We start from the raw sequence: 72089 nt of genomic DNA, 5'->3' as shown, positions 1-72089 counted from the left end.
AAACTGACCTACGCAAACAGATTAAAAATGTAAACAAAGTAATTAGGATGTCGATTGTTTTGTAATAACAGATATAGTTGTTGTGCGAGTTTATGTACTTTTATACTTGAGTTAAATTCGGCAGAAGAATTTGGGGATAATCCCCTTGCTCGATGTTGATTGACAGCTTCTTTTTGCACCCTTCTCTATGCGAATTTGACTCCGCCTACAAAAATATAATGCTTGAAAGTAACTTAAGCTTAGCATTTTTATTATGTGTTTAAAGTTGAGATTTCGTAACATAATTTATTATAATTTGGTGCGAAATGTTATCTGCCGATTTGAAGTAAAAAATAATATATTTACACAATTTGCTTGAGTGACAACCCTGCGCCACTATTCAACTCACGTTTATTCAATATAAGCAAACTGAAGCATAGGCCACGGTAAAAGTTCTTTGCCCAAATACTTCACATTCGTCAACAGTTGCTCCGGCAATGATTTCTGTATATTTATGAGCTCTTCATATTACTAAAGATATGTATCGCAATATTCATTTAGAAAAGATGCGGAACTGCAGAAGTCTCTTAACAATAGTGCTTTTACGTTTTAAATCCGTATCTGTCCTATCTTATTTGTCAAATCTTTACTGAATAACATTTACTACATTTTAATTAATGATACGTAATTTAAATACGTTCAAAAACTATATTCAATGCGTATTCAGCTTTATCCTATATGCTTTTTTGCATTAAACAAAGATTATTTACCTTGAGTATATACTATAGAAACACGCTGGACATAAACATTTTATCAATCTCATTCTGTTTAAAAAATAGAGTCAGATCGAACCCCACTTTTACTTTATATATGGAAAGAGACCATTACGGCCGGTAAATGGTGGATTTTTCGTAAATTGCGAGATCATTTGAATTGAAATAGTATATGTGAATAAATAAATTGCAATAAATAATTTCGGCAGCGCCATCTACCGTTTACTTGACCAACTACGTTCTATACTAAAACGTTCAGTCACGGACGAGCTTACCACGTAGTCATAAAATTACTTTAATATAAACATACAGGAATTTTCATTATTTAGGTGTCTATTGAATTTTTTATTATAAATGAAAATAGCCAAAGATTTAATCAGACATAAGTATTATTGTTTAATATCATTCTTTTAAGGACATGAATCGTCACTATTTTCAGTAAGAGGGACTTTTCGTAGACACCGTGCAAAGCCTTTTTAGTGTAACTTGTCGATGATAGATGGCGTTTAATAATTTTGAACATGTTAATTGTTTGCCGACTCTTAAAATTAATAGAAAAGTATTTTTATTATATTTGTATATATTTAATTCATTGTTTGAAAGGCACAAATGATATAAATAATTACATTATTTAAAATCAATTCAAATACCACAAAAAAACATTGAATGTTCTGAAGATATTCGTAGATTTCAATTTAAATTAAAATTAAATTAAACTGTTTAAGTAACCTTGTATTCATATTAAAAGTAATGAAGAAAACAAGAGAGTAACTAAATTGTGGTGTCATCAACTTATGATATTTAAATGTTCATTAGATTAATGATAAAATGCCCTATAAACTAAAAGTTTATGCCATCCGTATCTTAGTGCGGTGGCATATCTCTCAGGTACTAGTTCTATATAATTTGATGTTTTAATATATGAAATATAAGCGTACTTTTCTATTAAAAATTAAGTTTGTAAAAAATAATGTAACGAAATATTTTTTAAAGACACAATTACATTTTGGCATTTTGAGTATTTTTTATATTTTAAAATTACATAGTAGAAATGTAGTTAATATCTGAGAATTACAACATATAAAAAATTAACTAAAACTTAATGTTTATATTTATCCAATATTTATGTGTGCGTACATCAAAATCATTCGAATTTGTATCTTAACTTTCAAATATATAAAATAAATTTTTAATTAAAAAAATTTAAAATAAGTGATAAGATTTTTTGTAAAAATATTTTGTTGTTTTGATCGTTCACGTGCAAAATATTGATTTGTTGTCAACATTGATTATGATTCCTGCGATTCATAAACAACCTAATTAAGCTGTTTAGTCACCGAGCTTTCCTTCATTCGACTGTTAATTAGTTGATCATAGAAAAAAAGGAGTATAAAATCGCACCCCAATTAGCAAAACATTTATTTACACTCTGGCTTTCGCCGTGAACGTTTCAATACTAACTTAGCTAGTTGTTACCTATACAATGTCGGTATCTTCTACAGTGAACGGTCAATCGTCCCCGCTGACAACGCGGCTATACGCGCCCACCCCCAACACCAGTGACTACCAGTGGACTCAAGATAATTCAGTTCTTACTACAACGGTAATTGTTTGATATAATTTTTAATTTACATTTAAAGATATACAGTATTCAAAACTTGAGGTATTTAAGCTCGCATCTATGGCCAAGCATACAACATCAAATCTGATGGCAGGTTAAATGTTAGATATCTATAGGATTGCATTAAAATAAGTAACTTATGTAAAAAATTATTAATTTGAATACATTTTTTTTAGAATTCGCAATGGAGTGAGGCGCCGCCCCCTGAATATAAAGTGTATCCGATGGCTAACTTCACTGATGCCAACGGTGGTCTCATGAATTCCAAGATGAACATCGTCTCATCCACATCTTATTACAACGGGCAAGACATTAACAATACATTTTTACCAACTTGTCAAAGAGATATATTGAACACAAACGGAATTTGTGGTAATAACCCAATCAGACCTCCTTTACTGGGGGTCATGAATACACCGATAATGGTTCCTTGTCAGAGAAATGGCCCCAGTATTCCTCAACGTAATTGGAACTCTCATGGGACTACTGAGAGGTACAACAGGCCTATTTGGGTACCACCGAAAGCAGCAAACGGTGTAAAGAAGCATAAACGTGTAAGAACAGCTTTCACAAGTCACCAAATGATGGAACTGGAACAGGAATACGCACGAACCAGATATTTAGACCGAGCTCGTCGCATTGAACTAGCGGAAACTCTAGTGCTGAATGAACGCACGATAAAGATCTGGTTTCAGAACAGGAGGATGAAAGAAAAGAAGGACAGAGCTGAGAATTATGATGATTCAGAAGAGCCGAGCACTACTGATTCGTCACCAGAAATGATCAGTAAAGTCATGCCAGTACACACGCATGAACACTTTTCAATGCAATGTAACGCTCCTAATGGTGTTTACCACCAAGGTTCCAATTACTACGTGGAACAATATCCATCAACCCCTATTACCTTAATGCCTCAGTTACCTATGTATCAAATGAATATACCTCAAGAACCTCAACGTATGGTACAAGAGAGCTATCCCATTAGTGGTTTAGACAGTAATGTAGATGTGGGATTGAAATTTGAACCACTCCAGCCTAATTTATTAAAAACTGAACCGTTTGAGCCGTGTGAATCTAACGAAACTTACTCACTGGACGGGTCTCCGGCACACTCAGATATATCTGCTATTGACTCAGGTAAAAGCGACATCAACGAGCAAAATTGGGATTTGTCTTGGATTAAAAGTATCAACTTTCAAGATGAAGCTTAAATATTTATTAGTACATAGTTTTTTATCACTGAAGAAATTAATATAATTTTATTGACATAGTTTAATAAGTTTTAATAATGTTTTAATGTAAATTAAAACAAATATCTGATATTTGTATTAATGAAAATTTATGAGTAATTTTAATAAAACAATTATGTAAATATAGCTTATTTTATGATGACTACTTTTTTGATTGTAACATTAAAGACCTACAATATCAAATCATTCTTGTTTCCTTCACTCAGTGCTCAAAATGCATCAATGAGCGATAAAAAAACGTCGCGTTTTGAAAACGCTGCCGTATGAACAGATACATAGAAAGGCATTTTGTTCTATTTGATCACTTTTATATCGCACATTAAAAAGCACCCATGCGAATGGGGGATTTAGCTACAGGTGGTTACAAATAAACTTACATTCATACAAGGCGGTATACAAAATACAAATTTACATACATACTAGGGAGTACGTAAATCGAGTAAAAATGTGTTACTTATTACTATTGATGTAAGATTTTTAATGGGTATCGATTAAGTCTAGTATTTTCGAGAAAGTCGATACCAGTTAAATAAACAAATCTATTCTCTTTAATATAATAAAAAAAAACATGGTGCAAAACATCTTCCTAATAAATTAAAATTCCGATGTTTGTTAGAAGATATCTACAGCTGGCTTCATTAAGCTTAATTTCTCGCTGAAATTTAGCATAGATGTAGAAGATAATCTGAAAAAACACACTGTTTAATAATTAAGTATTTTTTTAATTCCGCGCAGACGCAGTCGTGGGCAAAATCTAGTAAAAAAATTGCCTAAAATTAAACGTCAGCAAAAGTCAATATCAGTAAAATTATAAATAGGTATTTTGTAGTAGTTTGTTAATATTAAATCTTTATGTATAGATATAACATTAAGGCTTAATTTTCAGTTAGCGAATAGCTGCTGCGCGATTTTGACCACGCTCGGCCATCGTTTTGTAAACTCGATCAGAAAATCTTAAGGGAATTTCTGTTAGCTGACGTAGTTTACTTATAAGAAGGTTAAATCATTGATAGATAGGCAAAAATAAAGCGATTTTACTTAACTTCCGCTAGAATAACATGGAGAGAGCCAAAAGCAGTTTAATTGGTTGACTGATGTGATTGTTGTTGTAACATACAAACTAAGTATTAATTCCTACAACTATAAGTTCGCTATGTTATATTAAGGACCTGTTTCACCATGTCCAAGTAGACAAAGAAATTCATCGTTGTCGTTTCAAATTTACTTAAAAAGCTGTGAAACGCAAATTATTTTGTCAAGAAGTCTTATGTCCTGTAAATTAAATGTAATTCATTTATTAGTTATCTCGCACTTTACTTGGACATTGTGAAAGAGGCCCTAAGAGTCAATAATACATCGATAATTTTGCTAAACAGTACTTTATATGCAAAATAATTGAGTGAATTAAAAGTTCCACCAGAATTATAATACGACGAACATGTGCTTAGAATTCTACTTAAATATCTACTTTAAAAATATCATTGTTATTGAAATTAAAACTGCAAACTAAGTTTAAGCAGTTTCTGTGAATTATCAAGGAAGTTGACATACTAAGATTCTGTAATGATCAGTAAATATATTAATATTTAATTAAGTAAAGATAACATATAATAATGATACTAACCAATAACATGTTTTTGAACAGTAATTAATTAATTACCAAATTGATTTATGTAATTATAAAGTTATTAATTAATGCTCTTACAATAGTCATATAAATAACACTTAATTATTTTTTTATTCTTAGTTGTGTCAAATATTTCGATCATATCGTACTGTTTTTCGATTTTAATGCGATTGTAATTTTATTTAAAGTAATAAGGAAAAGATTATTAAAGTGTACAATAAACGATAAACATGGAAATTCGTAAAATGTTAAATCAGTCTTTTAAAACGGAAATTAACAAAAATGTGAGTATTTTAATAGAGTTCTATATTTTACGATATTTTAATTTAGTGCATGTGTGTAAAAGTTTCTTGTGCTGTTTAATCTTGGAATTAATTAAATATTTTGATGTAGCTTCTACCCCTTTCGTTAAATATTTTAATGTTCTATTATTGCATGTCACATATGTGTACTTAACTCTATTAATTAATAGCGCTTATATATTTAAAGTATCTAGTAATACATAATTAAGACAAAAATGTAACATGAAGTTTTTACTCATATTTTTTGTGTCTATTTACAGAGCTTAAATCAGCATAATAATATTTTTAAAAAAGTAAAAAGGATCAGAAGCGCATTTACGACGAACCAAATAATGTATCTAGAAAATGAATTTCTGAAGTCACATTATATCGGTGTCGTTAGCCGAAAAGAGATCGCAAACAAATTGAATATACCCGAGAGAGCTGTAAAGGTATGGTTTCAAAACCGTCGCATGAAAGAGAAGAAAGATATAACCAATCGACCTGTGACAGAGTACCATCATTATGTTAAAACGGGACATAATGTTAGATCTGTTAATGATCAATTAAGTAATGTGGAGACATTGCAATTAAATAACAATCTATGTTCACATTCCATCTCACCGCAACCGAAGTCAAAAGCAAGTTTAAATGATTCCACTATTGACCATTTTCAAAAGAAGAATCATAACAACGTTTCAAATACAACCAACAACATGGAAACTGAAAGGAAACCAACAGATGACGTCATAATGTCACATAATTTTCAAAACAAAACAATAACAAGCAGCAGCAACGAAGTTAAACGTAACGCTGAACTATCAATCGAGTTGCTAAAAAAATATAAAAACCATATGCACAATAACTCTATAAAAAAGACAGTCAAAAGTAAAAAAATACAATCAAAACATAGCGAAGCGAAGAAACCTAAGTTAAATAGCCAAACCATGGAGCGAAAAAGCCACGGTTCTGTTCCTCTGACAGCGCCATCTATTGTCAAACACCAGCAAGCAATTTCACAAATTCCTTCAGGATACATTCCTTTGTATCCTCAACAACATAGTCAACAATATCATTCACCTGGGAACTTAATATGGAAACCACTGGGCCCAGCTGGCATGTCAAATCTTATGTCTATGGGTGATTTCGCTTTTCTTCCTAATCCACATACCGTCTCCAATCGACTTCCAAAATCAAATAATATACAAAAAAGTCAATGTTCGTGTAATTGTCATATGAATCCACGGTTAGATATGACAGCTTTTTCACACGAAAATCCACCACAGTACGTCATAGCAGTGCCTTTTCATAAACCGCCTGTTCAGTTTAGATCCCCTCTTTAATTGTATTTTGATTTATTTTTTTACTTTATTTGCTGTAAAGATTGTAATTAAAATAGATACTTGTTTTATTTTATTCAAAAATAGTTTATTAAAAACTTTTTACAATGTTATCTTATTTTAAAATAAAATTTTAAGTATAATTAAGGAGTGTTATAAATTGTATATTTTATTGAACTTTTACATACACATTATAATATCATTATAAATATAAATATTTTTTTTTTTGTAAAATAAACTTTGTTATATTATTAAATATTTTTTTTTATTTTATTTAAGTTTATTTTGGGCGCAGATATTTTACAGAATTTGGTTGTAACCAAGTTTATTTTAGATAATATAAAAAAGTACAATAGAGATAACGAAATGCATTTTAAAATAGAAAAAAATAATAATTTATAGAATCCAAAAAAGAAAACAAATAATTGTAATAAAAGAAAGAAATATTAAATATAAAACAGAATATAAACTCTATAGATTTATGTGAACAAAACGGATAGATATCATTATTTTTTTCAATTATTTATAACTTCACATAATAGCTTAAATATAACTTGAATTTTACTTAAATTTCTGGTATCTCAAATATAATCTTTCATATCTTAACAATTTGATATACATTTTTTGCTCATAATAACTTATTGAATAGTATAAAAACAAATGTATTTTCTTCTCTTTTTTTCTCATTTTTCTTTGATTATTCACTGGAAATAAAACTTACTTCAAGATGAGGTCTTAACAACCTAAAATTGTAATGTTTTTAGAAATAATTATAATTATAACTTAATTATTTCGGAATACAAATTAATTCAAGAATTAAGTTAGGCATGGAGAAATACTTTATAATTCGAATATAATTTTTTAAAACATATCCATTAACATAATAATAATATTATTTGTTATTACTTAAGAATTGTTTGGAAACTTTCGCATGTTACATACATACTTTGAAGAATCCTATATTTTTTTGAATAAGTTATCAACTAAATTATAATTTTTAATAAATTAACTTTAATCAAAAAATTGTAATAATTACGTACTAATTAAAAACTAAAAAGAATGATTGTTACATTAATAGTGCCAAATAACTTTGCATCGACATAACAAACCATGTACTAATAAAAATAAATAAATACATCAAAACATTCGTCTTATTTAAATAAAAATTTATTGTGAAAGAATAGTAAATAATTGAAAAAGACAGCTACAATAAGTTTATGTTTTGACTATAGTACATCAAGATTGATGTTCCTAAAAAAATAAATTTAATAATTTATAATATTTTAAATAACATTTAAATAACGACGCTTTGATGCATATTTTTTAAAAACGCTAATATTATTTTATTAGGCATAATTTCTTTTAAAGTATGTTGAAATTTTTATTTCTATATAACTCGGAAAGATTATTTCTATGTCAATAAATATATCTATATCGTAACAATCCTGTAAATTAGATTAATTATGAAATATATACAAATTCTTTTATATATTAGATATGTAAATAACTTAAATCAAAACCCTCACTGGACCAAGTTTGTGGAGGACAATATTGATAGTATCCGTTGTTTGGTTCCTTATTGTAATTATTATCTGACTTTAAATATGGATAATATTGTGCTGGATATCCATAATTATCATAAAAAGAAGTCTGTGCAAAAGTAGTATCAAAATTAGCTTGACTTAATTCTAACTGAAAAGTTGAATGATTTTGTTCGGAACTATCTTGATTGTTCTGTGGAATGTTGTAAGTGTAATTGACATTATCTGTATTATAATTAGCAAAAGTACTTTGTGTATTTAATTCTGGACTTCCTAATTGTGACTCCGGTGACATCGAATCAGTGTAATGTTCGCTCATTGAATCGCTCGATTCTGAAACTTCCCTTTTCTCTTTCATTCTCTTGTTTTGAAACCAAACCTTTAAGCATTTCTCTGCAAGTCCTAGTACCTTTGATAAATCTCGACGACGTTCACTATCGAGATATTTAGAACTGGCAAATGTTTTCTCTAAAACTTTTAACTGCTCCGTAGTAAATGTTGTACGTTTTCTTTTGTTTTTACGTATTTTCTTTGTTATATTCGGTCCTGGAAATGTTAAATATTAATTTAATTATGAAAATTAGACAGTTGTTCAATAAATTCAAAAATATGTATTAAACACAATTCAAAAAAAAAAGAATTCTTTACATTTCAACATGCAATCAAATTACAAATTTAATTGGTTGTTTTAGATGCTGTGTAAAAAGTCACTTAGAAAAATTAAATAAATTTACCATTAGTTTTGTGCGCTTTTTGATAAGGTAAAACTTCAATGAAAGGCTTATTTTGCCAGTGATAGATCTGGAAGATGAATATTAAATTAATTTTCTAACAGGCTAAAAATAATGAGGTTGATATTGAATAGAATAAATACGCTCATAACAATTAGAAGTTAATTACAAAATATTAATTACGTCACTATCCATCATGATAAATTTCAGTATCGATTTACGATTTTTGGGAACTTACCATCATAGATCGTTTAAATTACTAATGTCTTTCTTTAAATAATATTTCGTCATGCCACATCCTATCATATCGATGTTCATTTATTAATTGAAAATAATTAAAGTATTTACCTCATTCATGTTGTTTAAAGGTGTTAAGGTTGTCACAAATTCCTCTTGAAACATAATTAGATGTAGTAATTTAATTGAATATAAATAATTTTTATAATTAAACACTGAAGGGATAAAGTTTAAACGGTAACTGCGTGAACTATTGTAATAAAATGGAGTTCTCGATACAAATATTTTTGGAATACCCGCTATTTTATGATGATAATTTTACGATACATTAGAAAAAAATCGACGGTAGTTGTTAACGGTATGACGATACTCGTAAATTGTAATATGGATAAGCCATATTTAATATTACTTTTTAAATGAAAATAATTCATGAAGGTCATTTGAAATTTATGTCGTAAAATTTACTATCATAGTAAAATAATAGTAAAGCTTTAGAAATAAAATTTTGTTATGAAAAATAACTAAATGTGACGGGAGAAAGGCTTTTATTTGTAAATAAGATATGTAAACAAAGTAATTAGTGTTCATTTGTTAATTAGGAATAAAATTAAAAAAATCTTAAAGTGGGGTTGTTTTAGTTAATGAATTTTGATTTCACTACAGGTATAAAAGGGTTAAACATTTTGTTTTGTTATCATTAGTATCCAGTGCACATAGAAGACATGTTCCGATCGCAGCGCCAAGGAATCCCCGATATGGTTTCTACTAATATTTGTGATATAAATTACACGAATTATGTGTTTAGTACAAGTTCATCAAGGATGCCACCTTGTTATGATGTAAGTTAAACACTTCATTTAATTTTCAATTCTCTTTAAATTAGACTTATCCACGTAATATTTCTCGTGTAACCTGAAAGTGTTCTAAACATTTCGAAGCATTAAAGGATATTATCATATTTTGATTAAAAATCTAAAACGTAGCTGTATTAGACGTAGTTATAAAAATAAGCGCAGATCAACATTTTTTTTAATAATATAATTTGCGTATTATTTACTTGATTGTGTGATGACCTACCCTACGACATGAGATGGCACACATTCATATTAAAACAAATATCTTCAAACGCCATCTGTTGTTAATAAATGTATTTTATATTTCGTTTTTTTTGTGTGTGAATTACGTAAAATCTTTGTAGAAATGTGTATTTTTTTAATAAATTTGACGATACATTTAATAAAATAATTGTATCTATAAATATAGGAGTATTATAAGTATTATTTTTTTATTGTTTTCCAGACAAACCCTATAAGAGACTATTCTAGTTGCTGTTTTGCACACCAGACGTCTGGCAGAAAATGTCGTGACTCTGTAATTTGTAAGTATTTAAAGTTTGAAGATAGTTAAATGAACTAAAGTTTTTAGTCCTGAATATGTACTTAATGTTTTATTTTGATTCCAGACAGACGTTCAGAAAACTTTATAACAAAACGTAAACGACGACCTATATTCACCACGCAACAAATATTAGCATTAGAGAAGATCTTTAACAAGAAGCCATATGTAAATAAACAAGAAAGACAAATATTAAGGGAGAGGATAAATCTTAATGAACGCGATATAAAATTATGGTTCAAGAACCGCCGCCGAATAACTGGTTTTAAAAAAGAACCAACAGTCATTTCCGATTCTTCTGGAGAAGAAACAGAGAACAAACTTAATTTAGATTACGTTCAATCTAGAATAAATGAACCTGATGAATTTGGCTACGTTACTTTGGATGACAGAGCCATGAAGGAATTGATAACTGTCATTGACTCGCTTTTGACAGATGTCGAATTGGATGACACATGTATGGAATTAAAAAATAATACTAATTTTAACATTTTAAGTTACGAACCAGTATCACCAGTAAGTATTAATGATAATGCAGATGAAAATATATGTTTTCCGAAGTGGGAACTTTACGAACCTGAAGAATCTTTAAGACGTCTATTCGATGTTCAAGCATTTATAACTAAATAAATACCTAATATTCAAGTAAAAAGAAGAGAAATATTCAATGTACTCTTGTTGATCCGCGTTATTTATCTTCTGATAACTATGAAAAACCAATTGTTGTAAACAAATTATTTATTAATGCATGTTATGATACATTTTTGATAAAAAAATAATAATAAATTAATTTAATTTAGTCTTTGTATTCATTTATTCATTTTTAATTTGTAATCTATAGTCAGTCTAGTAAGTATTAATAAAATAATTAATTTTATTGCATCTAAAAAAATATTTTAATAATTGTATGAATTAAAAGTATAAATGAAAAATTATAATTTATTCAACATTAACGTAGAAAATTAAAAGTATAAAAGTACATAATAAGTAAAAAGTACAAAGATAAGTAGTTATTCATTTGTTTGAAAAGTAAACTAAATTGTTAAATTAAGTTTTCATATTTACATAAATATGTTACTATATACTATAATACTATATACTATAATTCATATAAAATAAAACTTCAGAACCGTATTACCCAATGAGGTAGATAATTGACAATGGTAACTCGCCTGTAACCACTTTATACCATGAAATACAATCTTCTTAAATAATGCTATTTTATATCACATCTACAAAAAGTTTTTAATACAAGATCATAAATCGAAATCCTTCGATTTAAAATTACGTTAATTTAAATTTTTCTCGCAAATAACTTTGTCTTACAAACTGATGTAAGATGAGAATTTGCTGTTGTTTGTAGTGCTAGGTTGATTGTTAGCATCCGAATTAGCCAAGTAGGAGAAATAAGCGTCCTGCGCGAACGGTGCGTTTACGGTTCTCGACTGCATATTTTCTTCGTAAGTCGGGTTTACCGTGGTCGGTAACTGTGCATTAAAAGTATACGCGTCTGTAGTAGACGCATGCATCGCAACACCGTTGGATAACGCATTGTAATACGCCGTACCAGACGGGTACCTTGTCATATCTTCGCTTAACTTCAAGTTAACTCCGTTCGGCACGTAACTATCCGACGGTAGTGATAGTGCATTCGAATTCGGTTGCAGTGAATCATCGTTCGTGTACCGATAAACTTCAGACATCGGTGAGTAAGTCGGCCTACTTGTGCCTGCGCAGTAATAAGAAGTGTACGATAGGTTCGGTGTATACGATGGCAACTCAATTGAACTCTGCGGGCCTTTGATTACAGTCTTTAAGCTGTTTATAGAAGAGTACTCTGAAGGTCTGGATGTCTCATTTGAGACAACATATTTATGGGTCGCATGACTGTCTGTGAGTAGTCTTCTATGCCGATCGTGACCTCCGCAACTTCTTCCATGACTCAACTTGTGATCTTGACTCGGAGACATATCTTTGGAACTCGAAGGGCTGTTATCGTCCACGGATGAGGAAGGTTTATTGTGCTTGTTGTCTTTCTTATACTTCATTCTTCTGTTTTGAAACCATATTTTAATTTGACGCTCCGAGAGTTGGAGATAATTTGCGAGCTCGATTCGTCTCGGTCGGCAGAGGTAGCGGTTTTGGTGGAACTCATTCTCTAATTCGACTAATTGCGAACTCGTGTAAGCTGTCCGGGCTCGTTTAGTAAATACTTTTTGGTAAGATGTAGCGTCTGAAGACATACCTGAAAAAGTAAATTATATGTTATTGATTTATTAATCTATAATACGAAATTGAGGTTTAGTTCTCAAAGAAAGAATAAGGTTTGTAGGAGAAAACACTCGCAATTTCTCATTAAACAGGGACTTTTCTAAATAAAAAAATAATGTAACTTACCGTTTGATAAAGATGAAGGACCACTTATGGTAGGATTATTTAACGCTGAAGCTGTTTTGTTCCAAGTCTGAAATAATACATAGCTTTGTTTTAAACTCTGACGAAAAAAATGCGACCAACTACGATAAAGTTTTAGAATGAAATAAGGTGTCAAGCTGTATAGGCTATAATCACTCCTATCAGTGACCAAATTAAAAGGTCATTAAAAATCCGGTTATTTTGTGGTAAATCACAGTTTTGACAATGTTTCTTCATGATAAGTTTGCCACTTGATTCTAGTCGGTATTTGATGTAGTTAAGGTACAATTTTGTTTACGCATATTTACCTGGTTCGGAAAACTTGATTCATTTATGTCACTTGTAGTATCTTTAACAACATCATTGTCTAAACCGCTGGTATGGTGACATCGTATAGCTTCATTAGGTAAATAGTTTCTTTCGTACGTAACTTGGCTTCCAATTTGTACATTAGGGGCTAAGAATAAGTTGTCATTTTTGTTCATACAGTCATCGGAATTGACTTCTTCAGCTCCAGAGCCATAATTGTTATGGGAACTGTTGCTTATGTTTTCATAATTTGGTATTTGATAGTCATATCTCTGCTCCAAATCCTCCTGTGAGTTAGCAGCATTGTAGGATTGATGCAATCCAAGAATATCATGGATACTAAAACCAGTTGAGTCTCGGGAGTTGTAATCTTGAGAAAATGTGTTGGATATAACATTTAATACTTCTGTCTTGCAATCCGGGAATAAATTATCTGTGGCACCATAGTTAACTCCATCGGCTAATATATCTTCCACACCATGCGATGTAAGACTTCCTTTGAAAGCTTTCTGTGGGTCTTCTATATCCGCATTGGAATTGTAATGTGCTGGGATCGTTGATGAGAAATCGGATGAAGTCGAATCTCTCGATTCTTCTGAATGCAAGCTCGATGGTGACGGGGTACCCGAAGACATGGTTTTATTTTTAATATATATAGTTTTCACTTTTCATTTAATCACTTTGATAATAGTAACATCATTTATGCACAAACAAATTGCACTGAGGCGACTGTGTCGTCAAACTTTTGTTTACTAAATGCATTTTGTTCACCTGAATGTCGTTAATTTGGTAATGACTGTGCACGCTAGTGTGCCGCATTCTGTCAGTGCTGTTTTGTCTGTGTGCGACTGATAAGTCGGACATACCGGGTCCCCGATAATAAACGAACGCAAGATAAACCTTTGGAATATATCTCTAATAGCTAAAAGGCTTGTCACATCTAATACAAAATTAGAAACATGGGACTTTGTTAACAATAGTTAGGGGTAATAGGTTTATAAACGGAAGCAACGAAATATTTGTAAAAACTAGCAAGAAATAAAAAATTGACTTCGTAAATCTTGGCAATATTATAAATGCGAATGTTTGGATGGATGGATTAATAGATGTTTGTTTGAAGATATCTCTAGAACGGTTCAACGGATGTCGGAGTCTATATGGCATAGATGTAGAACATAGTCTGGAAGAAAACATAGGATACTTATTATGTTTTTTTTTAATTCCGCGCGGACAGAGTTGCGGGCGACAGCTAGTATAGTAATATAGCTCAATAAATTTTTAACACAAATACCGTAACTGTAATAAAATTTAAATCCTAAATCCAGATTTCGTCAGAGATTACTTGTTCCAAGGTAACAATTTCATCTTCTTTTAGGAGTGAGTCTGATAGCTTGCGAAATAAGTTCGGATATTAAAACAAAGTTTCTCTTATCAAATCTTCGAGAGCCTATATCTTGGTTAGACCTTCTATTAATGCTTCTTTTTAAAGAACTTGATCTAAAACGTTACATGAAAGTCATCAGGACAATCTTTATTATTTCAAACTGTAGTATTAAGGTTGATATGTACTTATATTTTAAACTAGGTAGCGATATGACGAAACCACAATAGTTGACGTAGACAATGCGAAGGTAATGTAGGTCCCTTCATACCTACACGCCGACCTGATACTAAACTCGTTAAGATAATATTTAATCTTATAAAAACTACGACACTAAAATTTATTGTGGTTTTAATAATTCTCTTACATTTAATTTATCAACTATATAAGTATGTATTTCAATCCTTGATAAGTAATAAAAATAGATGTTCTTCCAGTGGATTTCCATACTGGTTAGATAACCAACTAACCAAAGCATTACCCTCTTATGCCGTCTAAACACCTTCATTTTTAACTGTATAGTCAGATTGTTCAGTTAAAAGTGAAGGTCTGTAGCCTGCTCAAAGCCGGCTGTTGGCCATATGTTGTGGGATACGAACTTTTTTACTGAATAAACGAGTAATTTTTTGATTACATTTTTATTAGAATATGTATTTGGGTTCTACTTTGTGTATTGTAGCCGTCAGTCGGGTGCAGTTGTGTTCGGTGGATGCGTCCGTGGCATTGTCGTGTTTTGATTAATGCGTTTGCGACGTGAGAGCTCAATAAGGTTGTGGATTATTTTTATTACAATCTTAGACATTGAATAAACTCGATAAATCTGTGGAACAATTTTATTTCCCGTATACAAGCATATGTTTAAACCTAATAACTCTTAATATGCATAGTTGTTTACGCAAAAATATTTAACGTTTAGAAATAACTAAGTTTACTGTGAGTGTTTTTGAATTGATTTTGTATGCGAAGAATGAATTACGACAAATGAAAAACAAATAAAAATTTTCGTTAGTTTTTCGTATCTAGTATTGAATGTAGGTCCGTCACTAGCTACGTGCTGTAACCGCTGAACTATGGGTTCCTATTGAATTTAGCAAGAGTAAAACATTTTTACAATTTTCAATGTTTTTGTCATCTTACAACTGCAGAAACTGAGAATATTGAATATGACGTCAGCAAAATTCATTTGAAAGAATATCGCAACCGTTACATCAATAAATTTTAAGTTCTTTTATACAAAAGCAAACTAGTCGCACCGAAGTCCCTAAGCTCATAACGTCAAAGCGATGATATATTACCATTTACTCAAAGGGGACCCTTTTTTGTTCTCAGAGTAATGGTTTCACGTTAATCGAAACCCGTGAGATGGTGCTATATCTTGATTAGTATGTGGGAAAGAGATGCAAGATAAAATGCATCTGTTCCCGCCAACAGGGAAAAGTGGTTCAGATATAGTACTGGAGATGGTCTACCGACCGTCAGCAGTTTGTTGTGAGCGGCGTTATGGTGATGTTTGTTGTTCACATTAAAGTTTATTAATACAATACCAGTAAAAATATATTTACAGTGTAATCAAAGAAAGATGGAGTACTAACTGGACTGGACTCGACTACTAACATACCATATAAGAAGTACAACAAATCTACAGATCGGATTTGCATCAACTTTCACAATTTCGTGAAGTATCAAGGTACTTAAATATTTTAATATCATTAGGATATGTACGCCATCTTAGAGGTTATTGTGGTATGTATAACAAGTTTTCAGAACCGAGTTGTAGACAGACAATATTCAAAAACCTTCGAAGTCTTACATGGTTTAATTCCAATCGTTGTTACGAGATGGCGCTACTTTTATTTAACTAAAAATTTAATAATATTAATAATTGAAATTTTATTCGTTATTAAACAAAACAATGAGTGATGTTTAAAAATAAAATTAGTTTAATTTTAATTGTTGATTTAAAATAACTAACGCCATCTGTGGGAAAGTTAGAACATGTTGAAGCTGAAGCTGAACCCAGCATTTACAACGTTTGGGAGGTTTTTGCTACTATTCGTATGTGAATCAATATTTTCAACGTCTCAACTAGAATGTTCCATGAATCTGTGTAATACTTTTTTGCAGAAAGATAACACATTTTTGATTTGGTCTCTTAAATTTAAAAATATTAACTCAAGGGTTTTCTTAATAGTAGAATAACCATGAGTTTCTTTGCAGAACAATTTATAACAAACTAGCTTTTACCCGCGACACCGTTCGCGCGGAATAAAAAAAAAATGCACACAAGATAAAAAAGTTCCTATGTCCGTCTCCTAGTTCTAAGCTATCTCCCCATCAATTTTCAGCTAAATCAGTTGAGCGATCTTGAGTTATAATGTAACTAACACGACTTTCTTTTATATATAAAAATATAATTGTTATGGCTGATATTCAATCTTTGATGCATGTGTGTGGAGAGACCCACGATAAGGTGTCGGATATTTTTATAATTCATTTACGTTAAATAACTTTATTGTTGCACTAAAAATAGTGGATATATTATTTTCACTAAGAAGAAACATAAATTATATTTTTTACAAAAAAGTTTTTAGCAGGCTTTTTCTTTTTACATTGAAAGCAAATCTCCATTAAGTTTATACTAAAAAGCTTTTTTGCTCCTGCAAAAGTAAAACCACAAAAGCTTCAACGGAGCAAAAACTGTGAATAATAACGCAAAGGCTGTACGTCGCGAATTGTAAAAGGAATTAATTTCCGAGTAACAAATTTGCAACATTTAAATTGTTCTCGTGTAGTTTGGTGCCAAATTCAGCCGCGGAACTTGGAACTGGGAAAACTTGGTGCCGGCTATGCAGACGGTAATGGCGGCCTAGATGGTTATATTATGCATGCGGATATGTGAAACTTTAAATGGAATTTACGTCACATTTGCTTTTATTTTAACATGTGTCAAGTTTATCGCAGTTTTATATACCAAAATCATTACAAATCATTGAATTATTTCCTTGCAAATATAAATTGTTTTAACTTCGACACCTTTTGAAAAATAGAATTAATTTTACATTATATCTGGGCCTATGAGTATTCTACATTAGATATAAGATAGGCTACCTAATAATGTTACAAAATAACTATCCTTTGCCGTCCTTAAAAATTGCCATATGAAATAAATTACAAACAAAATATGCGAGTATCTAATAAATCTAGTTCTACAGCTTTAAAATGTATTAGAAGTTTCGCTCCTCACATGCACATTTCAAACAAATTGCACTTTCAAATACTTTTATTCGGTCATCGTTCACAAAAGCTATTACGTCTAGTACTATTACAGTCATCGTTTATAAGTTATTTCTTTAGTATTCAGTCATCGTTCTCTTTTGAATGCGTTTAACACGTTATAGCATTCGCACGTCGTTCTTATAACAAGAGAACATTATATTAAAAATGTTACCAACTTTAGCAGACAGATGGCACGAATGTTCCTGTTAGAAGCTGCAATTCTGAACTCTTGCCAGAAGTTGATATGCGACCGGCCCCTTATCGACTTTTATTACTGTATCGTGATATTGCGACCCCATTTCTGCAACTGTGTGAGCGCCGCTTCGTATTGCAGTCGCAAAATGGCGATTGAAAAATGTTAACGTTTAAATATTTAAAATCTAATTTTATTTAATTGTAGATAGTTATAAAATATATGTTATTCTCCTTAAAATACTGCAATATCAATATGTTTTCTAAAAGTTTTTGATTGAGAAAACTTGGTTTTCAAATAATATTAGAAAACACAAAATCGTAAGTCGTAATCGTGAACATTCATAATTAACAATATTTACACTAGAAATTTTGTCCAAAACCATGATTGAACCAAAACGTAATTATATTTAAGAGAATATTAAAAATAGCTCTATTACAGATTATCACAATATTGTACTAATCAGTTTAAGTTTGCAACCAGACAACTATAAACAGTAGGTGGTAGGCGGTGTCTGTCTACCCACACGTTGACACAGGTCATTGCCCCCGGCTACTGACAATTATCAAGAGGGCTCGTCCCTTTGTTTTATAACCTAGCATATTCGTCTAGCTTTTATAAAATGACCGATCGTAATAGAATTCTAGCTTTGTTATGTATGCAGATAGAGAGGTCAATAATGACTGGATATTGATTTGGGAAAATGTTAATTGCAACTCTTATGTAACCGTGATATTGTCACAGGCTTATAATTATTAAAGTTATTCACAGGTGATAATAATTATTGCTTTAGTACGCAGTTGTGAAGCTTTTGACCAGATCGGACTATAATCTATAAATACAGGTTAGATCCTTGTCATGTACATGTACGTCGTATGGTGTTTTTTGAATTTCATATGTACATTTTTATCCGATGTTCTTAAGGTGAAGGAAAACATCGTGGTGCAGTATTGTACAGGATTTCAAAAATATGTGTGAAGTCAACCTATCCCCCCTGGGCCAGCTTGGTTGACTAAGGCCTAGTCACCTCTAACAGGCGGGACCGCGGAGGAGTGCAAAAGCGTATCCGCCCATAGTCCCGTTACCATACGCAGGAGGAACAGAGGTGGACAAGTGGGTATGCTATCAAAGGCCTAGTCACCTCTAACTTAGGGCAGATTCCGAACTCCTCAGTGTGTGGTCAAAGAGAGTTTCTTAGATTGATATACATAGTATCAGAAACCAATACTATAGGATAATTAAGTGAGGATTAAAAAGCTAAGTGGCCGTTTGTAGATTACTACACGAAAAAAAAATATTTCTTGCTTATGGCCGCCCTCAAAGTCTTAGTGGTTAAATAAATAGACGATTAGTGTAGATTTATCATAATAGTTACCAAAAAATGATTTTACGTGGGGCCGTTGAACACGATTCATAAAATTGAGTACCTACAGAGTGACATGTTTGCATGATACATAACTTATTTTGTCTATATACGTTTTAGTATTCCACTATTTTAGTATATATAGTGCATAAATGAAAGCAATAAAGACTTATAAAATGATTTTTCCTTCTCGCAGTAAAAGTGCACAGCACGATTCCGATAGCGGCGATTCGACGATTCAATATTTTCATGAAATCCTTTGTCCGACTCACGATATTTTCCAACAGCATTCGATATATTACTTTCCTCTGTCGATAATAATATTTATGATGTCTGTATTTGTACAAAGTACTGTTATTCACTGTATACCATTCGAATTGAGTTAGTTTTTATTCGAATTTCGATCCATATCAAAAAGTATATGTTAAAATAAGTTAGAATGTTCTGCAAAAATACTGACACGTTTGGTGCCAAATAAGATTTATGAGACATATGATCATGTACGAAGAGATTCGTTGATTTCATCATGGGAATATTTTTTATAAGTGCAGTGGTCCTAGCACGTACATATATTTGTGACACCTTCGTATTGTTATCGTCGATTATGTCAAAATTAGTATAAGATTATTGGTGTACTTTAGGGTCGCTGCTTAATAAAATTACGGTGACTATACCATGGCGATTATCACAAATATTCGTGCTAGGCCCACAGTTCTATTTATGACATATTTTCGAACGTTAGCAGTTTAATTGTAAACAAAAGCATTGCTGTAACCCTCTAAGAAAACATCAGACTTTGCCAGAGTTCATCATCGATCGATTTAGCAAGACAGCAAAAAGAAAACTGCATTATCATTTCCAATTTAATTAGTCTCAGTTGGCTGAGTCTGGATCGATCGTCTTCCCTTATACAATGTCTCGCAGACGAGCCCTATTAAATTGTCTGCGTTAGGATTTTATAACATTCATACTGAATGTAAACTAATATGAATTTCAGCATTTGATATGAATTCTACGTTATTACCTCTTGTTTTAACAATAAACAAACTACACAATACGCTAAAAATTCCAAATGATTTCAGGTAAAACACTTCTCGTTACATAACTAAATATAATTACTAAATTAGATAATCTTGTTTTGTATTATCACATCATTTAACATCACTATTTTCACAAGAAACGAAAAAATAGAACATCGTAATGGCCGCTATGTATTTGACATTCGTCCGTTTATCTAATTTAGGCAATGGATGGAAACAAGATAGTTGTTATAACACACCATAGACGTTTCAAATGTTCAAAACAACCAAATATAATTCAGATATTCTGCACTAGAAAATTCTAAGCGAATTACTGTGAGGCTATTTAAGTAAGTAAATTACTCAGAATCATTATCATTAATTTACAATGATACAACAATTAAGCTTGAGCTTGAACTGTAAGCTGGAGGGTGGGTGGGGGGAGTTGGATTAATTTAACTAACTATGATGCATTATCATACTGTACATAACTGATAATGTAATTTCAGACGTGACCTATCCTAACATTATCTGTTTCAATTAATCAATCTAAATAGGTTATTACAATATATCAGAGATACGTATTGCATGTTACATTTTCCTGAACACTACATAAATAGAGCAAACTGAACACCAAATTGTGTTCGGAATAGTTTATGCAGCAATGTAAATAACACAGTCAGTGTTTCCTAACACTAAATAAATTAGTTTTCTGTCGAATGATTTAGCGATGTTACATTTAGATATTCAATATTAAATGTACAATGTTATTTTGTTGTTTGTGAGTCCACTAGAAAACTTGACGGTTCTAAAGTGTAACCTGCGACTTCCTGCCTTTAAAGTAAATTTCATAATCACAAGTAGCCTGAAAAACAGTTAACTGATATCAGTACACTTTTAGACTCAGAAATAATTTATCTCTAATTACCTACATTGTACAGTCGAACCTGGATATGCAAGAGTCCAAGAGACCGCGATATTTATCTCGCTTATAGAGGTTTCTCTCTTATCCGAGTTTCTCATTTATGGAGGTTATCGTGACCAGACAATGACTCTCGCTTATCGCTTTTCGCTAATCCAGGTTCGCCTGTATTTCTGAAACTAAAATAAAGAAACTTAATATGAACGGGTAAAGCAAATTGTTAAACATTAAATTGAATATTTGTAAATTATGTAAAATGCATTTGTATGAAAGTTAAAACGTGAACAAATAATCTCGCCCGATATTGTCGGCTACAACTTATATAAATAAACATACCACACCTACTAATCCTAAATACATAAACGGGGATGTCGGATGCTACTTTAAAAGGAAAAAAAATTAATTGAAATTTCATGTTCCGTATAAAGAAACATTGTTGGAATTTGAACACTCATGTTCATGTGAAAGGCAATGAATCCTAAAGGTGAGCATAGACTAGTGCATTTACTTGTAACACAACAATAAATCGCTTTATATATTCTAGTATATCAACCTTTTACGAACTAGGCATGCTATGGAAATTGTTTAACCTGTATTGTATCATTCGTAAGAACGTTACATTACATAGAAATGCTGCAGGAAATGCTCTAGTATATATACACCTTATGGGAGCGCGGAACGAGGCGAATATACGAGGTCGTATATTCGCCTCGTTCCGATATACACGTAACATTAAAATATGTTTGCATTTATTATCTTTGTTGTTGTCTTGATATTCAATCGGTACGAAACATTCCGTGTAGTTGTGAAACATTAAATTTGATTTGTACTTTTTTCAAAGTACTTCAACTTAATCTAACAAATGAAAATAAGCTACTGACTTTAAATCAGTATGGTTCGAATTAATTAATCATTTAGTGAAAAAGCGTATGGTTATCTTAATCTTTGTTTTCGGCCTAAACCCATCTTCTGCTAGACGTTCCATGTTTATACTGATATACAATTCCATTAAGATTATAATAAAAAATAAAACTTATCAGAGACAATATTAAGACTGAAAATAAACAAAGAAAGTAACCTCAATACCCAAGTTATGAGCCTAAACGAAATTGACCATATTCACGACATACGATGCCTCATAAAGTTCCAGACATTGTTCTCACAACATCTAAAATGCTAATTTACATCAAACCCGGCCTGTACACTCTCATTGTGTCAGAATAATTTCATTAAAACGCAAAACGACAGGCGAATAAAAGCCTTTCATTTTTTTTCTTGTATACATGTAACGCCCGGAGCGAAAATGGCACGGTCCAAAATGGCGGGTGAAAGATCAATATGACCCACCGAAAGCTTTCTCCTTCTCTATCCAACAAGTTGTATTTAATCTTCCATCTCTTTCAGGCGGTTTAACCCATCACAGCTACGATACGTCGTATGGCAGGTCAGATTTTCGTTGTGAATTTTCCACGAATCTTTGGAATTATAAATCTTTTAGAGTTCTGTTGTAACGACATGCCCGTTAAGCGATTAGCGATTTGCGGTGAATGTGATTACCTCGGCTTTGGGAGATAATGTTTTAATACGAAAATTTTGATATTAAAATTATTTTAAGCAGTGCTAAGTTACACATGAGAATTTCCTTCTCTAATTGCATTTATAATTAATTTGTTTTATAACTTTTTAAAACATATTCCGAACATATTACGCAGCTGCCTTACGACATTAGGTACATCAGAAGGAGAATTCATAGAATTTCAATTTCGACGTTGTACAATCATGGCGACAAAAATGTTCAAGTGAGTTTAACTTAAATAGCAATTTCACTACCTTCAAATAAATGGCTGGAAAGTGTAAGCTTAAAATCCTATTTTATAAACTCGCAATGCAAAAAGATTTTATTAAAGAAGGTTTTCCGATAAGCCGTAATAAATGGATAGTTGAATAGAAAATATCGGCATTCTGCTAGCACTTGTTTATCGAGCCATTTATTTTTAAAATTTATGTGTTTGGAAATTTTATTGTACATCGAACGAACATTTTTATATTGAAATTATCCCTAAAGATTGTCCCTTTTAAAATATTTTTTGGGACAAATAAATTATTAGAGAACTCATTTTATGAAAAAGGTTGTTTTTATTCACAAACATACAAAAGCAATCGAGTCATTCATATTTCGAGACGTTGCATTAAACAGAAAAAACAAAGAACCGGGAAGAATAAAATAAATATGTTTCCAATAGTAGCGTTTATGTCTTTTGTAATGCAATATTGAAATTGTATTTTCACCCAAATATTTGATTGTTATAATGATATACTTTTGTATATTTGCAGTATATCAATAATAAATATAATTTATATAGAATAAATTAATTCTATATCATTTGATATTAATTTTATATCTGTTATCGGCTACAAGTTAGATGGTGGGTCACCGCTACGTTCGCTCGACCGAATGGCAAATTTATCACAGGCTCCTGTCCATTTCGACATCCGATTTTTAGATCCAAACCGAATTAATGGCGGGATTTGAAAATGTAACTTACTGGTTTCAATATTTAAATGTAAATCACCTCATCGTGCGTAAGTTCTATCCATATGGAATCATGGTAGAATAAATAATACACCTATTTTAATCTAGCCTTATTCAAGCTTGTTGAAAAGTTCTACTTTTGTATAATATGCACAAGAAACAACTTATTTCAACCTTCAAATATTAATTTATTTGAATCCCGAAATTTATTGAAAACGGTGGCGGTAACTTACTTTATTATTCTGCGAAAAACCTTATACCCAGAAAATGAATATCGCTCCATAATTCTTTCAGAAACACAACAAGTCAAAAAACAGAATTCTCTCGTTTCGTCATTCCGAGCTGACGGAACACTTAACAAAAAGCTCCTCGAATCCCGTTGCGGGAATAAAAACAAGGGATCGTACGTTACCTTTTATTAAACATATCCATTATGTTTTCTCGGATGTTCTTTCGACTTTAATACGTTGCAATTTAGTTTAATTTTCTTTAACATTTACATAAATTTTACGTCATTTGTAATGAAATGATATAGCCCGTAGAGGGGATGAAAAAACTGAATTATTCGTGTACATTTCTCGCGACATGGTGGGCGTCTTGGGACCGGCAACAATTTCCTATTTGGACCGAACGTCAGCTACCGTCATAAAAATACACCATTCATCGTAACAAAGTTGCGGTGACGTGATTGTAAGACATGAAGATTTGTAGCAAGTGAGAACAATTGAGTACTTCATGTGAACAAGAATAGGGGAAAAGGTTTAGTAATTTGTGCGAAAACCTGTTTTCGTTTTATCAGATTTTTAATTAGACGATGAATATTTTATCAAGTTTATTACAAAAAAACTAATGTGCCTAAATTTATTTTGAAATAGATTAAATCGCAAAACTCTTGACATTTTAAACAAGATACAATACTATAATAATAATAATCTAATTATAATACTGAATAGTGACACCAAAATTTCTTTGCTAAGTTCCAATCTAACACCAAAAGTCTATGGGTGTATGCTAAACTGAGGTTTACAATAACACCGACGTCGTTTGATCCTAAAAATATTATGTAACAATATTAAAGGATGGGGATAGAGGCGATGATGGCCGCAACAGTTTGCGAGGGTGCAGGAAAGATAAAAAGGGTGCGCGAAAGTTGACCAATATCGACAAAGGAGACAGATCCCTCGCCGGACTGGTGTTCCCAATATCCTTTAAGTTGGAACAAACACAACATGACGTTTATGCTATTTAATCGCTATATTTGCAATTTAACATTTTTTCAAAGTTCTAAGTGTTAAGCATGATATTCAATAACTATAAAGTCTACAGGTAGGGTAATACAAAGATGACCTGTATCTCTAAAAAAACAAAAAAATGGGAACCATCTGCTAGCACTTCCTTTCGATTAAAATATTTTTTATCAAAATCGGACCATCAGGGGCGGAGTTTCGCGGTAACACACATAAAAAAAAAAATAGTCGAATTGATAACCTCCTTCTTTATGAAGTCGGCTAAAAGCATGAACTTCTAGAGAATAGTGTTAATTTTTACACATTTGCTCTAAACTTTAAGTATTTTTTAAATGTATGTGCTTTTATTGATCTTTCAAACGTTGGTGCTATTAAATTACTCTTTCTGAATACTCCTATTGCTATATATCTTAGCTGAAGAAGTCGTGTCATTTTAAGCTCGTACTCTATGAGACCTTGCTTCAGCAACAAAATTTATTCTTCTTATTTATGAATTTGAGACGGAAATGAATTTGTTTCGTGATTACATTTTCGTAGATCGCTTTTGGAATGTTTTTGTTCCAGTCGTGGCCAGAGAGCTATATTAATGGCTTATTTGTCAACGAAACAATTAGCGATTGCAATCGAAAACTACACGGTCCGATTGTTTCGGAGGCTACCAACAAAGGGAACTATCGCCGGGTTATGCTTTTATCAGACACCTCTGTTTTCCCGCCCTTATAGCTACAAATGGCTGCCGTATAATTATTATCGCTTTGATTTATAGCTTCGGTACGGTTCGCAGAATATAAACGTTATCATTACGTGCCTCTACGACAATTATCGCTTCTTAAATGTAACTAACGTGATGTACGCGAGTGTGTGGCCTTTATTAGACTCCTTTATTGCTTTTCGTGTTAACATTTCTTGCTTTCCCGATCATTTCATGAGTAAAGTGTAATGTTGTATGTCTGCATCTGTCTGTTCTGTTTCGCGTGCTCCGTACACACAGTGGTATAGCGACTGCATGTTAACTGCATAGATTTACTCCGCCATCTTGAAAATCGCAGCAACTTTTCTCACGACGATCTTAACAAACAGGTTGCGAGCGACTGGCTTTGGCGATGACAAATCGAAAAATCGGTAACACGCGCTGTGTACGAACCTCAATGACATCGTATTGCGTAAGTCGATTAGCGACTTAACTCGCCTGGTTTCAAAGATTTATGTTACTCTGTGTGTGAAGGGCCTTAGTGTTTGTCGAATCTTTCAGAGCTAAAAGCACTGTTCTCTGCTAATTTAGTGCCTATTTGATTTTTCGTCATTTTGGCCCTGGCGGTAGAGGTTAGTAGCGCTGCTGAGGACTTGAAATAATAAGAGATAGAATTTACTGACATTAACAACAACAGGCGCTTTTAACTCGGAATGATGCAAAAGCTGTCATTTCATAGCAACCACTTAACCTGCAATTTCTAGATTTCTGTAGAGATTAGTGGCTATAAGGTTATAAGGTAATAAAATTCTCAAAGTTTGTAAAAATTGACCTGTTTGACTTTTTTGCAAACCATGGCTGATATTTGCCAGTGCGCTATTTCTGCATCAATTTAATGACGTTATAAATTCCGAGTTAAATTCGGTCTGGTCTGGCTTTACGAGGCGTGCTGTGTACTCTGGAAGGTTTTTATTCACAAACTTAATTAACGGATGGCCTGCGCTGCGCTCGTTGTGATCTAAATTTTATTGTTATGAACATCGTTTAAAATGAATAGTCTTATTTTAATAATTTGTACTTCTGTATGCAAAAAAGCATAGCCGTTTGCATTTAGGTTATAAACTAGATGATTTTTTTCACACTTGACATTCAGAATTGTATGCACTCATTTTCAATCAATACTAGTTTTCTCAAGAAAAAAACGATAAGGATCATCATCATCAGCTCACTATACGTCCCCACCGAGGGGCTCGGGGCCTACCCCAATTTAGGGGTGACTAGGCCATAGTCAACCACGCTGGCCAAGTGCGGGTTGGTTGACTTCACACATATCATTGAATTTCTTCTCAGATATGTGCAGGTTGCATCACGATGTTTTCCTTCACCGTAAGAACGTCGGATAGATGTACATATGTAAATCGAAAATCGAAAAACACATTGGTACATGGCGGGATTCGAACCCAGGACCTGCAGATTGCAAGTCAAGTGCTTAACCCCTGAGCCACCGACGCTCTAAGGATAACGGTCGTTAATGACATTATCTTTTTAATTTCAATCATAGATTAAAAACTTTTTTTTTCAAAACTAGCTGACCCGGAGAACTTCGTTCCGTCTAGTTGTCAATAAATGATTATTAAAATAACACGAATAAACAAAAACCGAGCCAAAACATCAGTCTAGTCGATCTTCATTTATAAATGGTGTAGATAGTACGATTTTGTTTTATATACGAGTACCTATGTACATAGATGCTAAATAGTTGTACATAGAAACTGTAACTTGAGTTCTGATCTCGAATTGAAATATGTAAAGATCAGTTATATCCTAAAAATTTACATTTTAAACTTTCTATCAAAGAAGTACAATTAATGAAATAGTAGCTAATTGTTTAACATATATCCGTGTTTGCTTCGTTTAACAGTTGAAGTTAAACTTAGGCAATTGTAAGATTTATCAGGTCGGTAACGTAACGATGCTCTCGGTACATGTTAGCGAACTAATGGCCGGGTACGGTTGCCCGATGAAATATGTATAATGGGACGGGATGGCCTTGCTACAGAATCAATATATTGGTTAAGGAAGCTCTATCTAAGAGAATCGTACCTAAACACAGAAAATTTACTGACTGAGAAGGTACTTTTGAAGTCTTAGGGAGGTAGGTATTTTTCTATAGTTGACATATTCCTGCTGCAATTTATTAACATGTATAATAGCAGGTATTTGGGACGAATACTTTTTGTTTGTCAATATTATCAGGTAATGATGCCAAGTTGTAACAGTGGTATGAACTCAGCAAAGTGAAGAGTTAAAAATTTAAACCAAATAAATAAAAGTTCACCGTTTCAATGCAGGAAAACCGTTTCAAAACATAGGAAAATGGCAGCTGAATCTGTAACCACATTTAATTTCAACAGTAGATAGTGTATAGTTGGTGCACTTCATACAAAATTAAAGCAAGACAGTCTGCAACACCAACTTGCATCGACGATGGGGATTATGCTTGCAATTTCAGTTACAGTACTATTCTGGCAACTCGAAGAAAGCTATTCCTAATAGAAACAATAAAAGGAGCTAAATTTATTTTCGAATTAGGTTTCCTTATTTTATGTACTTATTTTGATTAAAGAAATAATACACAAACTTTGCCTTCTTCATCTTTATTAATCACTGTTGATATAACAATAAGGTTAAAGTTTTAAAAACTATATATACAATACCAACTGTCGCCCACAACTCCGTCCGCTGTGTTTTTCCAGACTATGATCTACATATGTGCCAAATTTAATCTCATAAACCCGTTGGGCCGTTCTGGAGATACCTTCAAACAAACATCCATCCAAACATTCGCATTTATAATATTAGTAAGATTATCTTTAGATAATAACTTGATAATCAAATGGGATTGTGATCAAGCTTCTTTAATAATAATGAAAAAAGTATTTTCAGTGCTAAAAATAAAGTCATGAACAAGTGATCATAAGATGTTAGCCTATAATTTGAATTAAACAAGAGGCAGTCTATATGTTATCAAGTTTTCAGAATAAGTACACGCAACTTGGAACCATACCAACAAACTGCCACACAGTGTAATTAACATGTTAATAATAAAACTTACTGTTGCTTATTTAGTTCTAAACGGAGAACTTTGCAAATACATGCTTTGTTACTATCGCATTATTGTTGTTGCTTTTGGAGTCCTAGTATAAAAGGAATTATTTTAACTAAAACAAAAGATACGTCTATGGAATTCCGTTGCCCTACTCATATTCGAAAAAACAAAAACAGCAATGTGTTTTAACTCAATTATTATAACGCTGGAATTTAATACTACGGTTATTGAACCTAGAAACTTCACTACAGACCACATCTGATGGGAGTACTTTTTTAATCATAATAACCAAATAACTGATTCAGTTTAATTAAAATCGATACCTGCGTCGTAATTCGTGGTCAATTCTAGCCTTTGTGCTGTGGTTCTCTCACGACAGTAATATCCAACGTTGGCGCAGTGAGCATGCTGCTGAGCCAAGTAATTCGTTAGACTGGTCGTGTTCTAGCTACCTATCTTTGCTAGAACATTCATGATCAATTAACAACAAAACAATGTATTTAAACATTGCCACTGAAAAACGTTTCAAAGGTAATTTTTACGTGAAAAAGGAACTGGTTGTTAACAAAAGAAAGTGGGCTGGCTAGATTAAAAACATGACAACCCCACCTCAAATCTCAGTTCATTGGAGATATTTTATTTTAGAGCTAGGACTTTATTTCTTTATATAAATACGTTGATAATATGTATTTAAAAAAATAAGTTCTATGTCCCTCACTAAACAATTACTTTTGTCCACAGTTATGTCGATCAGAACCTGAAGACAAGTGAGTTTTGAAGAACTACTTTTGTCGATCAAATTTGAAGCTGCATGTGTGTGGTAAGCGAGTGATTGCTATCTTTTAATTGACTTAAATTAATAACAATAAGGACGCCTAGTGAGAGAAAATCCCAAGTGATAACTTTGTAATAACTAAGTGTGACACTACCTCTATAGAGACTAGACACTATAAAGACGACGATTTCTTAATTTAAGTAAGAACAGCTATAAAATTACATGTTTACTATAACGTTTAAAATATAATGTAACTTTCTTTGGTTACTTATTCTCTGTTCTCTGGTTTTTTTGACGTCGTTAGGGATTTATCGAGGCGGTGGTCTGACCGGCAGTTAATCCTGACAATATGTTGTTATGAGTGACTGCTACATAATGAATTTACGTCGGCTAGACGTGCTCTAGGTGCGATCCTGACTCGTGTATTAATCCTGTGGGATATAGCCCGGCTTTGGTTATGCTTGCTACGTTGGTTAGTAAATTTCCCAGATATGTCTCTTATATAACCTGAGATATAGAATAGTTTTTATTACTCATTCATAAATCTTTCTTGCTCTAGTTATTGCTTTACAAATTGGGTTTTTTCAACTACTTCTTATCTATTTTTTCTTAATGTTGTAAATATTTTTGAAAATTTTAAAGTAAATGTTTCAGCATTTATGTAGATAATTATCTGACTAATTTACTGACAACATAACGGAAATAAATACATAATCCTTGAATATTTCATTTGATTACTATCATTATCTCCAAAAAATCAGTAGTCACTGATCGTCTGATAGACTGATAGCCTATATAAGTATGTCTTCTGATAGTTTGAAATATGTAAATAGAAGGTATAAAACGTGAAATGGTGTTTGGTTTACATTTTATCTCAGAATTAATAAAGTTAGTACAGTAATGTAACAGACACACCAATTGATATTTGCTATGAAAGTCAATGATTGGCAAAATGAAGTAGACGTAGATAGATTATGTACTCAACTTCCCATTGTCATGTAAAATTCGCATCGAATTATACATAGCAGAGTACATAGTTACAATAAACAAAAAAATGAATACAATTTCCTTAGAAACATCTTGCTTCGCAGATAATGTAATGAGGGTAGATTCAATTATCTGACGTTCTTTTCTTTCTTTCGTTTTTTGCTAGGAGTTCTAAGTAAGTAGGAACACCGATAAAAGCAGCAATGGAAGCTGCACATTCGTTGCGCTGTACATTGCTGATTTGTACCGCGGACAGTGTATCCGACAGTATCGGGCCCCGCTCGTCCCGCGCCCCACATCCAGCACCCTGCACCCTGCACCCTGCACCCCTCGCCCGGCGGCCCGGTGGCGCGGCGGCAGTGCGAGAGAGCCGGCGACGTCTATTCAAATATCCCCTATCTGTTCACGCCGCTCCCCACCCGCCAGCGCCTCGCAGTCTCGATCATATTTTGCGCTTCTATTCTGCGCAGCATCCCCGGGTACCAAAACGCTATCGGCAGACATTAAAACAGCTCAACTCGCGTGACGACCAATCAATTTGAAACTCTAACTCGTAGTAATATGGTGTAGATTCTTTTGCAGAATGAGTGCAAAGTTAAGGTTTAAGCGAAAGATCGATGTCGCCACCCGATACTCGGTATAGGGGTAGAGATTCAGTACAAGTAGCGTGTTGGGGCGCGGCTCGCCGCAAAGTTAGACGCGATCGAGCCGTGGCCGATAACGACACCTCGTATCCATACTCTGCAGAATTTTTAATTTCAAATTCAAGATATCTGAGCAAAGAAAAAAGATGAAGATTTTAACAAGGTAAGTTCCAGCAGCGCTAATTTTTTATAAAACATCTGTCATCATCATTTGTGAAACAGAAGGGATCTTTTATCAAAATTTGATTGCGTCGATAGCTCCCTTCTGCGCCTTGTCTCGCCGTTCCGCGCCGCCTGACATGCGCAAACGGTATTGACGTGTCGTTTCAATTTTGTTTTCATTCCTCTCAAACTATTGTCAATTTACGTTTCATATTTTTAAGAGTGTAGAATTTTGTTATGAACATGAAAAATTAATATTGTAATGTGCTTTTCCAGACGAGTTGGGGCGTGTGCGTGGCTTTGGTGCGCAAGGCAGTCGTCTTATAGGTAATGTATGGTTTTAATTTTTTTGTAAGCTTATTTTTATTTGAAATATTTCTGTTATATTATTTAAAATGCGAAATTTAAATTTTTCTACGTTTTTTAATTTATGTGTTCATAAAAAAATTATTACGTGCGTATTAATTTTTCTTAATTCTTTGTTACTGTTTATATTTTTTTAATTTATTTTTATTTGCGAATTAATTTTACGTTTTAAGTCTTCAAGAATTAAAAATAATAAAACTCAGAGGGTATTGAAATAGAAAATAGTAATACAGTAGATAGTTTTTCGTTACAAAGACCACAATTTTTTATTACATTATTATTTACTACTAAACGTTTCATTATTCTATTAAACGTAGTAAGAAGTCTTTATAATTAATGAAGAAGCTATTTATTGTACAAAGCAAATGTTACAATTCTTTATTTTTTAAAGTTAACTTTAATATAAAATGAATATATTAAGAAAATCTCTTTAATTCCTGGGTACATTATAATATTTAACCTAAATAAAAAAAGCCCAAATTAAAAAAATTACAAGCCTGATGGGCTGTGATTAATGAAATAGCGCCATCTATTGGATGCTTTTCAAAACAAAGGTTTTTAACAAAAAATAATAATAATAATGAAATAAACTAAAATGTTTTTACATTACACTAAAATATCGCAAAAACGATTTGCAATGTAAAAATCTAACCTTAACTTAAAAAAATAACCAAACTCTCTCTTTTGGATGAAATAGTGCCATCTATTGGCTAAATTTTTAAATAAAGGTTTCAACACTTTTTTTAATTTAAACGAAATAAATTTTAATTTAATACAAAATACTTCATTACTTCGGATATGTTCAAAAAAATCAAGAAAACTAATTAAGCGATTTAAAATAGTTGTGATGAATGAAATTCGAACTCGTTACTGAAATTCTGAATACTGAAATTCGAAATAGCGCCATCTATTGGCTATACTTTAAACACAGATGTTGTTTTTAATCTAAACTAAACAAACTTCAACGTTCATTCCTTTCGGCTCTGGGCCGTCACACTGGAATTTACAAATATTCTAACTCACATACGTAAAAATTAACTTACATTACCCTCTTGTCAGTCGGATTAAAATTACGCTTATTTTTTTATATTAAAGACATGTCTTATACAAACTTGTTACTTAACGCAAGATTTCACGACACTGTTGGGTATAATTTGCGCTCAAGAGAGCTGAAGATATCAGGAAGACAACCCAGTTTAAGCAAGGATTTGAAAAGACACGAACAACAAGTAATTATTTTTTTTGATTTTGCTAATAATCCTCTGGTTACACATAAGTAATAATTTTTGATAATGAAGTCCCATTCCTGGTTAGTTTAGATGGAAATTCGTTTTTCGGTTTCGTAATTCTGTTTTCTCTCAAAAATATTTGGAAGTAAAGGGCAATGAACGGCAAATGGGTACATGTTCAACTAGCTACAAAACTCTAGGTTTTGGTACCAACGTTTTTCCTTTGTCCGAGCAATTTCAATGGTCAATGTCTGACATTTTTTAGATCCTATGAATTTGGAAAAAGACGTTACGTCTTTTACAATATCTGGCGTCTGTTTTATTTAGTCATTTAACAAGATTTTCATATTCCATATTTACAAGGAAATAATTTCTTAAATAGTATTAAATTAATATCTTCGTCATATGCGAAATAGACCAGTCATATTGAGAAAAAGTAATGTTGAAACTCAAAATTCTTCTAATTAATGTATATTTCACTAATTTAGTCGAATAAAGATTACAAGGGTGTCAATAACGCACTGGGTATTTATTCTCTATCTCCGTGCAAATCTTTTATACGATAATGAACTGGCAGTTTTCTTAGCAATTCATTACAATGAAACTGCCGAGCCAAGATTAATTCTCATATCAATACTGGTTGTATTTCCTCACTCTCATTCTAGGTAAACAATTTCATCCTTCTCTTTCGTTCAAGATAAACAGTTAACTCTCCAGCGACCTCTGATGTAGTTCAACCAATTTACTATAATAGCGTAAATACGCCTCTGGGGATGTTTTTGTTTATAGCAATGGAGGCTTACAATAAGGTAAATTTATTTTCCTTAGCGAGGAAAAGTGCTGCTTTATTTAGGTACTTAAGTGAAACATTGTTTCAATTCTTGTCAATAAAAGTATGAAGGAAGTTCTTGTATTAATTTCCATTTTTCTATATTTACGTTTGGGATTTTTCGCACATACTAATAATAATAAGTATTTTAAGATAATACTAGTATGAACTAGTACGAATTTTGGGTAATTTAATTTTTTTTTAAAGATTTCTTTTATAATTTCTAAAAACTTTACGGAGGAACATTATTTAAATAAAGTTTATTATTTGCTCATGCAGTAGTAAATCACAAATATTTTTTCAATAATGATTTCAACCAATTAATAGATATAAGAACATGGAAAAGAACAAGATTAAAATGTAAGTCTTATCTTATAAGTACTTGAGATACAACGTGCCTGCCATCTGGTGTAAAATTCACGTATTAATTTAAACCCGTTGTTCAAATTTTAACTGCTCAAGGAAAATAATAGTTACGGGACCTTAATAAATATAATAGTTAAAACTCATTACCATAATTAAACATAAAATTTATTAGGAAGATGGTAATTTCCTAAATTTGCGTAGTTTCCATATCCAAAAATATTAGGTCCGAAAAATTATAACCCAAGCTTATTACTCCACGGTGAGTTAAAATTTTATCACCTCGAGAACGTAAAATTTGAGTCAACATTAGCGGCTCAACTACGAAAATGAAAATGAATAACTAATGAGCATCCTACCAAAGTCTCGCCTACAAACTTTTATTACGCGACTAAATTCAAGATGCCCTTTATCTCTAATTCCATTCGTTATAATAACGTAAATGAAAATTACGACTTTAATCTTTGAACAGTCCATTTGTTTAAGTCGTAAATTAGGGAGATTGTCTTAACAAGTCTCCATTCTCCTATCTAAAAGAAATTATAAACGACCTACCTCTTTACTTTATTAAAAGGAACTCTTTAGGAAAATAAGCTTCTTGTGGTTGGTATCCGAAAACTTTGCTACCAATTACTTGCATATTTGTCTTGAATTTTGTAAAAAAAAAAAAAATAGTAAATAGGAATTTCTCTCTACCTTTTCTTTAACACAAAACTAACAAATACGTATTAATAGGTGTTTCTCAACGAAATGAGCAATAACTTTTGTCATTTATTACATTCTTTGCTGCATTCGAACACCAGAAATAACTTAGGAGAAAAAATTCGAAAAAAAATTGGTTAAATTAGGATTCTTGCAGAAGGGATTTTGACTATAGCCTTAGTTATTAGTGATGAAATCGAAGACTATTAGAGAAATCTCTGTTAAAATTGCTTATGCCTAATAGTAGGCTACCCGATAATGACGCAAAAGACGATTATTTGGTATTATTAGGTATTCAAAAATATGGTTCCTTGGGTTTTGTTTTCCCTCAGTAGGTTTGACCATAAATTCTATTAAAATACAATTATTTTTTTCCCGCTAAATAATTTACAAATTAATGTTAGCTCTCTAGAGTTATAGATGTCGCTTCACTGGAGTTAAGCTACCCTTATATCCCAACCCTCGCACACCGCGCGGCCATTTTGTTTCAACACCCGGATTAAAATGTAATAAACCAGATTCAGAAAGCTAGTAATTATTTCATAGCTTATGGAGTTTAACTTAAAGACTATTTGATATAATTACTTAAATTTACCTACGCTAAGAATTTTATCCAAATTCGCTTAGGTGATAAAATTAAAATCTAAGCTTATCTAAACTTAAAAGGATACTTAATGCCAATTAACTTTACTAAAACGAAGAAAATGATTTAGTATTTCTTGCTACATACCTGAAATCTTTAAATTTAAAGGAGACAACTTTATTTTTACATTAATAAATTAATTAGATTAAAAGATATGTTATCTGTATTATAAAAATAAACATACTTTTTCTTTCATTACTTATTTTTTTTTTTTTTTTTAATATTTAAAATTAAAATTTCACCTTCTTAGATATTCGTTGCGAATTACTTCAATTTCATGATCTCTTTTCTCATTCCGATTTTTCTTCTCTCTTGGACTGACAAATAGGGTAACGTACGATATGCAAATGCAATTTCTGCTAATAGCTCCGCCAGTAACAAAAGCCGGCGTCTAAATGCTGGAGCTCTGACTACATACAAATTGCTACATTACATTGAACTCAATTTTCTCTTATTACATTTTAAATATATTCGATTCGCTCTTTACGTAATTAACTAATAGCCGTGCACTGTGAATACTAGAATTTTTTTTTTGTTTTTTTTTCGAGGGCTCGAAAATTTAGATCAATTCATACTAATTTTATTGTCTCCGAATCATATAGACATCATGAGTAGACAGACAGAAAAGTGAACCTTTCTTCTTCTTCTGATGTCTCTCTATTAGTGGAGGTAGGCCGCCAAACTCATACACAAGTTGTGTAACACATCGAAATGTGATCCCCCAGATTCTCTTTTAAAAACCTAAACAATAAATATGTTTCTAGAAAGTAGTTTTAGTAGAAATCCACAGTTACCTTACCACGAGTAAATAATTCAGTTTAATTTGTTGAACGTTTTTATTACACTTAACATTGCAGTTGTAAGAGTTTATTCAACACTGTTTTATGTTGCATCTAATGGGCGTAGTTAAAGTTTGTTGCCGCACTGTACATAGAGACTGCAGTCTGGAGCTAAATTAAGTTGAAACAGCCTGGACTATGTAATGTATACGTATTACAAACTGCATACCAGCGGTACAGTCGCTTCCGGAACTACAATTAAGGGGACACTTGCACGATTTACTGTACTGCTATCATAAATTAAAGTATATAATTGCATTTTCAGACATTCCGACTTTAATTTAAAAGAAATAAATGTTAGCTTACATAACTTAATTTTTTTTCGTTTTATTCAGCTAAAATATTCCTTGCAATTTAATATTTTAATTATAACCAACGAGCGGTTATTATAGCACGTTTTCTTCTAACATTAATTTTCACGCCGTGTCCGACACTTGTGCCATTCTCGTTGTTAAATTAAATTATTCCCATGTTTTTTCTTTGCTGTTTTGTTTTTCATATCCTTTAATTAACTGCTAACGGTTGTTATTTAGTAAATATTAACAGCTATTTTAGCTGTTGAATCAATTTTCACGTCTTTTAAGTCAGGGTAATAAAATTAGCAGTTTTTGTTAGATTCTATTTTATGTATATAAGTATAAAGGTAGACATGGAAAGGAATATCTTAAATTTTTCTTATCCAATTACTTTTATACACTTGATACACTGAAGCAGAGATGATGGGTAACGATGGAACAGTATTTCGGGCTTTTTCGATGTTAAATATTGGAATTATGGCACATCTCTTTACACTTTATAGGCCTATCCAACCAAAGTATGTCATAAATAAAAAGGTTATTTCCGTTCACGATTATAAAATGTAACCGTAAACTAAAAAACAAACAAAAATACAAATACTTATAAGAGTAGGTAATTTTGTACAAGATATAATAAAATTTAACCCCTTTACATTTTAGAATACACCAAGTTTAGTTGTTATATGTAGAGTTACATTTTTGCAAAAACATGTTGTCATTCTGTTTTTACTCTTTGAATTATATAACAGATATGTTTTTCAACGAGTATTTTAGTAATGGAAACTCAAAGTTTACAACTGTATCACGTTATACGGTGAGTACAAAAATGTTTATGTGCAGTAAAACGTTTTACTGCAAACGCGTAAGCTTATGGCCACGCCCAGTATTGATCGTAACATGTAAAACGTGTCGCTGTACATAAATCTCATGTAATACTGGATCGTGGCCAAGCGACTATATCCCAAGGCATTTAACTCTCAGTAATATTCATGTATTCCAAGCTCCATTTAGCTAATATTAAACAGATTATGTCACTTGGTTTATATGCTATGTAATGCTCACTTTATATAAGTGTGTTATTTATAGTAACTGCTTTTTTATATGTAGTAGGACAAGTTTAATACAATATCATTTAGAAACCAATATCATACAGGCTGAAAACAATTTTGAGTATTGCCGTATTATTTAAAAAAAATACCTATTGCTTCGAAACCTCTTAATTTGCTTAACAAAAACGAAACAAAATTTAAATCACCGCGAAAACTTATCTCTTAAAACCGTGTGCCCAAAGTTAACTCGTGAGGTGAATTATTAAGAGGAAACTTTTATAAATGGCTAGCATAATGTAGGCCTGAATGTATGAACAATTTACTAAGGAAATAGGGTATAATAGATAGCCTAATCTGACTTAAGTACGTTTTAGGCCTTCAAATTGCTTGATTATTGCAAAAACATAATAATAAATTTATATAAAAGGGAGAGTAAAGTAAACAATGAGAAAACAATATTTCAACGTTCAATATAAGCAAACGTCAAAACATAACTCTCATATTTCATCTTAATATTGTAAAAACTTTCAGATATTTATTACCGACATCGGCAACATTTTTAATTTCATGTCGTTCGTTTCGTAATTTTATTAAACTTGTTCAAGCTTTATAAAATATGTGCTCCTCTCAGATGGAACCGAAGACATATTGCTTTCGCGTAAAATATGGGACGGTTGAAATAAAAGTTATGTTTTTTTCGGTTGCCATATTGAAATGTAACATTTGCGATTGAACATTTCAGGAGCGACCCGCGGGAAAACAACGAATATGATTAAACTGGTAACCGGAGTAAACATCTTTTAGGTAAGATTTATTTCATATGTTTTTATAGGATAAGGGGACGAAGGAGCAGCGGTACTCTTTATATTAAGTGATTCGACGCTTACCCGCAACACTAGACGAACTGCAGATGTGATACCGTTCTTTAAGGAAGATGTACGCTTCATTCTTGCAGGACCGAAGTCTTCATTTATTGTATAATAATTATTTTAGCTGGACAACAGTTCAAAATTTTAAAAGATATCTCAACAACACTGAGTGAATTAACTGCTATTTCCTACAATTTACAAGTGAGTGTGATCCCTTATAATGTCATCCATTCTTTCCAACAAGCATCCAATCAAATACGAAAAACAGTGGACCGCAAATGACACAGAGGAAGGACTATAACGAGAAGACTAATGAAACATTATGGTATATATTTCCTAGATTTGAATACGCTGTAAGAATATCCTTTAAAAATGTGACTGTTATTGATTTCAATCAATAACAGTCAATTAGATAGCTAAATTCATTTAGCTATCTAATTCAAATTTAGTGAGGATTTTACGGACATATGTGTTAAAGACATTAACACGTTTTAAATTCTCTTCAGGATTTTACTTAGTAGGTAAATTATGAGTTGTCTGCTATAACAATAAGGTATATAAAGGTCGCGAAGTATTTTATATAAAAGGAAAGACCTCGCCACATCTTTCAAGCACTCCGTTTGAGTGGAATGAGATATCTCTGTCCTTATTATACGTAATATTTCAAAGGGGCTTCAATAGAGAATAGAATCTTCGCGTGTTAGTCGTTGAGTTGCGGCGAAACCTTTTTATATACGTTCCGCGGAAATCCATCACTGACAGCTAGAGATTACCCGATGTCGATAAAATTCACGATGTTTTTCAGATCGCAGCGAAATAAATCTTCTAAGCTTTACTCTCAGACAATTATAAATTAATTGAACACTGGACAGACTTTAGAATTTATTTACTTACTTTAGTCTCAATACTTTTACAGGTTTTGATGTGTCCATCATACCAATCATTAAAAACCATACGTTGGAATCACTAACTTTTAAAGTAAGCATGTGATGAGTCATTTAAGTAAGCTCCTTATCTGTTTTTCAATTTCATGTCTATGCATTTATTTTTGTAAAATCGTAAATGACATCAAAACTTCGACAGTTTTAACAACCTCGATATCGATAGTTACCAACATCGACAAGTAACAACTCTAAAATTGTTCTTACTGAGAGAATCTTGTTTGCTCGACGGCGTGCAAGATTAATGATGGCAGGACGACACTATACAAAGCCTGGGGGTGGTAAATGGAGGGCGATTCGGGGATTTAGTTCATCCCCCGCACCAGTAATGCTCCATTGATCTGTTTCGACTAATTGCCGGTAGATTTCGCCTTGAATTCTATACCATTACGGGATTTATTAATGCGATTCAATTAAGCGGTGCTTAAACTGTGTATGTGCTTGTAAATTAGCACAATTACGTAATTAATTACATTTGTACAATTACAATGTATTTCGTAGTTTGGAGCTTAATTACTCGTGAATTTATAATTTCGTGATTCGGCAAAGCGTTAATTATATTGACAATTTGACACATAACAATATTTAGTATGTAAAAGTCCGTTTGCATAATATATGTAAATGGACAGCAAATTAAGTATATAAGATCTGTTTATTACAGATATATGTACATGTAATGTATATGTTTGATAGTGTACATTATTTAAAACGGCATTTACGGTAAGATAAGATGTTACATCGACCTACAGTTCGGGGATGATGAAAAAAATCGTTTCAATTATTTCCCTTTACAATATAATTTGGACAATAACGAAATTACAGTGTTCTAAGTCGACATTAAATTAAACGTCATAAATCGTACGTCAGTTAGTATGAGTTCGCGAGCTTGGGGGCTAAATATCAATTGCTTACGTCAATTCATGACTCATCAATTTAGTCAGGCGATCGAGCTGGTACAAAAGCTCCGCGGGGAAACAATGGCCGTTCGCCTTTCAGCATCCCTCCCCGCTCAATTAAGTGAACCTTTTTGTAATACCGCGCTTTTCTCTACTACACTATCAGTACACAATGGTCGGAATGATTTGCAGGAAAATACTGACATTATACTTTTTTGTGCGGTTTCTTATTCGTTTTACTTCGCGATTCATTTGATTTGTGGGTGTCTTTGTGCTCTAAAAACAGAATTTATTCGAGATCATTTTCCATCTTTGTAGACAACTTGAATACATATTTTATTCACAAAGTCAAAAGAATTAAGGTTATAATATTATACAAACATACATAAAAATTAAAAGAATTTATTGCTAGGTTTTAACTAGTTTCGTTAGGGGTTGATAATTATTACAAAAACCTAATCTATGAGAAGTATTTAAGAAATAACTTTCAGTTTCAGATATTCTTGACGCTGCAGTTGCTTTGGACAACCCGGTCAACGCGGATCCTTATAGAGAAGATAGAAGATAAGAAGAAAGGCTAGCTGATAAAGAAGAAAGAAGAACTAAATGGCACATTCGTGATCTACCCTGTAGATCCGGGCTTTTGTAGTTTATAGTTATCAGAAGCTCGTCTCTACAGGTATCTCACGGCTGGAAGACCTCGCTACTAAATCAAAACCACTACAACGACGAAAGAACGAAGAAAGAACTCTTCGAAGATTTTTCTATATTTTGTACTGCTTTTAATGATTAACGTTGATAGTTCTTTTGGTGTATTAGTATTAAAATAGTTCACCGAAAAGTAGTAACCGCAGAACATAGGGAAGGGATACGATATTGTGCTTGTATCGTCACCAGAAATAAATATTTGTGAACTTTTAAGTTGATGTTATTTTACCAGGAAATTTAACCAACGATGACCAGTATAACAGTAAATTAAATTCTATAATATAAAATCTTTAAAACCGACTACAATATTTCTTTTGACACAACCTTTGGAGATTTTAAAGGATTTAAGACTCAGTTACTCACGTCTAAGTTTCGCAGACTGCCTACTATTGTGTTTTACTCGTAGCAATTAGGTATAATTAATAACTACTACTGTAACTGATACTAGCATACTTAGAGAAGTTTTTAAAATCTACCTTAGGCTTTATTAAATTTCATCGTTAACTAGTATACAAGTGTATACGAAAAATGAATTTTCTATTGTATCATTATTTTATGGATTGATTTTGAATTCTAGGACTTTATTTAATAACATGAGCAGTGCTCGGATGATTTTGTAAGCAACAATAACTTATGTTTACTTCAATGTTTACTCCTCAGTTTTTCATCGGGTTTGATGGTATAACATATGACATTTATCTTGTTTTGCTTTATGTACCGTGTATCCAATTTATTTTTAATGAAACATGATATAAAATCTTTCTAGAATTAATGTTGGTATTATTTTACCCCGTTTAGAAAATGAAAAGTAAATGATTGTTACTTCTTGTCTTTCACACGAATCTCTGGAGTATAATTAAAAAAATCAAAGCATTTCTTTTTACAACTGAAATATGCCGATCATGTAATCGGTTTATCTGATAGACTATATATATATCAACAGTTGGCAACTAACATGAGTTGTACAAGAATAGCCTTTGTATAGGAAAGAGGAATTGATTGCCCAAGGAAAAGAAACATGAAATGTAAAGTTGATGTTGGAACTTAAGGCGTTATGCCACAAATAGTAAATCTATTTTTAAACATTATCATTTTGTTAATGTTTTGCCAATGAAAGTCTGGAACAAGAAGTGATAAGTCCATAGGAGACACCAAAAATAATGGAAAATTAATTAAACTGAATTGCTGCCAGCGCTTCACCTCGTTGCTAGAAATTAAAGCTTATGATTAGCACTCTTGCTCATTACCTTAGCTAGTTTTTATGTAAATACTAGCTGTCGCCCGCGACTCTGTCAGTTAAAAAAAACTAAATATGAAAAATAGATGTTGGCCGTTTCGCAGACATACTGAATATGCTCACAAAATTTAATGAGAATCGGTCAAGCCGTTTCGGAGGAGTTTAACCACAAACACCACGACACGAGAATTTTATATATTAGTTTTTAAGGACAGCTAGCTTTCTTAATTAGATACAAGATTGCCAACGAATTTCAAGTTGCTTTATTTGTGTAATATATAGTACAGTAAAAATAATTAGTAGTTTCATTTACTTCATCTTTGTACATACATTAATTAAATTTCATATATTTAACGATTACCTAGAAAAATATTGTAGTAGTAGGTTTAAGGGTTCTGAACCCCATTTTGCAATGGATTACAATAGTAAGCAGTTTAGTACAATGAAACAAATTGTGACTTAGAAAGTTAATACTAGGGTATCAGAAATGGAATGTAATGCTAATAAATATGATAGATACGATCATGTTTTCGGACTTATTTTTCAATGCATTTATAATGCTAAGAATATTGGCTCTAGGGGGGGAATATTTATCGATCATCATGGTGCACTTTGCGGGAGGTATACACCTTATAGAGGGCGATATGTGGTTGAGCTGATGATGATGATGATGATGATAATGATGATGGTGTTGATATATCTATTGTCGCCAATAATAAATTAACGAAAAAAAAAAACATGCTAAGAAGTGTTCTATAAAGCGGAGCTAACAGAACCAACAATACCTGCCAAGGTCTATTTTTACAGAGTATATGATATACTTATATGGTAAGACGAAGTAAATAAATTTGTTTTTAAAGGATAGTTTTGTCAACACAAAAAATTATATATCAAACGGGAATAATTTTTTAACAACGTCCTCTTTTAGATTTGTTGGAAGTATTTCACTCAGAAAATATTTTCTTAATTTTGCTACTCGACGACAGATGGCGCAGTTTCTTACGCTTTGAGTCAAAGTTGGCACTTTTAAAGCAATAGAGAGCGTGCCTCACATAAAACAAACATGAAGCTTTCAAAGTTTCGAGATAACAGCTTTGTAAATTATTCAAAGTTTCTTCTATATTTTATAGACCAATATAGCTCAGATCTATCAATACAAAAATATCGTCGGTATGGGCAGAGGGGTAGAGAAATAAAAAATGTTTGTTTTAAAAGAAAGTGAAATTATATTATTGCAAAATGTTTAAACCATTAAAACATGATCCTTTAAATTCACAATATTTGAAGACAATCGAAAACGATAGATGTTGCACGGGAGCTCTTAATAAACTGTCCAGCTTACACTTACAAAATAAATCACCTGGTCTAGAGGACCGCCCATTTTGAGTTGGCTTATCGAACATTGATTAATAGTTTATGACAGAGATATTTTTGATACTTACCTAAAACTGTTTCTAATCTAAGCCACACCGGTACAGTCGTGAATGAAGTGTAATGAGCTGATGCAGACCAGATAATTTGAAGAAACGGTTCCTACGATCTGATACTTAAATGGTTTTACAGGGCAGTAAGTATAATACATAATTCTTGTGTACATCCTTAGAGCATTATAATTCAGAATATTTTTTCTACCTAAAAATACACATTTTTGACAAGAAACTAATAAAATCTTGATCAATCTTGTTTATCATACTTATAAAAAAAGATTTAATGATAGAAAACAGTTATTTTTATCTTCTGGTTGCAAACGATACCATATTCTAAGATAAAAACAAACAATTGTCGACGATAATATTACTAATTTTTTTGTATTAGTCATGGGATGTTTTCATGAGACTTTTGTACTTTAATAAATTGTAAACAACTCTAGATGATGTCCCTAAGTTACGGATACAAGTAACATTAAAAGTGTGTCCACGGTAGCGGATAGGCGATAGCAGTTGTCGCCGGTGATAACGTGTTATTAATGTCACACTTCGTCTCTCCATGTTTACAACAATCTTAACATGCCCTGTTGATTGTATTTTAATTGATTTTAATATAACTGTCAATATTAGATTATAGTGTAAATTGATGGCACATATTGAGTACCTATCATACAATTTAAGTTACTTAGATTATTTTCGGTATTAAAATTATGTTTGAATATCAATGTTGAAAAGTAACACAAAGTAAGACATTTTCAAAGACTTTTAAGACATCTTCATGTGAACTCAAAATATAGTCTATTTTTTACACCATTGTATTATTCATCTTTCGCAATGCGCTGTTTTTATGCGTGTAATATGAAATGCGTATTGGCAGCTTACAGCCAGCCAGTAGCCTCCAGGAAATATTAGTTTAAATTTAAATTTAAATTATACTACATTTAGAATGCAATTTTATCGGCGCGAAATAACAATAAATAGAACTATGAGTTATTCGAGAATATGTTCTATATCTGTGCCAAATTTCAATAAGATATGTAAATCAGTTGCAGAGTTATCGAGTACATTAGTAAAAACAAAATAAACGTATCCCACGGGAACAATACATAATTTTGGAATCCTAGGTAAGATCTTATCTATGATCCTATGCGTTCTTCCAGACAATGTCACATCTGTACCAAATTTTATCCAGATCCACGAAGCCATTCTGATGATACCTTGTAAGAAATATCGTAACATTCACATTTATAATGTTATTAAGATTATCCATCTAGGTCAAACAAAGTCAGGAACGTTTTATCATTGAAAACAAACCGACATCTTCGGAATGATAACTTCGGGTCGCGAGTGAAAATTTGCAACTCTTAAATTCATCTGATTGATGTTGTTCATTTATCACTCCCCTCGTTTGCGTCCCGTTCGTACATATAAAACTTTTAAATGGGTCACGAGGTCCCGTTTTGATTGCACCCAGTCCTGGCCACTTCATTTTTTACTAATTAAAATTTCTTAATCGATATCTGGCACTAATAAGTGTAATTTAATACGTTAAAGTGTTACTACATTTTGTTTGATTTGTTTTTTTTTTTATTTATTTAATATCACAGTTTGAAGATTGGAGATTACGTGACTTTAATGTAGAAATACACAATACTTAAGATTTTTATGTGTTGTGCTTTTTCCGCATTTTCTTTTTATTTAATGATTTCAAATGTCTCTTTTTTTCAAAAACCCTTGATTGTAACATTTTAAGTTTCCTGTACACAAATAAATCGGAAAAAAATAATGCCTACTGACATTGTGTAATTTTTTGAATCTCACATTTCCTGAGGCCCCCGTCAAAACATTGAAGGCATCACGTTACGTTCAACTGAGCTGATGTTATCTCACTATGATTGGAAGTGAGTGCACCGCCTCAATTTACCAGAACTCATGCCGATATATCAATAATACCGTCAAAAAAGAAACATACAATTATTTATTACGTAGTTAAAAATCGGTGAGAAAAAACTGATTAACAATTTTACACAAGCGAGAATGAAGTCTACAATTATCTCGTATAAACGAAATTAACATCACCGAAAATCCTTTAGCCTTAAAATACGTATTAGAAAATTTATGTAAAGAAAAGAAGTGTATTATTTTATGACAACAACAAAAAAAATCTTTTTTTTAATTTAATTACTTCCGATGATATCAGATATAGGTACATAAGGCTATCGTTAAGTTATTCATATAATTATGAAAGCAAACACAATCCTAGCTAAAGGAAAATAACAGAATAGCGTGCGTTAGGTTTGAGCATTCAGTCACACTGCCTGCTCGTCTACTGCCGACTGCCACAAATATCATTAATTTTGATTTTTTCCCTCTTTAAACGATTCTTTACAAACCTGCGTTAGTTTACGTACCGACGTAGGGTTAGCAAAAATAGTTTAATGTAAACCAAAATTCCATTAAGTTATAATGTTAGCAAACTACGATTTGTTATTATTCTGAATAAATTGTGTCACTTGCGGTAATTATTTCAGATTAATTTAACATACTCAAAGTAATTTAACATAGATCTGTTTCATTATAATTGTTAATCAATAATAAACATAATTATTCATATATTATATTGAAAAATATGTACACAAAGTATAATTTTGCAGTTGATGATTGTGCGAAGAAAATATAAGTAATATATGAAGTAATATCACACCAGAGCAAAAATAAAACTGCATCTGACTGGCATAGTATGTTTTTCACACGACTTGTTTTGCAGGCAGTACCATATGCGCCATACAATAATTATCCGTCCTCTAGTTCCGTGCAATGTCGCGTCCGCGGCTATATCGAAAAACTTTTAATTTAGCCAAGTCTCCTTTGTAAGTCTTTTAAAAAGCTTCAAGTATTGTATGCATTTAACAAGGAGCCGCGGTGACAGTTATTAATGGATTCCCTACTATTTTTCTCGGATGGCGCGAAGGATCGTCTTAGGTACCTACCGGTCTTTGTTCGTCCGGGTTATATTGGATGAAGGTTCGTTTCAAATAATTCACATTAAAGTAAATTTAATTTTGTAAAAATTGCAGTTAGGTCTTTAATCTTTATATATTAATGTCTGTGACTGTTTTCAACAGTGACAAAAAAAAGACAGTTGGTTGGTCTCTTTCCTACCCTTTTCATATACTTAAAGGAGGAAGAGAAGTGGTTTTGGCGAAAAAGGGACGCGTAGAAATGTTAAATATCGTCTATGTGCTCCTCTCTGTCGGTTAAAAATAGGCATCTGAAAATGTAGATGTTTATGAGTAGCGGTCACTTCGCTATTCGGGCGATGCCTCCTGTTCGTTTGTCACCTTATACTATAAAATATAGAGACATATACGAGTATAGACCGACTGTAGTTGGTAGTAATTAGTAAGGACTACGAATGACTGATAGTCAAGCAATACGGAATTGAATCCTTGACACTAATTGCCATAAAGTAAAAATTGTTAATTGTTAAACTCTAACAAAAGCCAATGTCAAAACAAAAACTTATAAATCTGAATCGCTGAAGCCAATAATTATATTTCCATTAGTAAACACTTATTTTATTTTTAAAACATATTTATAAATTGTCAACTAGTATCTCCATGTTTTTTTTGTATTGGCATTACGTAATATTTTTTAATTTTATTTTTTGCCAGTATTTTTTGCAAAATCGATTTTCATCTGTCATCTGAAACACAGGGCTTTGCCCTAGTTCAGGAACCAAGGCTTCCACATAATTGTGTATATGAGTGTTACAATAAAGCAGTTATTATTATTATTATTATTATTATTATTATTATCTGTTCATGTTAATATATAACAGTAGACGTAGTACGTATTGTCTGTTGTTTTTAACTCAATTGTTTTTCTCAATTCCTTATTTTAACTGGAAAAACAACTGACGGTTTTAAATTCTGTATTTAAAAATTCTTAACACGTATCTCGCGGCCCTTTTGAAGCTGTCCTTGCTCGATTCTCAATTATCAACAGAATTTCAATCATTGTCTACGGTCGGCAGCGAGCGGTATTTTTCCGAATACCCAGCCGCTTTCGCCACATCATTAGTCATCCCGAGCCCCGAGCCCGGAGCTCTACCGCTTTTTGCAACTGCACTCTGCTGATGCACTTCTGCGACTGACTGGGTTATGCATTTCAAGATTGTTCTTTATTTAAAAACTTAAATTGAATGCACGAAGGTTTTATTGTTCTTTATATTATGTGACCATACTTGTGACCGTTCCAGTTGACTTATCAATATTACTGAAATACTTGTAATAATTAATATGTATTCTCTTAACGTGTCATGTGCTTAGATTTATATTAAACTAGCTTTTACCCGCGACTCCGTCCGCGCGGGGTAAAAATTATCCTATGTCCGTTTCCTGGTTCTAAGCTACCTGCCCACCGATTTTCAGTCAAATCGATTCAGCCGATCTTGAGTTATAAATAGTGTAACTAACACGACTTTCTTTTATATATCATCATCATCATCATCATTGTCAGCCTGTAATTGTCCACTGCTGGACGTAGGCCTCCCCCATCGACTGCCACAATGACCGGTCCTGAGCCGCCCGCATCCAGTGCACTCCCGCAACCTTGACCAGGTCATCGGTCCATCTTGCAGGAGGCCTACCCACGCTGCGTCGACCTGTCCGTGGCCGCCACTCTAAGACTTTTCTGCCCCATCGGCCGTCTGTTCTGCGGGCAATGTGGCCAGCCCATCGCCACTTAAGGTTTGCAATTCTTCGGGCAATGTCGGTTACTTTGGTTCTGCTGCGGATCGCATCATTTCTGACGCGATCTCGCAGAGAGACTCCGAGCATTGCCCTCTCCATTGCCCTTTGAGTGACTTTGAGCCGCCTAATGATGCCCGCAGTGAGGGGCCACGTCTCAGTTCCGTAAGTCATCGCTGGCAACACACACTGGTCAAAGACTTTCGTCATGAGACACTGCGGTAAATCTTGGGACGAGAGGATATCTCGCAACTTCCCAAACGCTGCCCATCCGAGTCGGATTCGGCGATTGACCTCCTTCTCGAAGTTGGACCTACCTAGCTGGACAGTCTGCCCCAGGTAGACATATTCGTCGACAACTCACACTCGGAGTGCAGAGTCATGTCTCGCCTTTCCCTCATGAGCTCAAGAGTGTGGTTTGAGAGTTTCCTGGACGAGCTTCTACGGTGGGTCTTAGAGAACTTAGTACCCACCGCCTGAACTGCTTGCACGAACCCGTCATTTATATCATCCACGCTACTCCCTAGGCAATCGAATCGGTTCTGGAGTTCCAGCTGAAAGTTTTCGGAGTTTTGGATTAGGATTGGTGCTGTCCGGAGCGTAGACCCTAACAGCCGACGGCGCTCAAGCTTTACGTCGATATTCAATGTGCCTCGTACAATTCGGTGATCGCTCCCGGTTCTAACCGCATTGATCACTGAGACATCATTGAATATTTGCTTTCTCGTCGACATGATAAAGTCTATCTCATTTTTCGTAGCACCGTCTGGGCTCATCCAGGTCCACTTTCTTTGCTCTTGCTTCCTGAAGAAGGAGTTCATCATGTAGAGTCCCTCCTTCTCCATGAAGCCGGCCAGCAAGTGGCCCCGGTGGTTGCGCTGTCCATATCCAAAATTTCCCACTCGCAGCTCTCCTCCGTCCCGTTTGCCCAGTTTCGCGTTGAAGTCCCCCATGACAACGGTGTAAAAGGTTTTGGAACTATGTATGGCTCGTGAAATATCCTCATACATAATTTCAACCTCTTCATCGGAGTGTGTCGAAGTCGGTGCGTAGACCTGTATGACCTTCAGCGAATACCGTTTGGTTATTCTGAGTATCAAGTACGCCACCCTAGTCGACACACTCTCGATCTTCACCACATTGTTCACGAGGGACTTGTGGACGATAAACCCGACACCACCCTGCGACTGTTGGTCGCCCTCCCGGAAGAAGAACAAGTTACCGGACTTGAGGATTATCGTGTCCTCCCCCTCTCTTCGGACTTCTGATAACCCTATAACGTCCCAACGTAACTTGCTCAATTCTTCTTCCAGCTCCGCGATCCTCTCGTCCGTACGCAGTGTACGCGTGTTTAGTGTTGCCAGGGCCAAGGGTCGTCGTTTGTGGTAGCCGGATCCGAACCGGGGATTCTTAGCACCCCCTGCCCCACCGTCACTCTGGCCGCTACCGTAACCAGGAACAGTGGGGCCGCCGGGTACTAGGGGCCATGGTCGTTTTGTAGCCATCATTGGGGGGTTTGTGCCTTAATCGCCACGCTTGGCAGGCGGGTTGGCGATCGCAGTAGCTCCACCGTAACCTAGGGACGCTGCTGCCCATCCTCCGGTGGTCTTTTATATATATAAGATGATATTTTTTTTAATTGGAAATTCAGTTTATCAAATATCAGAACATATCTGCTACGTAAGAATGACGAATTATACAGTTGGATGTTGGATTATACAGTTGATATCTAACTCTACTCCCAACTATTTTGGCACAGTTATGTTTACACAATTACAAAAAATACAATCATAATGTTATTTGTGACTTGAATGAATACTAAAGCAGAGATTCAGTAGCTCCCAGATGTCGATTCAGCCTCCGGCCGGTCAATTGTTCGTACAGTCGGTGAGACGAGCTCAGGCCCTTGGGGGCTATCTATCAAAACGTCTAACGCGAATGCTGCGAACGATCCCCTTAGAAAACTTCGAGTTCTCTCTGTTATTTGGAAAGCGATTGTTTCGTAATAAGAATATCAGAGCGCGTCAAAATATTTACGCCAATCCGATGCAATTTTCCGGGCGATCGATCAGTATGTCTGTCAGATGATTGTTAGAAAGTTGTTATACGTACGATAGGCGCGTGAAATTGAACACGAGTTGTGAATAGTATTGTGATCATTATTAAATGGCTGTATCTAAATGGGATGATTATACAAATATGTTAATAGTAATACCTACGTTAATATACAAAAGCTATGGTCAGGATAAGATAGTTACTACGGTCTTACTAAGCTTTACTTTTACTTTATATCATCATCACAGGACAATTCTAAATAAATTCACCATATGTGGCCAAAAATATTAATACCTGTTTCCTTCTTCAAATGGACCTCATGGTAGGTTTATAAAGTTTACACAGGCTGTGACGTCATTAATGCGGTACAATTCTGTACTACTGCGCGTGTATTTATTATTTTTTGATTTTCATTTGTGTAATTTATGAAACAATCTAATTTTATTTTGCTTAAAATTATATGATAAATTTAAATCCCCTTGTTACTATATATGTAAATATGTATACTAGTAAATCGCAGCCATTGAAAATACGTGAATCGACGAGATAAAAAAAGCTCGCTGAATCCTCAGTCCCTGTGGGATTATTCGCGGGATGGAGTGCAAAGAGTGACTGAGGGGAGGAGATAAAGGGGAATGTTTAGCCCGACTCGGAGATGTCTCCCGTTAACTCCCGTATATAACATAAATTATGCATTGGAATGTAAATGCCTCGAGACCCCTGTCGTTTCATCGGCCCGCTCCCCCCTTTCATTGGTCCACTGAGCAGATATCAGTACTTTTAAATAAAAACTCTATGACATTGTTTAGTTTTTTCTCTTTTTTATGTAATGTTATATTTCTATAGTTGAAACTTACGGTGGTAAGACACCAATACTACACAAAGGGTTGTTACTTTAAACATTTTTTTTTTAATTTAACTTATTTACAAAACAGTTTGCATCTAATTTCTACTTGTTAAGCACACACACACACAACTGATAACAGTTTGATTAGTCTATGACAAAAATTTAAACATCGACGATTATGAGATATGAGATCTAAGATCTAATAACTTTCTTATTTATTATCTTACGATGTTAAAGATGTATAGTTATAGTCTTTTTCCTTAAACTACAACAAAAGTCTTTGTAAAAAATAATTTCATAAAACTTTCCATTCAATGTAAGAAAATCAATGAAAGCACTCATAAAAGAAAATGTTATTTTCTTCTATAGTAACGAGGCGACCACCCAGCTTCTACAGAGATTCTCAGGAAATCGCGTCCACTAGCAGAGTAAGGGCGCACGAGGAAAAAAATTGTACCGCGACGCCAGCGCCGCCGCCGCTGCATGTCGAGACTTCTCTGATTAATGAAACATCTGCTCACTCAACCGGAAAACGACATAAGCGACATACAGTCGTACAAAACATAATATACTTTATTACTCATAGTCAAGATTTTAAATTCATTGATTTTGTTTTCAAGATATAGTTTTTTATAATAATACAATCAAGAATACCAAACGTTTCCCCTCAACGCTGTAACATTTGACGTCCTCGTGCGACATATATACATAAGTACAGAATGGCAAAATATGGATTTATTCGCTTTTGTTAAAATGTTAAGACAATGTTTGGTACGGCATTCTTAAATTAACGGCACATGAAAATATTAGAAGCAATATATATTTACTAGAGAATCAACAGTGGTATGGATTAGAAGGGCGTGTAAGAGTATGCCAAAAGAAAAATTCTGAAATACAAGCGTAGTATTAAAGCTACACCTTTTCCCTTTATCTCGAAGGATACTTAAGGAAGCTTACATGTAACTATAATAATTTATTGATACCCGAAATAGGAAAAGAAATACCAAATATTCGTACATGTCTTTTTTCAAACACATCAGATTATATTTACTATATGTTTGATTAAACATTTGGGAGTCATCAACTCGAAAATGGAACGTATAAGGCTTTAGCTGACGTCACTTGATCAGGAAAGAGCGGGGAGGTAGCGGCGAGGGGGTGGTGAAATGGAAATAGCGGGGGGCGTGCTGTCAGCTGTCACAAGTCTGACATACGATGACGTTTCACGTCACAAACTTACGCGTGGCTTTGGAAAGCTTCTTAAAATATTGGAGATATATCATTATGTTATATATCTATAGGTAAAACCATTATGTTATTTACCTAACGTTAACTAATATAATAATGTGTAGTTTATATTCAGAACTACTGGACATAACAAAGTATACAACATTTATGAATATAATTAAACGCTGTCGGTTTTTGGTAGTTTTATATTGAAAATAAAATAGTAATAAAAAATTTAATATTACTTTAGGAATGTAACTATAAGTAGCTATGTAGGCAGTACTTCAGCGACATAACATTTATAAGGCAAGTAAATTTTTATAAGTCGAAAAAAATCTCACTCGGCACAAAGAGAATTTTCTCAAAACGTATATGTATACAAATATATGTTTGAAGGTAATCACATAAATTTAACATAAGACCCAACCCTCGATATGGGTGGGGCGATATTGCAAAAAACGTCGGCACTCGGCCCTACAAAGATAGGAAACACAACGAACCCACTATTACGCCAAATTGGCTATACGATTCCCTTCACGATGGATATTTCGGAATTCCAAATAAGTTTGAAAGTTTTTTTATTAATGTTTCATTTTTGGCAGGTAGAAATATCAATAATATATGGCACAGGTCACACATTTAGCAAAGGCTTAGCTTTAGTTTAAATATAGTAAGTAATTAAAAATATTTTAAGATTATATAACCTCAACTTTGTTTAAAAGTTTACCTGGAAGTTATATTGCATGATCTATATATAGAAAGGCTTGAATACATACTAGAGGCTAGATAGTTTAAAATATTAGAACATTTTAAACAGAATACAGAAAATAAGAAATCCATAACAAACATGAGAAGGGAAAATTTGCGATGAAAACTTCCAAGTGAATTGACTGAATTTAAAGCCGAGTTTCAAAACAAGAAACAAATAATACGATCAAGGCAGCTAAATAGGTTTTTCTACAATCCAGTAATAATAACATTCGAAGTGCGCAAAAATGTGCGTTGAAAATTAATACATATGTAAAAGTGATAAGGTTTAAATTTTATTGGAATGTAAAACGCGAAGTTTGATAAAGGGCCTGTCGTATTGTTCATTAAAGTTGGATTAAGTTTGCGCGGGCCGGAACGAGCAGCCGGTTAGCGAGGAAGCAGCAGGCCGAGGGCACAAGAAACTTTATCAAAGAAACTTCGTCCGTCGTCGTGATAGCAATGTCTTCATTGAATGACTTTGATTTAAATAGCTTAAGACGTTGGAGGAAATTCACTTCAGTATCCTTTAATTTATAGCATAAAATGTAAGATAATTTCTCACAACTGATTTTTACTGTAAACATATTTGGTGAAATTGTTTTCAATTGGGAATGTGTGATGCCTAATGAAACATTCTGCTTAGTTTCATTAGTAATTGTTTCGATTGTGTATTTCTTAACCTTAAGACCTTGCGAAGCGATTGAGTTCTTCAAAATTTTCTGCCTCTGCTCTAAGCATTGTTTGAAGGACTGATGAGAACAGTTCATACCACTGGTTTACGTCTTTACTCAACACGATATCACTAAATTTACGGTTTCGTAAATTTCAATTTCTAAACTAATATGAATTGAACTTCTTTAAAAAGTAAAGTTAAATATCATATGCAGTTCTAGATATAGAAGAAAAATAATTACGTGTTGTTTTCCTCCTAACCCTATTGAAAAAAACAACATTTTTTGTAATTACCATCAGGTCGTCTGTTCTAAAAATCGAATCGCTTCGGTACAATATCTCAGATCTAAGTCTGTTTACGTATTGATCGGACACCCATTGATCGGATGTTCCCACCTTTTGTGGTCGCAGCCGGTTGGAAGCCGATGCCGTGACTCAGCACAACCGCCAGATGACCGTGATAGGTAGCATTGTGATCGTCTAATTCAATAAAATCACCAAACATTTTTGTTTATTTGTCGGTACCCTTGTCGGAGCTCCTTAGTGTTGTATTAGCAGCTTAAGCTGCATGATACGTTGAGCGTGACTGTGCCTTTGTTCTTGTTGGCTTAGTTAGACGATTCTCCACGGAGATGGTCGGCTCGTCTCGAGGATTATTACGTATGACGTGTTTTACTATTGTTATATCAGCTTTTTCTTTTCAAATTAGTGATTGTAATACGATAAGATCTGGAATTATAGACTTGTTTTGTTCTTTACTACTAACAATAGTGAAGTCATTATGAAGAACTAGACCAATTGCTGGAAGGTTGAAAGTAACACTATATATTTTATTTAGTAGAAGAAGCCCGAAATGTAGATGTAATTATTTGCAACTAGCTTAATCAAATTGTATAATGCATCTGTTATTTGTATGTTGCTAACATTAATATGTAAAAAGTTGTTTATATAAAAAAGTGTTGCGAATTAATGAAGGTAATGTAACTAGAAAGAAAAAAGGAGGGACCCAAACATTTGAATTTTAATAAAAATTTTGAAAATATCCCCAAATTATACTTTCTTCCACTATGTATGATAAAGATAAAAAAATCCAGATAAGCGTTACTCTGGGATAATTTTTTTTTTTATTTATTTACTGAAAATTATTTTAATACATTTTCTGCAAAATTATATCTCAACAAAATAGATCCCTAATTTCTTTTCGCCCTGATAAAACATTGACGTAATCATTTTTAGAATATCTTTAAATTAAGTAAATTGAAATAGTTTTCATAAAATGTAGTAATAATATTAAAAATGTCAAAATAAAAATGTATAAATTTATAAAATTAGTGATAAATATTTAAAGCGGTAAGCCATGACAAACACACTCCGTGTTTATTCGATATTATTATTGAAACGGCTCTTTAATCTTCTACGCAATAAGTTCGCGTCGAACTTTATTCTCTTCTACGTAAACGGAAAAGCTCTTACGAGTAATAAAGATGGCTGCAGCCGTTCTGGGACCTTTGCGCTCCTACATTATATATTCTTATCTCTTTCTAACCTCTACGCTAAGTATCGAGAGAAAAAGAGACAACGCACACACATTGTAGAGACTTTAAAAACAGCTAAGATGTGAAATTAAACTGTAAGCCGTTGTAATAGAGTTTATATTTTATTAAATGGTAATATAAAAGAGGTAGTAAGGCAGCTCCGCCTTAAAAATGGAAGGTGGTATGTAAAAATTGATGAACACGTATAGCCAGTCGTTAAAGTGACAGACTGCGCTGGCGTGTTGGGCAGTGTATATTGTCTCAAAATGTTGGGACTTTGCGCGCCTTTGCCTCTATTGTTTATTATGAAAAAGTGATAAATCAAATGACTTTGCAATAATTTTAATAAATATAAAATTCTTGTGAAATTTTCGCTTAAGCTAATATTGACGTTATGTGATAGTGATTATTATTGGTGAACTTTATAGAACTGTAAGTGATTATAATTCGTGTTTATTAAGTTTTTAAAGACATTTTTAAATGGTAATTACTGTAATGGTTGCTTCCTAATAAGTACTCACTATCAAAGATCAAGAAAACTAAAGCTAATCGTCAGTATTTTCTGATAATATTTTCAACATTGGTATGACTGAAAAGTAAAGAATATTCTATGTTTTCAAATCACAAAAGCAGGTACTGCCTTAGCAATAAATTATCACAATAAATTCTTAAATAAATGCAAACTAGATCACAGAGTTATCGACCAATAATCAATACTGGGAATTAGTCCTTATAACTTGTTTATAAATCGTCGATCGTTATAATTACAATAAAAAAGGATAAATTTTCCAGGCATGTTAATTAAGAAAATGATAAGATCGTACTACATTTGAATGTCGGCCATATTGTCGCGAACGGTAACCCGGTGATGCGCGGCGCGGACGCCACGATGAGCTCATTCCTCATGAACGGTGGATACCAGCCGCAGCCCGATCCTAAATTCCCGCCTTCTGAAGAATACAGCCAAGCAGACTACATCCCACCTGGAGAGTACTACCAACATCAGCACTTACAATACGGTTACCAACATCAATATGCGCCGGTTCAGATTGGAACAGGGTATGGATACGGTGGTTACTACCATCCATTGCCCCAGCATCCGCCCGTCGCTCCACCGCCTCGACCGCCAGAGCCGTCGCACCCATCAGACGCGGATCATGGCTACGTTTCCCATAGTACTGAAGCTGCACCTGGTCTTGCGGAGCTCGGCTTACGTCTGGAGAGGCACATTGAAGAGGCTGCGCCCGCCGGTAGAAAACTGCACGCATTGGGTCGCGAAGGCTCGCCTGTATCCGAGATGGATGATGAAAGACTTCTCCTAGATAGCCCTCCGGTAGATGACGATGACTCCTCAATTTGCTCGGACAATACGGATAGAGTTATATATCCATGGATGAAGAAGATTCACGTTGCTGGTGCTTGTGAGTATTTGTCAGTTTATATGATGTATAGAACAGATGTAGATTAGAAATATAAAGTTCTAGAAACATTAACAAGGTTGTTGTTGTTTTCTATTTAATGCAATGTAAAAAAGACATGTTACGTAAAAAGATACGTACTACTACTACTTTACAACAATGTTTGAAAGCAAGTTGAATGTAGATTGTAGGTTTAACGAATATCATAGTGGTTTTAAAGTGTGTGTATACCTAATACAACCCCACCCACTAAAACTAATTTCTTGATTAGGTTGGTTAGACTTAAAAAAGTCTTTTCCATAATGGAATTGTTTAATACTAACTGTGTCTTCTACTTGCATTTTCAATTATTTTAAGCTTATTCAGCTAATTATTTTACTTAATCGTATGAAACATTACCTATAAAACAAATTAAACTTACAAAACATTCCCAGAAACGTTACACATTTCCATAAAAACTTTCATCCCTTATTCCTTATTATTGTTTTACACCCTTGAGGGTAAAACTTTTACAAACTTTGAACGTCCTATATATTTATATTAAATTAGCAGCTTAAAAATAAGTTTCAATATTCTAGCTGTATAAATGACGATACCTTCCTACAACTATTCATCCCCTCTTTTAACATCTTGCAGCCTTTTTTTGCATTAAAACGTAGCCTTTGTCCTTTCTCAGGCTCTAGACTATATGTGTACCAATTTTTATTTAAATCAGTTCAGTAGTTTTGGTTTGAAAGCGCTACAGACAGACAGAGTTACTTTCGCATTTATAATATTAGTAAGGACTAGTAAGGCTTTTGTTGAGTTCTGTAAATGTGATTAAATATTTTTCTAATAATTTAAGTGAATAGAATACAAACAAAATATCGTTTCGAGTGTCTTTGTACGACATGGCAGCCATATTTTCAATAGGGGTAACAATAATTTAATTAGAAACAACCGTACTCCTAATAAAAGAGGGTCTCAGAGTCGAGTTAAGGGGACAAAGTGAGGAATCAAATGTTAATATTCACATATTTGAGCTTCATCCCTCTAAACTTTGGTGGTATTACATAAGGTACTCCTGATATTGTATAATGGACCGCCATTTTGTAAATTTACTGTTTCAGATACATACACATTCGGAAGATTTCTCTTTGGTTCTTTGTATACTAAAACTGATTGCAATAGATTTCAACCTTATGTTAATTTGATTATTCAATTTTAATTGACTTTTTTATACATGTTATTTGTTAGCAAAACTCAAATGATATGATTATTTGAGTCGAATTAAGTGGAAGTTTATTAAATTGGTTAGCCTAGTGCGAGTGTACTGAACAATACTTATAAAAGCAACCCTTTTGTATCCATAGACTTTCTTAGCTTAACTGTTCAATGTAAACTTAAACTAAATTTTTTGGATTGCAATAAATTATTTTTCATTTTTCATTTAATTGACGTGAGTTTAAGTTTGAGAACGAATCACTTGTATAAGAACGTACAGTTGTGCAGTCAAATCTTCATTTAATTTCATCCACATTCGCATGGGTTACTTTCCGTAAGTGTGTCGCGCATACCGACAACGCTACCAAATATTTTGGTGTGTATACGGAAATTGGGAACCACCATTAACGGGATCGCAAATAAGAAGATTTAACCGCATCGAACATAACTCAAGACCATAATCCATAGGTCTTTAATTAAATTATATTATGTTATGTTGTTGTTTGTTGTATCCCTTTTTCAAATAGAATGAAAGGGATGACTATATGTTTTATGCATACGTTTCTTCAGTGGAAACCCGAGGTTAAGTAGATCTATAAGAGTACTATTTTCTAAGCTGATGCGTTCTTGAAAAGCGATGATATCATCGTTTAAATCTTAAGATTTTTGTTGTGTTATAGGAATGTATTGTTACACTAAAAAAATGTTATAAATGGTGTAATTTATTCATAGATACCTAAAAAAAGCAGTTTAGTAAATTTTCCAATTACAAACTATGTGTTTAAGAATATTAAGTGTAAAAGGGAAGGGAAATTTATTAAATCTCTCTCTACATTTAGTCTTTCTATTTTTAACAACTATTACACAACTAATTTGACATATCTTTCTTTAAAATTGAAGAAAACTAGTGTAACGTTTACTTTCACACACAATCCATTAGATTCTAAGGAAGAATATATTTACCATGAATTTTTAATACAAGACCATCAAAAGCACAGAACAAATCCACTAATTGTTTTCAAGTGGGTCGCCAGATAAAAGCCACAATTCAAAAGGCATTATCAATAAGAAAGTATTTAAAAAGAAAAAAAGGTTCGTGATTGATACTATAACATTAGCGTCTCTTTGACTGTTGATCGTGCATTGTAGAAACGGGCGGGGTGTGCGTTGTGCGTTCAATGTTCGCGGTACAAAATGAAAGAATTAACAAATTGCCAGCAATCAATAACCCAATGTTTACGGATACTCGAGATCCTTTGAGGATGTCTTTTGATGTGTTGTGACAGTTTACTAATGGGATACCATTACTAAAATCCTGCGGAGACGCCAGAACTTTTGTTATACAATAGAAGCAACACTTATGTTAATGAGGGACGTTTATTTTAATAGGCTTTAAATAGATATTTGCGGTTGGGAATTCGCCGCAGAGATTATTGATTACGAATAGTGTTTTGTAGCCCTTGAAATTTTTCACTGTATTCATTTTTTATTAGAATGTAAGTGCAATACCATTTGTAATTTGTAATTCTTATGCAAAGTAATTAATTGTTTGAATATTTCAAATGGTTTTATTTTCTAATAATGCCTTAGCTAAATTTAAAATAGTTTGCTTTTGTTGAAACTTGTAGCACAAATAATACTAGATCCAGATACTTACAGTATAATTCAATTAATATCTCAATTTGTGCCAATTTTATTAATTGATTTTAGAACAACTTTCAGTAACATAACAACGAAAATTATTATTTATTTTTTATAAGCAAAAACCTGAAAGTAGGCTTTTATTATATTTGATTGTCAATTGTCACTTTTCAATAACATTTTACAAAGAGTGTGCCACAGAAAACTAATCCCCTAGGTATTTAGTTTAAACCGATGTCACTACATTAGTCAACACATTTAAAAAAAATACTGTCTGTTTTCTTGCAACACATCGACTACTTAGATAGGAAATTATTTTTACCAGGATAAATATGTAGTTAAGTAAACTAGTATGGAAAATTGAATAAATTACATTTGACAGTAAATCATCATTTAGTTAACAACGCAACGTTGTAACAGCGAACATTCAACACATTTTTAAAGTTTAGAACTGAACAATTGCTTTAAATGCATAAAAAAATATTATCTATATTTATTGTAAAATGACCACGGAACATCGTTACAATGTTGCGTTAGTGAACCCTTTTTCTTTTAAAACACTAGGGTTGTTGAAAAAATACAACGAAAAATCGCATAATATGTTTGAAGTCTGTAGCGATTGATTTACTTTAATTGAAAGTAATGAGATTGAATGTGGATGGCTATAAAGGTAGAGAAAACCCAAAGTAAGTATGGATGGATTGTGTGAAAGAGGATATGCGTAAGAAGGGGGTGAATTCAGATATGACGGCTGATAGAGATGTATGGAGTAGTACATACTGTGCCGACCCTATGAAGCGAAAACTGACAGAGCCCAATTGTGATCTATTAAATTATCTCTGCCATAGATTCAATAAAACTAAACATAATTTATGACTAGGTTTACATTCACTTGGCATAATGTGAAACTATTGTAAAATGACAAACATTGCAATCTAGTAAATATATAAAAGCATGGCAACATGTTCAGTAAAAAAAGCTATTAGCTGCTATGCGTAGTTTTTGAAGAGACCGCATTAATGTTATTGTGTCGTGTTAATCGACATTAGTCTTGCGCTGTTGACAGTGTTGTCAATAGCTTCGTACGTAAATTATGCACATTGTGTTCGGCCTATTATGAACGTGACCTGAAGGTCGCAACATGGAATTTAGTCCTCAGGTCGACTTCGTGTCACAATGTCTTACATTTATAAAAAGCTACGAGAATATATGTTGTAATAAAGTTCACATCTTTATACAATCCGTTTCGGATGATATACGAGGACATTTAACTTGTCTTTTATTTCATACATTAAATTCTATCTTGCGTGTAGCTTTTGGTAGGCTAATATAGCATAGACAATCTTATTTTACTTATAAGAAAAATGTTCATAAACTTTAATTTTCATTTATATATATATATAGGTAACGGCCGGGGTGGCTCGCTATCAGAATTATTATTGATTGAGATCACTTGTGGGCGGCTGTGGGTAATATCGGATTCAAGGAATACACTGGTTATCACTTCTCAATTCGTTATAATTGATTCACAGGCTCATGTACAACAAATAATGCTTTAGCTACGATCCATATTTCCAGAATGACCAATCTCAGACGCGCATCGTACATGAAGTCTTTCGAACGCAGCTCGTGTTCTAATTTCAATTTATTAAAGTTGATTTCTTCTTCTGATTGCGACATATATATAAGTATACAGAGACAAGATTATATATATGATGACTCAAAACGAATACAAGTTATGTATGCTTTTCAACAGCTATTCAGTGCAGACTTGTCTTATGAGTCAGTGTTCTCTGTGCTTTCAAAATGTATTGAGGCAATTTAATATGGATGCGAAGTGTGCGATACGTTATCGATACATGTCACTGAGCGAGTATTTTTCAATCCCACATAATAGTGTAGTAGGGAGGAGATACGTAATGAGGCGGGACCACCGCGTGGCGATAGCGCATGCGCGCGATGGACCCGAGATTAACAGATCGCTGGCGAGACCACACGTTGCTCGCGGCTCTCAGGTAGTCCGTAATTCAATTCAGATTGTCATCGTCTCGATGATGTGATTGCGAGCCTAACGAAGTGAAGATGGAACGTTGTATCGGTAGTAGCGGTATACCTTGATTAGTAAGCGAATTATGCTACGAATGAATTTTATTATTAAAATTTAAAAAAAAAAGAATGGGTTTCGGAGGGATATTAGTTAGAATCAACGCCATTACATAACGGAAAAGAAAACATTTACTCGTATAACATTGTTTTTGTTTTTTCATTAGTTTGAATCCGTTCTAAATGTAATATATGTGTGGTCGACTTTAGGTTATAGCTGGATATAGAGCAGAGCACCCGGATCAATGTGACGGGCGAGTCTGTGCGACCACTAGAAATCTCAGCCGACCGCACATACCGGCCTCGCCCCAACCGCGGACATTCTCAAAGAAATTCCCCGACGGACCCAATACGTTGTCTTTATCTCTTTTCGGCAAACGCTTACTTGTAGTTTAGATTGATGTAATATATTAGGTTTGATACGATTACCTCTATTATTGTATATTTTTAATCTCTGTTGCTTTTTATTTGTGGCTGAATTATGCGGTGCTTTGGACATGGATGATGAATTCTTCAAGTCGGTTAATTTTTTTACAAAATCTTAATAAATTCAAATGTAACGTACTAGATAATAGAGTATCGGTAGTGTAATTAGGTCTTATTTCATAAGTATGTTTTAGATACGAGTGTTTGTTATACGAGTAGATAGTACCTACTTAAATTTTTATTCTTAAGGGAAGTATATTCCAACAAATAAGAAAAACGGCAATAATTAAATCCTTTGATGCTTTATTTAATGCTATTATTTTTATTTTATTTGCCATTCAATTTCGGACGTAATTAATAACATGTAAAAAAATATAAGCAAAACTCTAGTCACGTTAATAATTGAATAGAACCTTTAAAGAAGGCCCTTGAACTCGGTCTCTGCGCGAAAAGCAATTTCCTTTGACGGAAATTAAGAAATTATTTTGGAATTACTATAGCCTTCACAATGGTACCTGTACGAAAGGGAATTCCTAGTATTTATCACGTAAGTTTGTACAAAAGGTTTTATTATTTGAATAAACCACAATAACATCTGAAAAGTGTGACAATTATTACGCCAAGTAATTGATGTTATTTCTTTGCCATTTTGTAATATGTGATTTATATTATGTTGGCAATATTAATATTATAAATGCGATTGTTGGTATGGATGTTTGTTAGAAGTTATCTCCAGAACGGCTGCATGGATCTCGCTGAAATTAAGTATATATGTAGAACATAGTTGGGAAGAACACATAGATTACTAATTATGAATTAATTTCACACGGATGGAGTCACAGGCGACCGTTAGTTTGTGAACAAAGTGTTCAGACTTATACAGATTGGCTGGCTTTTTATCTAAACTCAACCAGCGGCCATATTGTTAATACAAACAGCTAATTTACTAGCGGCAATTAATCACAACAAAAAAGGAAGCTCGAGCTTCGTACACGTGTAATTATTATGCACATTAATTAACGCACCGTGCCCCGCGAGGTTGTTACTGCATAAATTATTCAAGTACCCACCGTCCCTAGCACGCAAGCTACCTCATTCAGCGTTCTATTAAAGCAATCTTATAGTTTACGTCTAGTTATATGGAATGGAGTTTTATTTTGTAGTGAAAATGTTTCTAGAACTTTATTAGGTGGCGTTAATAGTGTTTTGTTTTATTTGTCATGTCAAGTTCAAGTTGCTGATTTAGTTCTTTTATAAATCGACTAATTTTCTTCGATGTGTATGTCAAACACTTATTATCGTTTATATTTAAATGAACTAAATTATTATTATAGCCGAATTTAATGGAAATGAGGTGTTTTAGCAAACCTATCTAAACAGCTTTAATTTTATAACGCTGTATTTACAGACTAATTAAAAAATACATACTTGAATTATGAATTTAAACACGAAAACTTTCCAAAACAAATCCCCAAACAATAAATGTCACTGGTAGCTAGTAACGTGTGTACATATATTTTCTCATTTCCCTTTAATTTGACTACGTGCGAAGTCCACAGTGTGTCCAGTCCACATACTGTGTTAGTTTCTTGAATCATAAAAGTTCGGAAAAGCATTTAGTAACTTCGTACACGTAACCCAATGTAACCTAGGCTGTTGGCGGAGCGGCCACCGGAGCAGTGTTTACGTGTGTGTGTCAATAAATGATTTTAACATTATTTTTTGTTTCACAGCTAATGGCACATTTCAACCCGGAATGGAACCGAAAAGACAACGAACAGCATACACCAGACACCAAATATTAGAGCTCGAAAAAGAATTCCACTACAATCGGTATTTAACACGAAGAAGAAGGATAGAAATAGCCCACACTCTAGTCTTGTCTGAAAGGCAAATCAAAATATGGTTTCAAAACAGACGGATGAAATGGAAGAAGGATAACAAATTGCCCAATACCAAAAACGTTAGAAGAAAAACGAATCCAGCCGGGGTCACGACCACGACCACTAAAGGAGCCACACCAAAGAGTAGATCTAATAAGAATACTAATAACAATGATAAGAAAAAGTCCAATAACAATGGTCGACCAGATAGCATAGAGAATGTTACTGATAATATTATGAATGACTTACATTGTGTCGGAGCGCAGAATCTATCGCACGATCCGGCGATAAGTCCGATGACTCATCCCGGTAGCCAAATGACTCCGGGACATCCGATGACGCCACATCATTTGCACATGATGAGTATGCACGCAGGCATGGACCCCAGTATGGTAGCCAATCTCTCGGCTCATGGATCCCCTGTGGGTAACACCGGCTGTGGCACGGGTATGAACTCCGCCAACCCACCAGTCATCAAATCTGACTACGGACTGACCGCCTTATAATCCTTATAAATGTATAGAAAAGAATACTATATTTTCATTAATGAACTATCCGCGATTCTTACCATTCCCTTGTGTCTATAATGTGTAATAAAGTGATTTAATTTTTATTATTTAAGATTTATTTTTAATTATGTAAGAGTAAGTATACCTAGATTAATCAGTCATTATTGGATGTTTGCATAACTAAGTGGAAAACTTTACAATGTCAAAAAGTGTGATTATTTTAGTGTAGGTTTAGATGTTTTGGATTTGTACGTTTCCTACAAGTCATTGTCCTTATAAACTGTTACTTTAGGCCTAAAGTTTAATTGCTTTGTCAACGTGCTTAGTTGACGTGTATTTATCTTAGTTACCAATATATAGGCATGTAAAGTAATTGTAGACAAAAAAATAAAATGTAATGTTCAAAATTATTTCATTAAAAACACTTATTAAATTATTTTTATAGGAATGTTATGGAATAGTATTATAATGGCGTTTGATTGTAAAATTTAATGTGTAATTTTAATGAGTAAATTTTTATCAGCAATTCTTCGTTCACAATCAATACCAATAATTAAGAAAACGTTAGTAAAATATTAGCTAAGAATGTGCTTAATTCATTTGGATATATAAAACGAGCATCCTCATTAATTGTTAATTGCATTATGGTATTTTTTTAACAAACTTAAGTATGTGATCTAGACAATGACTTAGGTTTAGGTACAAATTGTAAAGATTAAGTTTTAAAACGACAAACAACAGTTTTGTAACAACAATAGAAAAATGTGAATACAAAAACCAATAAATATAGCATCGTATTGAAAATATTTTGTGTAATTATTTCCATACCCGTAAAAGTACATATATTATTTACCATTCAAATATGTCGGGAAAATTTTTACTAATTTAGAAAAAAAAAACATTAAAAACGAAGGTATGTTTTTTACTGTTATATTTATTAACAAAAGGAATGATAGTACATTAGACCAAACAAGACGTTAATCCAAAGTCAAGTAGAAAATTTACTGGTAATAAAGAATGAAAGTAATTTTCAAAGCTAATATTCTGCGCACAGGATAACAATAGAGACGGTATCGTCTCCATGCTTTTACTGATGATCCGTAACCATGGCGTCGATATCATAACCTTGCGCGATTCATATCGAATGAAACGAAAGCAAAAATCGTAATGTATTCGTTCAATGCGAAGTCATCAATCAACGTCGTCGGCTCATTGTGTGGCCGCACGCAACGTGAATCTCCTACTTATTCCTTACACGAGCTCAAAATATCTACAGCACAGTTTTATCATTCCGATACAAAGCCGCGTTACTTTGTGTTTGACTTTTTATTACTTTTTTTTTACAAATGGAACATGTTGCCGAGAGTGCACTGATAGAGTACGAAGTTCTTATTGCCTTTGTTTAAATGTCAGAGACATGTAATAATCTAGTTATATTGATCTATTTTCTATTGATTAGGAAATCTTGGGCATTAATGCTACACCAACTACATTAATCTCTCTCTCTTTCCTAGTATCACTTTGCGAAATAGCACAAATTGGTATGTTTGTAATGAAATATAAATACTTATAAAAATGCTTTATTATCGATACTTCATAAGTAACCTAAGTAAATACTATATCAAGATATAAATTTTTACAACATAAAAAGATAAGAAAGGAATAAGCGTCACTACAAATTTCAAACATATCATTTTAAAAGGTCTTATGGAAAAAAAACAACAAAGAAAATAATCCTTTTAGAAACGCGTGACAGTCGAGAAAGAGTTTAAAATTTCTCACTAATTTTGCGAATGAACAAAGCATGTTATTGTTATAAGATTTGTATGCAAATAACAAGATTTTGCTACTGTCTACAGTCGTCCCTTTTGATGGATTTATTGAAGATATTTTGCCGACGGTTTGTTATTTTTGTTATCCCTCGAGACTTACTAACATCTTACGGTAGCCGTTAGACATACAGTTAGGCGCCTTTTATTGTCAAATGTTTTTGACATCCATGTAAATAACGCAGTGTACACAAGGATGTTTATAAACATGGAACACATATATTCGGAAGGAATAGTTAATAAAAAATATTAAAATTAATATGGTAATGCCATAAGAGCAGTATCTCTATTTAGTTTCCATATAGTTTCTATTTAGTTTATATAACTACACGTTGTAGTAAAACGACGGCGAAACATCTAAAGATTTTTATTGTTTCAAAATTTAACTCTAGTGTGTAATAAATAGTTGTTGTAAGAAATTTTTAATTATAAAGTTTTAGTGTCTGGCCACATACAACCAAATTCTATTCCATTTTATATATAAGAAAAAAAAACCGTAATGAAACAGCAGAAGAGCACTGCGGAAACAAATGAGTAGCGGTAAAGTAAAAGCTCTGCAATTGACAGGAGAGTCCCAGGTGACTACCGTCGGCATCCCAAACCTCTCCCCTGGGAATGTTCAAAGGAATATACCGATATGACTATCCTATGACTTGCTGATATCACAAACAAATCTATAGACGTAATAAATATCTGTTTGTTAAACAAACATTAAAATAATACTTATATTTCAAATTGCAATCTTATTAAATCAAGCTGTAGATACTCGAGTTATAGTAAAACACAAAGTCAAGAGTCGACAATTTTGCCTATATAAAAGAAATAACATAACAAGCTGAATGCTGAAGAGGCTCAGAGCGACAAATTTCAATATATCGCCTGAGACGAGGCGTTGCGTAGGGTCGCTGAACGCCCTCCGTATATTATGCGCAGTGTAAAAATGACAAGCGAATAGCGATTTATATTAACAATATTAATTTCATCAATTTGAGCTCTAATTTTTACTAAAGTTTAAGATATGACTTGACTTGTCTTGATTAGTTCGCAGAACAGAAAAAGTTATGCGTGTATCGAAAGACGACCAATTTAACTTTATACAACAAATCGAATTATCGCTGTTCAGTTTCCTATAGATTTCATAAACTTTGAATAGTACAATAATGCCTTTAGAGCCATGACAACCAATAAAATATTTTTGTGAAGTAATTAATTTTGAAACGCTTCCGCTTTTAAATTGGATTTCATCTTTACATTTGCTGGGGAGGCTGACGTCGTCAGTTGTTGTAATCCATACTGGAGTCGATTTGAGAGCTGCAGAAAACGTGCGTGAGATGACGGAGCGAGGGAGGGAATGTGTATTAACAGTGGATTTCTTTGTATGAATTGATTCCTTCTTGGATTGTGGCATCCGGCCAATTGTGGGTGATTTTGTTTTGCTCTCATTTCTTGTTTGTAACCTACAAAAAACTAAAAAAAAACATATTAGTATTAGTAAGCGCACATTTTAAGTTAAAAAAAAAATTACTATCTGGCTAAATTAATAAGCGATCCCATAGTTTTTACTACGTTTCCTGGAATTTGATGTCTCATTTATACAAATAAAATCGATAAAATCGAAAATTTTACATTACCCAATTATTTTAATGCAACCTCGCCCGCGGAGAATTAAAAAAAACTTTGTAAGTAGTCTATGTGTTATTACAGACTATGTTCTACATCTGTGCCAAATTTCATCAAGATCTGTTCAGCCGTTCCGGAGATACCTTCAAAAAAACATCAATCCATAAAAACATTCGCATTTATAATATTAGTAAGATTTTTGCAAGAAAAGATTTACAAAACTTTGTTTAAAAAACTAACTTAGGCGCTTTTATATAGATATGTACATTTAAGACTACAAAACCGTCCCTACTTGTAGGTAAAATGTATATAGAAAATGCAGAGCCACACATTGTATTCGGTAGTCAGTTGACTAAGCTTTTGTGTCCTTCATTGGGGCGCAGTTCGCATGTAGTGATGTGTATACGTATGTAATACATCTATTCATGTGTGCGTTGATTTCCCGACGCCCGTCGCCCGGTATGGTTCTATATGGCAGTGAGCTACGAAAGTACAGGACAATAGTTTTGAAGAATATTTTCAAGAATGATAAAACTAAATCTATCTCTGTATGTCGTAAAAAGTTTCTGTTATAAAACATTTTCTATTAAAAACTATTTTTTAGTAAAAGAACTGTATATATCAAACTTTGTTTTTCGGTTATACTTATAAAATCATTTTTATCATTAGAATAAACTAATTGATAATTATTTCATACATCTACGATAGATCCGTAGCCAGACTGTAAAATTAAAATTGCTTCAATTAATAGTATGTATTAAAATATTTCGTGATGTTTAAGAAATCTTTATTGTGTTTCTGTACTTTCGGGCGCTAGTAGTTGGTCGATTCGTTCAGAGGGCACGCAGACATGTATATTACACACACTGAAGCGCGAGGGGTGCGCCTAAGGGAGGCATGGTGGGGACTGTATTAAGTTTCTTTCTTTTCACTAAAATAATTTTAGGGGATGGTTTTGCTTCGATATTTTTTTCCAAGGGTCCTCGACCGAGTCCATGTTGAATGCGCTCGACTGTTTAATTTGAGAAATGGCTGCTTTCGTGGGGTGCATTCGGTAGTGGTTGAGTTGTTTGCGACTGCGATGCTTATTTTTCCAACTGTTTATATAATATTTCTTATTTATTTAGATGTCAGTTTTGGTGAACAAAGAATAGGAAAGGTGGATATCACCAACATATTGTATCGATCAGGGTAGCCAAGTAAATTATAACACATTCAATTATTAAGATTGATTGGGATTATAATATTTAAATAATCAAAATATTTACATCACATATTCAGGTTTTTCATAGGAATTGTAGTAGTATATAAATAAAAATAAAAAACAAGTAACCACGCCCGAAAACATCGCTTGGAAGCGGCAAAGCTTTCGCTGAAATATTCTTAATCAAAGTTTTTACCTGATAGCAGCCCGCGGCGCGGCGGCCCCGAGCTGCCCCAAGTTCCACCGACCTGTCAATCTCTCAAAATGTTAGATTAAAAACATCGTCTTTACTTTTTTAGCATTAGTAGGATCAAGGAATTATATTTGGGTAGAAAAAACGACGACCTGGCCAAGGAATATGATTATAAGGCTGCTTTATATAAACTTTTGACGAAGGTTGAAGTTTTCGGTGAGAAATATATGGTTATGTATTATTTGGTTATTGTTGGGGGCTTACCTGATACATACAACAGTATCTGTATATAATTATTTAACTTATATTTATAATTTATCTGTATTCTTTCTTTTTCTATACCTACTAATATTATAAATTGAAAAGATTTGATTGTCTGTTTATTTTCATTGAATAGGCTCTAAAACTACTAAACCAATTTGAAAAATTCTTACGCTATTGGGAAGCTACACTATTCCCGGATGACATAGTCTATATTTATTAATTCCGCGCGGACGAAGTATCGGGCAATTGTGTAATATAAAATTATCTGGGAATGACTAACGCTACACATTATAAGAAATATGTAAAATTATACGTATAGTCTACTTTTCTTGAACTACATAGAAAATAAAAAAAATAATCCTTGGTGACAAGTTATTTCATTATATTAATAAATTAACGACTTTATAGATACAAAGCAGATAAATCGGAGCGACCAATTAAGTGAGCAGCTGTTATCAACAACTGAAACATCAAGGAAAAAAGGGTGGATATTATGAGGCGGTATCATTATTATAATTATAGGACAGTATAAAAGATTCAAAGGAAACTTTGTGGTAAGTTATATACCAATCTAATATGACAATGATTCAAAGACAGAACGATCTACGAGTATTTAATAAGAAGTCCAATATTTAAATCTTTATAACGTCATGAAAAATAAATGGTTAAATGTTTATATACAAGTTAAACGTGTTCGTTATACTTATTAAAAAATTGAGCAGTTGTTATACAGACATGTGTTACATAACAAGCTTATTTGTATCGTAATTTATATTAAAATCAACTGTTATCTGTTTAATAGACGCCAATATTAAAACATCATATTATTATAACTAGTTAAAGTAATTTAAACCTAAAACTTGAACCAATTAGGTGTATTTTCAAATAATCATAGTTCTGAAAAGTTGTATGGATAGTAAAAAGGCGGCAGGTGTTGTTGGTAATGCTGAGTCAGCTCAGTGGCAGCAGTAGTCCTTGGTAGCGGGTACAGTCGGCCGATCACGATTTACATGTCAGACGCACCGCTTGATATCCGATTGTGACGGATATTGGTGCACAGTCATTGTCAGAACTATCGATAGTTCTATGGAAATACGATTATGTAAATAGAGATTTAGGATTCTAAGCTCCAGTGACAAAAAATTGGTAAGATATAACGTTACACTTTGGTCGAAAAAGGAACTAGTAAACGATAAGAAGACAAGAGAAATTCATAAAGAACATGGCAGGGATATCACAAGAAACTATCTCCCAGTAACTCTACCAGAGCTTAAGTTTTTGTCCGTGGCTTCAGCTGTGATAAATATACAAATCATTATTCATTATAATATTACGTATAGATATGGATTAACTGCATAAAATAAGGAAGTTTAGAAGATTTCAATGTACAAAGGAATGGAAACCATTCTAATTTAAAAAATTCAGATATCGAAAAATAGTCTTGTGTTTTTCGAATCTTGTTTTAACATGTTTAAATTCGATATTTTTCCTTGTAAGGCCTGAATAATAGTAGATATGTGGTGCAATTGGTTGTGCGAGTTTAATCCACAGCTTCCGTTATGAAGACAGACATGTCAATTTGAACCAATAACCATGAATGCTGACGTCGTGCGTACACTGTCTGGCATGAACATCGAAATTGTGCGACCAATTGAACGTAAATCCCCTTTAATGTTAAAATAACGACCAGAAATATAAAAAAAAAAAATTATATAACAAAAAGAACATTTTGACAAATTCAGAAAATACTTTAAAAATAATTTT

At 33.0% G+C, this 72089-nt stretch overlaps 6 protein-coding genes and 1 long non-coding RNA gene across 8 annotated transcripts; 4 read left to right on the top strand and 3 right to left on the bottom strand.

Moving 5' to 3' along the window:
- Window positions 1-2235: 2235 nt before the first annotated feature.
- On the top strand, window positions 2236-3584 carry LOC106711398 (homeobox protein HOX3). The gene is made up of 2 exons (XM_014503702.2): window positions 2236-2355; window positions 2550-3584. Exons 1-2 carry the CDS (start codon window positions 2236-2238, stop codon window positions 3582-3584), a joined length of 1155 nt encoding a protein of 384 aa, XP_014359188.2.
- Window positions 3585-5884: 2300 nt separating this feature from the next.
- Window positions 5885-6874, top strand: LOC106711397 (protein zerknuellt 1-like). Its single transcript, XM_014503701.2, has one exon. It carries the CDS (start codon window positions 5885-5887, stop codon window positions 6872-6874), a length of 990 nt encoding a protein of 329 aa, XP_014359187.2.
- A 1488-nt stretch (window positions 6875-8362) lies between these two features.
- LOC106711395 (homeobox protein Hox-A2a-like) lies at window positions 8363-9500 on the bottom strand. Its single transcript, XM_014503700.2, has 3 exons — window positions 9492-9500; window positions 9147-9213; window positions 8363-8958 (listed from the first exon to the last, which is right to left on the bottom strand). Exons 1-3 carry the CDS (start codon window positions 9498-9500, stop codon window positions 8363-8365), a joined length of 672 nt encoding a protein of 223 aa, XP_014359186.2.
- A 2597-nt stretch (window positions 9501-12097) lies between these two features.
- On the bottom strand, window positions 12098-14134 carry LOC106711393. Its single transcript, XM_014503698.2, has 3 exons — window positions 13499-14134; window positions 13173-13239; window positions 12098-13020 (listed from the first exon to the last, which is right to left on the bottom strand). Exons 1-3 carry the CDS (start codon window positions 14132-14134, stop codon window positions 12098-12100), a joined length of 1626 nt encoding a protein of 541 aa, XP_014359184.2.
- Window positions 14135-31705: 17571 nt separating this feature from the next.
- On the top strand, window positions 31706-38921 carry LOC123721229. Its single transcript, XR_006756183.1, has 3 exons — window positions 31706-31802; window positions 32078-32128; window positions 38860-38921. It is a non-coding gene; the product is annotated as an uncharacterized LOC123721229 (long non-coding RNA).
- A 9791-nt stretch (window positions 38922-48712) lies between these two features.
- LOC123721259 lies at window positions 48713-50451 on the bottom strand. Its single transcript, XM_045679481.1, is given in 2 exon segments — window positions 48713-49312; window positions 49315-50451. Coding segments are annotated over 2 exon segments (1737 nt in total).
- A 5961-nt stretch (window positions 50452-56412) lies between these two features.
- LOC106711466 (homeobox protein Hox-B4) lies at window positions 56413-65261 on the top strand. Of its 2 annotated transcripts, none has more exons than XM_014503782.2 (3): window positions 56413-56464; window positions 56825-57453; window positions 64557-65261. In XM_014503782.2, the coding sequence occupies exons 2-3, from the start codon at window positions 56901-56903 to the stop codon at window positions 65210-65212; spliced, it is 1209 nt and encodes a 402-aa protein (XP_014359268.1). In that variant the 5' UTR covers window positions 56413-56464; window positions 56825-56900; the 3' UTR covers window positions 65213-65261. The 2 variants fall into 2 exon arrangements, with proteins under 2 accessions (XP_014359268.1, XP_014359269.1); XM_014503783.2 differs by lacking the exon at window positions 56413-56464 and adding an exon at window positions 56482-56515.
- The last annotated feature ends 6828 nt before the right edge of the window (window positions 65262-72089 follow it).

This window comes from Papilio machaon, chromosome 9 (assembly GCF_912999745.1).
Source record: "Papilio machaon chromosome 9, ilPapMach1.1, whole genome shotgun sequence".
Lineage (NCBI taxonomy): Eukaryota > Metazoa > Arthropoda > Insecta > Lepidoptera > Papilionidae > Papilio > Papilio machaon.
Note: the sequence above shows the minus strand (reverse complement) of the source record. Positions and strands in the feature narration are given on the sequence as shown.

Excerpts from the sequence above, each read along its gene's own strand:
- LOC106711393 (XM_014503698.2), bottom strand. The coding sequence starts at position 14,134 with ATGTCTTCGGGTACCCCGTCACCATCGAGCTTGCATTCAGAAGAATCG. Across the intron at positions 13,240-13,498 it reads AATCAAGTTTTCCGAACCAG|ACTTGGAACAAAACAGCTTC; the intron begins GTAAATATGCGT and ends GTATTATTTCAG. Across the intron at positions 13,021-13,172 it reads TCCTTCATCTTTATCAAACG|GTATGTCTTCAGACGCTACA; the intron begins GTAAGTTACATT and ends TTACTTTTTCAG.
- LOC106711395 (XM_014503700.2), bottom strand. Across the intron at positions 8,959-9,146 it reads AAAAGCGCACAAAACTAATG|GACCGAATATAACAAAGAAA; the intron begins GTAAATTTATTT and ends TAACATTTCCAG.
- LOC106711466 (XM_014503782.2), top strand. The coding sequence starts at position 56,901 with ATGCGCGGCGCGGACGCCACGATGAGCTCATTCCTCATGAACGGTGGA. Across the intron at positions 57,454-64,556 it reads GATTCACGTTGCTGGTGCTT|CTAATGGCACATTTCAACCC; the intron begins GTGAGTATTTGT and ends TTTGTTTCACAG.
- LOC106711397 (XM_014503701.2), top strand. The coding sequence starts at position 5,885 with ATGTATCTAGAAAATGAATTTCTGAAGTCACATTATATCGGTGTCGTT.
- LOC106711398 (XM_014503702.2), top strand. The coding sequence starts at position 2,236 with ATGTCGGTATCTTCTACAGTGAACGGTCAATCGTCCCCGCTGACAACG. Across the intron at positions 2,356-2,549 it reads ATTCAGTTCTTACTACAACG|AATTCGCAATGGAGTGAGGC; the intron begins GTAATTGTTTGA and ends CATTTTTTTTAG.